We start from the raw sequence: 62,046 nt of genomic DNA, 5'->3' as shown, positions 1-62,046 counted from the left end.
TCCCGGGTTCCCCAACCAGCCATTGGGGATGTGGCACTGACCAAGTAGAGGACAGTGGACTCGTTGATTTGTTCCAGAAAGACTTTGTTATATACACCAGGAGGGGGAACCACGTAGTGACCTAGCTGGAGAGCCGAGTCACGAAAAGGAGGCTGTGGTTCCTGGATCGAGAGGAATCCGCAAGATGAAAGCACAATGTGGGGGAGACCGCCAGAGGAGAGTGAAATGCCTGGTCAGAGCTAATCCTCTCTGGAGAAGGTGCCTCCTGTGGTGAGTGGACCCCGTGAGAGGTCCCAATCCCAAAGAATTTACAAAAATAAGAATAATTAGATTAATTTCTCTTCCAGTACTGCCCATAGGAGAGGCATCTGGTTTCCCGTTTGAGCACGCCGAGGGTCCAAGGTGTTTGGATCCAGGGTTTTGGTTCTGGGCTACTTCAAAAGACCTCACATAAGGTCTCACCCAGCTCTAATCCCCACAGCTCTGCTTAGCAACATGTCACATTAACCTGAGTGAATTTCCACTGAAGATTGACAGCCTCAAACACTCTGTGAAGCCTATCCGATGTTCCCCTTTGAGCCTTCAGATCGCCGGTGGGGTGGGCAGAGTGTCAGATCATTCCACCGAGTTGTTTGCACAGTGTGTGTTATCCAAAAAAAGACCTTAATTGCCTCAGCAAAACCAGTTGGTCGTTTTCTGTCACTGCAGTGAGCATGTCTGCCACCCCTGAAGGCACTAATTTAATTAATATCAGCCTCCCCTAGCTAGTTTCCACCCGCACAGGACAGGTGTCGGGAGCCAGAAGGGAAAAGAACATGGCTGAGTCCTGTAGTTGGGGACTGTAACAACTCATATCCTGTAACTCATGGCCGCAAATGAGTTACAGAGACATGCTATCAAAGGCAAAGTATTTAGCAGCAAGAGCACTGTGCCTCTTGCGGCCACAGCCTTTCTCCGAAAATAGCTTGCCCTTCTCTTCTAAACACTGAATCAACCCTTCAGCCAGAATTGCTGGTTCAGAATTCTCTTGCATTCTTCCCTATTATATATAGCGTATAGGCGTGTATGGTGGTAAAAGAAGATTGCAGTCCTGTGTTATTATAGTGACAGTGTCTCGTAAATGTCTGCGGTGTCTGTGAGTCCCCTAAAGTATCCGTCCGTGCCTCTTCAATTTGCCAGGCTATTAATTTCCCTTCTTTCCCGGGGTGTATTGAAAATGGCTTTAAAATTGCAAGCTGTCCCTTTAAATTCTAAACGTTTTCCTGGTCCTGCTTGCAGGCTAGGGGGCTCTGCGGGAAGCATGCGATCTGGGTCCTCAGCCATCAGCCTGCAAGAGGATGAGTCTGGAGCAAGGTGGGTGAAGTTGGGCCCTAGGTAGCAGCCTGCTGTGTGTGTGTCTCTCTCTCTCTGCATTTGGTTGCTGGGTGCTAGATTTCAACCAGCCCTAATCAAAGCAGAAGCTGAGCAGCAGAGAAGAAAAGTGACCTCCCGAGGTACATGATACCTCCCCCACCCCTGTTTACTACCCGTCTCAGACTGTGACTCTGGCCACCGGGGCTTCTCATCCAGTGAGTACGCCCCTTCCAATAAGTGCAAGCAAATATGGAGGACAGGGCTACGGCCCTCCTCATTCAGGGAAGACTGTAAAGTCGATCACCAAGGGAATCATTGTCAGGACCTGGGCCAGAACCCAGATTGTTTGCATTCAAGTGCCAGGCCTGACCCACTGGACAATTAAACACAGACAGTCCAACCCTGCTTGTTCATGTGCTGTAATCTTTCCTAAACTGCATTGAACTCAAAGTGTATTGTGTCTTTATCAGCAGGCAGGGCGCCTGCAGGTTGCACACAGCTTCCAAAGCTCTACTGATGCTCCTGGAATTCCAAGGGAATCTTATCCCCAATCATACGTGCCCGGTACATATGAAAAGTTCACAGGCGTTACCTGCTTCTTAAACTTCTCAGTTTCAGCTTGCAGGCTCTGGATACACCTGATTAGCTCTTGGGTCTCTCGTTTGGTGTTGTGCAGGTTGTTCCCATTCCTTCCGGCTGTGTTCTGCAGCCCTTCATACCGATTGTCACAAACAATCACCAATTGTCACAATCGCCAGTGGCTACATGATGGCACACAGGATATGGATGTTGCCGAGGTGCGAAGGAGGATTGGTCAACCTGGAGATGTTTAAATCATCCCTGAACAAGGGCAGGGTGTGGATGTGAGTCTATTTCAACTACCCAGACACATGGAACCAACCATGGAATGTCTGTTGGTCTTCCAGCTCCTGGAGGAACTGTGCACTACAGAAGATCTCACCAGGGCTACAGCCTGGGTCATATCATGTGCCCAACACTGGAAAAACTCATGATTGTGATAGAAGGACATGAGAAGAAGACATCACAGACAAAACAATCATTGAACTACATAGTTGTACAAAAAAGTCCTTTGCTTGTTTCGAGAGTCACCCTGTTTATAAGACCTAGTCAAAAAATTTAGGGGTTGAAAAACTGCTTTTTTTTCTCAAAATCTAAACTTTTCAGGACATAATTTCCTTTCCTTTCATGAAATCAGAAAACATGTTTTCATTTTCACTTATTATACAAAAAAGGGAGGGAAGAACTGGGGGTAGGAAATAAAGGAGGAATCTCCTGCAAAAATTGAGGGGGAAAATGAAAAATCAGCCTTTTCAAATAACTTCAAAATAGAAGCAATTTTGAAATCTTGCAAAAATCTTAACAAAATTTCCTCTTATTTTTTTGACCAGCCCTAGTAATTACCAAATGAAATTAATTAGGGTCACCAAAAGAAATTAATAGGCAGCAGGTTTAAAACAAATAAAAGGAAGTATTTCTTCACACAACTCACAGTCAGCTTGTGGAACTCCTTGCCAGAGGATGTCGTGAAGGCCAAGACCATAACAGGGTTCAAAAAAAGAACTAGATAAATTAATGGAGGATAGGGCCATCAATAACTATTAGCCAGGATGAGCAGGAATGGTGTCCCTAGCCTCTGTTTGCCAGAAGCTGGGAATGGGTGCCAGGGGATGGATCACTTGATGATTACCTGTTCTGTTCATTCCTTCTGGGGCACCTGGCACTGGCCACTGTCCAAAGACAGGATACTGGGCTGGATAGACCTTTGGTCTGACCCAGTGGGGCCATTCTTATGTTTTTACCCAGAATTTCAGCATTTCTGAACAAGGCTACTTCAGTAAGCACTTTTAGTGGTGAACCCAAGGGTGAAATCCTGGCCCCATTAAAATCAATAGCAAAAGTCCCATTTGTTTCATTAGGGCCAGAATTTCACCCAATGTCTGTGAAGTGCTATATAACAAGTGCCAAGAATTCTTGAAGCCACTTGTGACAAGACAGGGAATAGAATTGACACTTCCCCCAGCATTGAGTTAAGTCCATTCTCCGGTGTCTAAAATGATCAAACATGGTTGCTTATAGATGGGCATCTAAACCCATATTTAAACTCTAAATATTTGGGCTGATTTTCAGATGTGAGGAGCACCTATAACTGCTTTTTGACTTCATTAGAAGCTTGGGTACTCAGCAGCTTTGAAAACCTATCGGCCTAAATGTGACGTTAGGTGTCGTGGCATTTGGTTTGTAGGTTAGAAACAAGTCGGTCTGTATCTGTATGGAGTCCAGACTCTCTGGCACAAATGTTTGCAGAAGGAGAAAAATTCATCATCGTTTTCAAACAGAAAACAAAAGAAACACAACCCTGGTATCTATTAAAATCAAGCCCCTTTGGAAAGGACCCACATCACCCAATTATCAGCCACCCAAGGGACATGGAAGACTCATTACCTGCTCAAATATATATCTCAGGAAGTTGATTTCATCAGTCAGAGCTTGCATCCTTGTTTCCAACTCTATTTTAGCCGCGTAGCACAATCCATATCCTAAAGGGAAGATCCGAGGTACAGTGAATTGTTTAATCTCCCATTAGGTATCATTGAGCATGGCAGAAATAGCATCCTCTGTTCCCTGTCAAGAAACAGCTTTTCTGCTGTTGGGGCTGCCAATGTAGGGGAAATGTGGGAAAAACAGGACATTATTTTAATCCTCTTTGCAATAAAACCAAGGGGGACATGGCATAAAGTCATTCATTTGCACCACTATAAAGGTTAGAATGTTCTTTCTTTCTTTCCTTCCCCGACTGCTCTCCCTTTACCAAATATCCCTTTGGCAACTTTCAGGGACAGTAAGTTCAGAAGTTGAAAACGGGACTTTAAAGCACAAAAATGTGGCAATTTTTATGAGGCACTCAGATGCCACAGTGATGGGCATCACAGAAATACCTTTATAGATTGAGAAGTGGATATATATTTTTAGGGGTATTTTCTGGGGAGACTGCACCACAGGTAGTGCTGAGTGCAGCATTGAATGCACACCAGGGGAAAGGTCTCTGTGCTATCTGCTTGGGGCACACCAATAAAAGGTCATGAAGGGGAAATGCAAGTGGTGGGCTCAGGAAGAAACCACTGGATCTTTTCTTCAACAACCTGTGCAACTGATGAAGGGAGGGTTCCACATTGGCCTAACTGAGCCATGGACAAGGAAGAGACTTAATTAGAGGGAAGCTGCAAATGACCACAGGAAGGGGTTTAAACCACTGATGGGGGAGGAGAGGAAGGAGGAAAGGAGTGAACAAATAATGAATGAAAAACAAGTCTAGGATGAGTTTTTTTAAAAGGAATAGAAAATAGTGATAATTACATTTGATCCAAATATGCCAACTAGGTTTTTGTTTGCAGTGTTGGTCCCAGGATATGAGAGACACAAGGTGCATTAGGTAATATCTTTTATTGAACCAACTTCCTTTGGCCAAAGAGACACACGTTTGAGCTTACATGGAACTCTTCTTCAAGTCTTCAGAACTCAGTATAAGCTAAAAAGCATGTCTCTTGGTCCAATTAAAGATATTACCTCACCTAACTTGTCTAATTATTTTTGCATGACTTTTTTAAAAAAAGCTTTAGGCATTTTTCCAAATTTTCTGAAAAACAATTGCTTTTAGTCAAAAAAAATAATTTTCATTGTTCAGAAATTGTATTCTGCAAAGCAAACAAACAAAAAAAACCAGTTTTCGAAAAACAAAAGCCCCAAACTGAACCAAAATGTGAAACGGTTGGACAAAAACAGAATTTTTACCAACTTTTTTTCTGTTTCCAGTTTTCATCAAAAAAAAAGTTTCAGAAATAAAAATCGTAATAATAATTCCACCAGTTCTACTGATAATGCAAACAGGGTAAGTCATATCATGGTAGATATAAGCTTTGTACTAATGACAATGATAAATCCAGTACTGAAGCGTTAAAGGAGAGGGGTTTGTTTTTTTAATAAAAAAGGAAAATCAGAGTAAATATTATACTAAGAGGTGCAATGATTCTTTCTTCTTTTTCAATTTCTTTTGTCTGCATTTAGATGGTCAGATCTTTGAAACCCACGTCTGTCTTGTTTTATGTGTATAAAGCACCTGGCTTTGAGGTGCAATGCATTCACAGTGATGGTGATGATAATTAACAGCATCTCTAATTCCAGCCGTTATGAAGAATCCTCCCAGCTATGTGTCACTGCAGTCAAATTAGTTTTGACGCAATGGGATTCCCCTCAGTGACATAATTATGAGTCACTGGGCCAAACTGACTGGAGTTATACCAGTACATTCCTGACTGTGTATGCGATATTGTTTATCTTTCCTAGGAGAATTTCCTGGTAAATATCCAAGGCTATCATTTGATGTCTTTAATTGCTAGGATACAAGTCCTGGATGCCAGTATAAAAGCCTATCTAGATATGTACATGTTGCTACCAGAAGCAGTTAGAAAATCAGATTTTAGTCCTGCAAAAAACTGAATTTAAAAAAAAATCATCCTAAATTGAGGTGAACAGACAAAATTTTGAAAAAGTTTTGTGAAATAAAATTATTTAAAAAGTTTTGTTTCAGGTCAAGCGAAGTGTTTTGTTTCAACAAATTCAAAACGTTTGGTTTCGATATTGTCCTTTGAAATTTTAGTATAAACTAAATGTCCCCTTGCTAAATCTCAGTGTGTGGGGGGAGGGGGGGTGTTGGCTAGCTCCCAGTCCCAAAAGAAAGGGGAAGGGTCGATGGGAAATCAGGACCCTGAGACTGACAGTTCCCAGGAACAATGGGGAGAGGACTATGCTCCAGGTCAGCCTGACTGACAGGGCGGGCAGGCTAATCAGGGAGTCAGGAGGCCAGGGGGATCTTGTCCTCCATGTGAGACGGAATTGCCTGGGTCAGTGTGGGGCAGAGCTAAGGAGAAAGGAGGGGCCCAAGCTGAGCTGGGGAGAAGAGCTGGGCCAGCCAGAGGGGCCAGAAAAGCAGCCCAGGGAGCAGGTCAGTGCTGGGAGCAGAGTCACAGAAGCAGCCTAAGGAGCAGACCTGTCCTGGGAGCAGAGCTGCAGCAACTAGAGCCAGAGAGGCCAGAGAAGCAGCCCAGGGAGCTGGAGGCAGAACAGCAGCCGTGCTGAGGCAGAGTGGAGCTGGAGCTGGGGCTGGAGCCGTCTGGAGCTGGGTGCAGCCAAGAGGCGCTGCAGGCCAGACTTTGAGGGGGATTGTAACCCCAATGGGGGGGGGGCGATACTGGGAAGAAGGGTCCTGCCACCTAGAACCTGAGGGCACGTGGCTACCGCCTGAGCAAGTGTCTGACCCGTGGCGTCCCTGCAGCACAGCCAGGGCCTGGGCAGAGGCCTGGGACTTGTGAGGAATGGACTGTGAGCTTCCCTGCATTCCAGAGATGCTGCTTGTGATGTCCTCATGCCACAGAGCTGGTGACGGGGTTTTCCTTTCACTTTTCCCATTTTTTCCTATTTTTTTTAAATTGGCTGCTCTTTAATAAATTGTATTTGCTTTGAACTGTGGGTCAGGGAAGCATCCAGTGCAGAGAGAGCATCCCAGAGTGGGGACACCCTAGCCCCTGCCCTGAGTGACCACAACAAGGATGGGGGTGGAACCCCCCAGGAATCCTGGGCCCAGCCTTGTTGGGGTTAAGAGGTCTCAGCCACACAGAAGCGTGGAAGGGGAGCCCTCGAGGTCAGGCAGGCCTCTGGGTAAAGGGAGTGGGAGCGAGGACTCAGATCTTTTCACCACCTATTCCACCAGGGTTGTGTATAAGCCAGGAAAGTTCCCCACAATAGCGGGACCATTCCCCCGCTTACATAAAGTACATTTTGAAACAAAAAAAATTGTTTTGATGTGAAACATTGTAAATCCTTGGTCTGAGAATGTCACAACATTTTCTCTTCCCCCATTATTTCTTCTTAAACAAAAGCCATCTGAGCAAAGTTTGCTTTAAAGCATCTTTGTTCTCCCTCTCAACTTACCAAGGGTTGTGGTGGAGTCACCAGCCACTGGCAAATTTTTAAGCAAGATTGGATGCGCTTTTCTAAAAGTTGTGCTGTAGTTCAAAGAGGAATTAATTCGGGGAAGTTCTATGGCCCGTTTTATAGAGGAGGTCAGAATAGATAATCACACAGAGGTCCCTTCTGGCCTTATAAGCTATCAATCTATGAATCCCCACCTCTAATCTAGTGGCTTGACAGAGACCAAATCAGTGCAAGTTAGAGAAGCCCCCGGGTTGCTCTATTTTTCATCTGGCTGCCTAAAGCCTCAAAAGGACTGATCCAGCAGTTGCAGGTTACTGGGGAGTAGAGACACCTTTGCTGCATCCATAATGCCAGGAACAAGGGAATTGGGGTGTAGAGGTGCTTCGGCAGCTCTATGCCACAAGGGGATTTCCCTCGGCAGGAGAATTCCTTTACTAACTGGTTACGCCAGCATAGTGGTGCATTTGCACTGTTAGGCTATGTCCACGCAGCAGCTGGGAGGGGCGATTCCCAGCTCAGGTAGATGTACCCATCCTCGCTTTGCCTGAATTAGCACTTAAAAATAGCAGTATGGCTGGTGCCAGCTCAGGCTAATTGCCTGAGTGCAATCCTGGCTGAGCCCCTGAGTACATCCTTGAATGGCTAGGCTGCCCCCATTTTTTTTTCTTTTTGACAGCTAAGGTTCTTCAGCATTGAATTTTTCCATAGAAACAATTTGTGTTTTTGCCAAAATATTTCAATTTTCCATTACAAAAAACTGAACTGAAACACTTTGTTGCAGGTCAGTTTGGGCCTAATCAAAATGTGTCAAAAAAAAGTCAGTTTGACATTAACTTGAGCTACTGCTGTGCCTCGTGGGAGCTACAGTTCAGATGCTTCATGCCCCCACATTTCTCTCAGAGCCAGGCTTACTGACTGGACTACATCTCCCATGATGAACGCTACAAGGAGTACTTGTGGCACCTTAGAGACTAACAAATTTATTTGAGAATAAGCTTTCCGATGAAATGGGGTTTAGCCCACGAAAGCCTATGCCCAAATAAATTTGTTAGTCTCTAAGGTGCCACAAATGCTCGTTCTTTTTGCTGATACAGGCTAACACGGTTACCGCTCTGAAACCTGTCTACCATATGGGTGATTCTGTGCTCAAAACTTACATTCATTATAGCCTTTCACTGGTGACATTTACCAACATCCCCATCCTGCTGAGAGGTAGGTTATCAGAAGCTCTGATTGATCCTCTGCAGCCCCATGCCCTCAGAGAACTGGATGAGTCCCCAGGCTCAATGAACGCAGTGCATCACGGGCAGCCAGCCCATCGAGGAGAATGGACACGAGGCACTCATATGACAACTGCCACCAGGCTCTACAGCAGCTCAAGTGGGACATACAATAATGTCAAACCGAGGCAAAACAAACCATCTCAATTTGGGAATGTCAAAAACAAAACGTTATGAATCCAAAATTTTTGGAATTTCCCATTCTGCCAGAAAAAAATGTTTTTTTCAGCTTTTGGCACCAATTCAGGACTAAAATAAATTTTGAAATATGAGAATTTCACACTGGATGAAAATTCCAATGTTCAATCAGTTCAAGTTAAAACTAACCTGGGGTTTCTTCAGAAATATACCTATTTATTACCCTTCGAAGCCCAGAGAGGTTTAAGACCAGAAGGGACCTCTTCTAATCTCCTGCATGACACAGGCTGTAGAATTTCACCCCATGATTGCTGCATCATTCCCATAACTTCTGGCTGAGCTAAAGGGTACATTTTAGAAAGACACCAAGTCTTGGTGTCTGTGTGACAGAGCATCCACCTCTTCTCAAGCTGTCCCAATGGTTAATTACCTTCTCTGTTAAAAACATGCATCTGAGTTCTCGTGCATCTAGCTTCAGTTTCCAGGCATTAAATGTTGTTATGTCTTTGCTAGACATAGTGAGCATTAAGCTCCCACCTTGCACAACGTGCTGGTGATAATTGATCCACTGACACTTCTATTTCGCTGCTCAGAGGACGTGTGTCTCAGACTCAGTAACATGTGGGTCTTGCCTGCTGTGACCACGGTAATGTTGAGACCATCACCACTGTAACATGAAGTGTGTCTCCCTTGATTTCAGTAGAGTCACACTGGCATAATACTAGTATAATGGAAAACTAGGCCCAGTTGTTGTTATTTCTTTTCAGCTTCACAGTGACCTCAAAAAAAAATGCAGCAGATTCAAAGTGCCCTGCCTCTAGGAAATGAACCCTATGTCAATAATCTTAACAACATTTCAGAACACACAGGGCCAGACTGTAAACTGGCCCAGGTCCATGGACTTCAAAAGACCTTCACTGATTTGCATTAGCTGAGAATTTTGCCCAGAGTATCGTTTTATGTCTATGTTTTAACTAGAAGAACAGCTCTTGCTTTTCATTCAGGATCCTGACCACAGACCTTGTATAAGAATAATGACACATAGACATGATCTGACTTGTCTGCAGTTTATTGAAAATGGTCACGCCCCAAGAAAATGGGACGCCCCATGAGTAGGAAAGGTAGGCAAATGGTGACAGTACAATATATTCTACATCACAGAATGCTTTGCAGTGAACAGTTTGCTCTGTTATCTTTACAATAAAGGCACAAATACATCCGGAGGAATCGGGTGCAACTAAAGGAGGATGGAGGATGAGTGGAATTGGTACCCACTTGTTTATGGTGAACGTTGGTTAGAGCCTGTCTTTGGATACCCAAAATAACAAACTAGCCTAGTCATTCCTTAAGGGGGAAGTCTATCGTGTCTAGATAGCCACACAAACATTTCTAACTCCTCGACTCAGCTGAAGGTGGATTATAATTTTTCCGCACATTTACCGCAACTCTGACCTATTTGTAAAGCACGCAAACAGGAGATGCAAGGCACAGTAAATGAAATAGCACCCAAGAAAACAGCCATTTCAGAAGAAGCGCTAGGAAAAGAAGAGGAAAGTTGAGTTTTATACACATTACCCCTTGACAGCCACAACAGCCAAAAATCTACAGCACACCCAGAGGGGCAGAGGTCTCCCTCCTCTAAATCAGCTCGCTGCTTACTGATATCCTCAAGTGATGCTTTACTTTAGAGGGTCTTATAATATTTAATTGGTGGGTGCATTTCAACTGACACGGACGTTTGGTTTAATCCCTGCAGGTGTTGCTGCCAGGATGACGCGTTGCTCCCACCCTCCTTTCAGGGAAGATGCGGTCAGGATCAGGTGGTGTTTCGAGGGTGTGGGCTGTAAGAGATACAGTTCGTTTCTTTTCTGGATACCAGAGTTGGGTTAGGTGGGCTGTGCTGCTGCCATTTGAAGATAAAAAGATGCTTCTTTCTTTCTGGGGCCTGGCTCCAGTGCTCAGTACCCTCCCGAACCGGATTTGGTGGAGACAGATGTGGTGCTTCGCCGTATGACCGAGGAGGAACCGCCGCTGGAGCAGATGCCGCTGCTGCCACCTACGTAGCCTCTTCCACTTCCAGAAGAGAAGCCACCACCTCCAATGGTTCTGCTGCCGTATCCACCACCACAAACAACTCCACTTCCGCCGCTGAATCCTCCGCCTCCACCGAATCCACCGCCACAGATCACTCCTCCGCTTCCACCGCCAAATCCACCACCACAGATGCCTCCTCCACTTCCGCCACCAAATCCACCCCCGATGACTCCTCCACCTCCACCAATGACAGCTGCAAGAAAAGTACAGGGTCACCCCGTCAGCATAAAGGCAGCCCACAAACCCCAGGGAAACAACATATCAACATGAAGACCACAAACTACTTACAGACATTCACATGGCCACCTCCGGCTATCCTGTGTAGGGAAAGAGACATAAGTCATTAACCCAGGAAAGCAGGTCATGCTTCCACGGAGCCCTGCTCATTTGAGAACTTTCCATCCTTAGCGCAACGGATGTTGCTAAGTATTTATTTATTTCCCACTTATAATAGCTCCTACCAGCAAATATGGCAACTTGAAACCATTTGAAATACAAATCCCAACAGGCAATGCACCTACCTGGACTCTTCTCCTTCCAGCAGTTTCCTGTACATGGCGATCTCGATATCCAGGGCAAGTTTGACATTCAGCAGATCCTGGTACTCTTTCAATAAGTTAGCCAGATCCCCCTTGTCTTTCTGCAGGGCACGTTCCAGCTGATCCAGTTTTGTCCTAGCATCCCTGAGGGCCAACTCGCCCTTCTCCTCTGCCTCCGCAATGGCAGCCTGCAGCTGTGTGATCTGCAAAAGAGGAAAGGCAGTGTCAAATTTCCACTCTAGACCTACTTTGTCATCGGATTCACTAAAGCTACATGTGGCTGGAAAATGGTCTGGGGCATGGCTGAAAATTTCAGTTTTTCATTACACACACACACACGCACACACACGCACACACTTCAAAAAAAAGTACTGCCCCAAATTCAAAGTTTTGGGGTTCCACCAAAACTTTTTCACCGAAAACTTGAAAATTTCCAACAAAACTGAACACTTTTTGTGTGTGGGGGCAGTGGGGCTGAAGGATGACCAATTTCCACCAGCCAGCAGAGTGAGTATCAACGTTCTTGCTTTAAAGCTAAGGAAGAGCGGCAGAGAAAGGTAGTGACTTGCCAACGCCATGTCTAGGGCTCAATTGCCCCAGCTGCCATGAGAAGAATAAGGAGAAACAACACACCTCCGCCCCCTCCCCTTTACTCTCCGGCTACAGGGGCTCCTCATCTGACACCCCTTGCTGCAGGCAAGCAGCTGGAGGACCAAAGAGCCCAGGCTACCCCGCCCCGGTAGTCGTGGGCTAGAATAGCTTAATCTGCCCACAAAGATTACATTAATCCATGAAAAGGGATGAACTAATTTACTCCTCACTCCAAAGTGAGAGAAGCGTTGCATCTGGCTGAGTCACAATTCAGTCTCTGGCCAGCAAAGCTACCAACCCCGATGCATCCGGCGCAGACATGAAATCTATTACCGAGGGAGTCCGGTAGAACCCAGAGTCAGGCATCGCCCAGTTTCCTGTTCAGTCCCCTACCCACTGCACCATCCTTGTAGCTCATTCGCATGCAGGAATCTGACCTGGGACACCAAACTAGGCTGAGTGATTCGACACCTATGATTTTCTAATTCACTGCAGAGGTTTTACTGGGGAAGTATTTCAAGCCTGTGTCAAGCCCGGTTTCCATCCATCAGGCTGTCTCCACATTGTGTATGCATTAGCAGCCTAGTGTGACTCAACAGCCCCCAGGAGAGCTTGGCTCTCCATTCCCCACACCACCCCATATTATAAAGTGCTGAGAGATGGAGCCCGCCAAGGAGGCAGATGCATTCCAAGCAAGTGCTGACTCTCAAAGATCTGTAAGTTTCACCGATTTCGACTAGCATAGGTGTTTTTAATCAGCAGGTGCCATGCCTGCAGGCCGCAAAAGAGCTTCCAGAACTCTGCTGCTGCTCCTGGAATATCCCTGATCCAGCCCCGCACTGATACATATAAAAAGTTCCCGAGCCATACCTGCTTCTTCACACTTTCAATTTCAGCCCGCAGTCTCTGGATATTCCTCGTCAGCTCTTGGATCTCTATCTTGGTGTTGCGCAAGTTGTCCCCGTGTCTTCCAGCTGTGCTCTGCAGCTCTTCATACTGATGGGCAGAAATAAAACAACCACTGAACCACATATCGCTGATACCTACAGAACACTTGGTAATTGTTAGCCAGCTGCTGTGCTGTGTCTGCTGCCCGTCATACTGGCCTATAGTGTCTCCTTTAGGTGCCTACATAGATGCAGAGATCTTTGGGAAATACAGTATGGTTCTCTGCGGTGTGAAGACCCCATGACCCCATTCCACATCTTTGGTCCTATTCAGAATTCCCACACAAACATGAACCCTGGATCCCCTTGGGTTGTGTCTAAGAAGAGAGCTCCTGCCTGGAAACCTATAGCTCTAAATATTTGCTTACTGTGTGTAGTTCTTCCATTGCAACTGAGCTGTATTTATGAATCCGCTGTGAGCAATATTCCCCATCCACGTATCTTTTGCCGCTTGTTTACTTACTCTAGACTGGTACCAAGCCTCTGCCTCAGTTCTACTTCTCTGAGCGATCTCCTCATATTGATTTCGGACTTCCTGAATGATGCCTTCCAAATCTAGATGTCTGTTGTTATCCATAGATACAACCACTGACAAGTCACGACTGATCGTCTGCAACTGAGATAATTCCTGCAAAGCACCAAAACATTAGTCATCTCTCTCCTGTATCTTTCATTCATGTTATTTCCCATCTCTGCCCCTTTTTCCTATTCTCCAGTCTAAAGACGACCTATAGAGATCTGTTTACTTCAATTTAGAACAGACATAGTCTGTCACAGAATAAACACAGCTGAGGAGGAGGAGATCTTAAAGAAATGAGGGTGTTACAAAAAGGTCCTTGGCCTGTTTCCAAAGTCACAGCAATTATGACAGCTGATCAAAATTCTTAAAGGAAAAACAAACAGCCTTGTCTCAAAAAGAAAAATTTTGGTGGCAAAATTGCATTCTTCAGTTGAAACTGGAAAATGAAAAATTTTGCCTTTTTTCCCTCCCATTATACAAAAATAGAAAGGAAGAGGTGGGGAGAATGTGGCATATTCTACAAAAATAGATGTAAAAATGAGAAATCAGTCCTTTTTCAATAAACTCCCAAACAGAAGCATCTTGGAAATTTGTTAACAAATGTTTCCCTGTTTCCCCACCAGCCTTGGTAATTAGACAGCATGTCAGCATTTCTGAACTACACGAGTACTGGGCTACTTATTTCAGGAAGTCGAAGCCAAAGGGTGAAAACTTGGCCTAGTTAAATTCAGTGGCAAAAGTGCCATTGATTCATTAGGGCCGCAGTTTAACCCAATGTCTGAAGTGCTATACAATAAGTGCCAAGAATTCTTGAGGCCCTTCAGTGGCAAAGCAGACACTAAACTGGTCCCCAGCCTTGAGTTCAGTCCATTTGTCTGTGGCTACAATGACCAAACATGGTTGCTTAAAGTTAGGCCTCTTGATCCATATTTACGCTCCAAATAAATGGGATGATTTTCAAAAGCAAGGAGCCCCTATCGACTTCAGCAGAAGCTGTGGGGCTCAGCAGCTCTGAAAATCTGGCATCCTAAAGGTGATTTCAGGTGCCTGGCATTTGGGTCCAGGTTAGAAATGAGTCAGTCTCTATCTGAATGGAGTCAGACTTTCTGGCACAAATGTTTGCAGTAGGAAAAAAAAATCATTGTCAGTTTCCAACAGCTCTAGCCATCACCCAAGAGAAACCCAACCCCAGTAGGTAATCAAAGTCAAGCCTCTTTGGAAGGGACCTACATCACCCAATGACTAGTTGCTCAAGGGAAACAGAAGACTCCTTACCTCATCAAACACACGTCTCAAGAAGTTGATTTCATCAATCAGAGTGTTCACCTTTGTTTCCAACTCTACTTTAACTATATAGGCATTATCCACATCCTGAAGGAAAGATCAGAGATACTGTGAACTGTTTAATCTCCCATTGGGTATCATTGAAATAGCAGAAATAGCATCCTATGTTCCCTGTCAAGCAAGAGCTGTTCTGCTGTTAGGGCATCAAATGTAGTGCTCAGAAAGGTGTGAGGGAAAACAGAACCTTCGGGATTAGTTATTTTATTATCCATTACAATAAGACCAAGGTGACATGGCATAAAGTCATTCGGCACTACTAAGGTTAGAATGTCCTTTCTTTCTTTCCTCTGTTGCTTTCCCTTTACCAAATATCCCTTTGGAGGATTTTGTGGACATTAAGTGGAGAAGCTGAAAACCTGACTTGTAAGGCACAAAAATGTGTTAATTTCTGTCAGTCACTCAGGTAGCACTGCGGTGGGCACCCTAGAAATACCTGCGTAGACAGACATTTTTCTGGGCATCTGACAAATTCAGTTACCCAATCCCAAGTGGATATTGGGTTGTAACACACAGGTGGTAGCAACTCGGGGCTTTTGGTGCAGGCCTGTGTGTAACTGGCATTTTTTTCCTTCTAATTATGCTTTTCAATGGTTATATTTTCATCCAAGACAGAATCTCGCTGAATCCCTATTTAAAGCTTCCCACTTCGTTCATTAGTTAGCATCGTCGCTCACCTTCTTGAGCACCACAAACTCGTTCTCAGCAGCTGTGCGCTTGTTGATTTCTTCTTCATACCTGTTTCAAGTAAAGAGACAAGATGGGGCTTTTTGAGTTCTGCTGCTTCCGTCACCAGTAAAAGAAGGCTAGACTCACCTAAGGTTCAAATCAAGTCTAATATCAAATAATCCAGATATTTAAATCACAGCACCTGTCTAAATCTCTGTTCTCATCTCCTTCTCTTCCCCATTTTACTATACCAAAGGTGTGCATCTGATAGACCCTTCATGCTGTATTGCCACTAACTCCTTCTTGCTAATATCCAAATGGGATCCAATTCATCTCTACTACATCCTTTCCACCTTCAGATCCCTCCTCAAAACACACTTCTTTCTCAAGGCCCACAGCCCATCAGCCACCCTCTTAAGAAAAGAACTGCTGTAACACAACTGAATCACACCAGGATAGGAAGGAACATTGGAACTCAGGGCTTATTATATGTTGTGACAAAGCTGCTCCTCTACCTTGATGGGCCCTGTGCTTATTGGCAGATTTGCTCGCCTCACAGAATCACCCTGTGGGTCAGGAAATAGCCCAGAGATCTTCCCCTCTGGTAAAAGCCACAGTCCAGGTCAATTCCTCCTGTGTTTGATCAGGAGTTGGGAGGTTTGGGGGGAACCCAGGCCTACCCTCTACTCCGGGTTCCAGCCCAGGGCCCTGTGGACTGCAGGTGTCTAGAGTGCCTCCTGGTACAGTTGCGCGACAGCTACAACTCCCTGAGCTACTTCCCCATGGCCTCCTCCCAACACCTTTATCCTCACCACAGGACCTTCCTCCTGAAGTCTGATAACACTTGTACTTCTCAGTCCTCCAGCAGTGTGCCTACTCACTCTCCGCTTCTTGCACACCTCTTGCTCCAAGTTCCTTGCACACACTTCCTCTCCTCTGGCTCCCTCTATCCTGACTGGAGTGAGCCCTTTTATACCATCAGAGGGGCCTTAATTAGAGTCAGGTGCTTAACAGCCTCACCTGTCTCTTAGCAGGTTAATTGGAGACAGGTGTTCTCATTAGCCTGGAGCAGCCCCTGCTCTGGTCACTCAGGGAACAGAAAATTGCTTATCTCCCTTCTACTACTCTGCTGTTCCCAAATGGACTGGGTCTATCACAATAGCTATCAACGGAATGGGGTAGGTTCTTCTCTTAAGTAGTGAATAATAATGTTTCTCTGTTCTTGGGCTTTATTTTCAAACTAGAGATGGGAATTAGCAGTCCAATTCCCATTGACTACCCAGGGTCAGGTGCCTCTCTGCCATTTGTGCCTTTGAAATTAGGCCATGTTGGGATTTTCAGCCATAATTGGTATCAAAGAGTTGATGCAAGGGGAAAAATAGACCCTGCCCTTCATGACTGAAGGCACAGTAAATTGATCAATCGAGTTTGCTATAGCTGTAATATGTTTTAAATTTAATTTAAGGTTTTGTTTCTTATTCTTTTAATGCACTTACTTGCACTTGTAATCCTCGACATACTGCTGCATGTTCTCCAGTTCTGACTGCAATTGTCCTCTTTGATTCTGGAGTCCATCTAGTCTCCTCCTTAAGGTTTGGATAAAATTCTCATACAAGGGTGCTATGTCCTTCCTAATAATTACTCCACCTTGCTGTTGTAAGAGTTCCCACTTGGTGACCAGAACTTTATTTTGTTGTTCCAAGAACCGGACCTGAAACCCAAAAAGCAGATGGATTAAGTATTCCCTATAATACTTGGAAGAGCGGCACTACTCAAGGATCCTCCTGCATTGTGCAAACAGGAGAGTTCTTTCTCAGTTGAATGGTAATATCGAAGGTGGTCAAAGTCATCAAATTTGAAATGTTGATGACATTTCAAGATATGGATGGCATTTGGGGATTTGAAACCAAATAGCAGAAAATTTCAGTGGCATTTTCATGGCATTTTCACTCTGTCTTGCAAAAGCTTTGAGCTCATTGAAATGTTTCAACTTCTTGAAAATTTTAGAACAGATCTTTGCAAAAACGTTTCTGACCCTTTCCGCTCACTGCCCTCCAACCATCGCTTTGCAATATAACTTAGGACTATTCCATCAAAACTCAGAATGGCAACCAAAAAGAATTTGAAATAGTGAGCTTCATCACTGAAAACATTCTGGGGCAGATCTTGAGCTAGTGTAAACTGTCCTAGTTGCGCTGAAGCTGAGGATCTGCCAAATTAGAAATCCTAGTTTTCCCCTGTAAATGGGTCATTTGATAATCAAATTATATTAATAAATAGGTAGCATTTGACAGGAGGCCACGTGGAAAGAGAAATTCACAGTAGTAAGACCAGCTAGTGAATGTTCAAGATGTTGTGATGACTTGAACGTGACTTTTTTGGAGCATCCTACAGCTCAAAGCCAAAGAGTAGCTTGGGGTAGCTGAATCCATGGCAAGGCCCATGCAGGAGAAGCTGTTGATCTCTCTCTGTCTCTGGATGAGAAATTCTAGCCTATTTCTGATCACTGCTCAATTTTCCTTTCTTACCAAAACTGAGATGGAAATACAGAAACAGCCCTTTCTGCAGTGCACAAAGCCATTCAAAGTGTCCCCCTACTGCCCTGACTTCTTACCTTGTCGATGAAGCTTGCAAACTGGTTGTTGAGGACCTTGATCTGCTCCTTCTCTTGATTTTTCACTTGTTGAATATGAGGGTCAATATCCACATTGACCGGCTGCAGGAGGCTTGGGTCAACTTGAACGGGCTGGATGCCTCCAGGTCTGCCAGGTCCAAAGCCAGGCCCAAAGCCAGGTCCGAAGCCAGGTCCGCCAAAACCGCCCACTCCTCCTCCAAAGCCACCCACTCCTCCTCCAAAGCCGCCCGCTCCACCTCCATAGCCACCGAACCCACCACCAAAGCCACCACCTCTGCACCCAAATCCTCCACCGTAAGAAATCCTTGTACCTCCGCCTAGATTATGCAGACTCCTGCTGCCAAACCCTGCACAGCGTCCGCCACCTCCAAAGACCCTGGAGGAGGAATAGGAGCTGTAGCTACGCCTGGCTCTGCCCCCCCCTACTCCACCTGCACCAATGGCAGAGCATGAGCTGTAGCTCCTTCTGCTGCCTCCAACGGACGGAGTGCATTGCTGGAGATACATGGCTGCTCCTTCTAAACAGAGTGGAAGACGAAGAGAAGAAGAGTCACCGTTTCTGTGGTGCAAGAAAATGAGTGCAGAGTGAAGGGAAGTGAGTCCCTCTGAATCCAGTGCTGGGGATGCTCCCTTTTAGCTGCTTCGGGAGATGGGCTGGGCTTGACATGGGCGTGACAGAGGATATGATCTTATTGTGTTCTTGAGCTTGGTGTGGTTGACAGATTTTGATCTTCAATTGGCCAATGACCCTGCCCAGTTACACGCCCCTGCAATGCAGAAGGGTTCAAAACAAAACATGAACAATGTCACATACGCCTCCTGGTAACTCTCTCTGACTAAGATGCCTTGCACTTTTTTAGGGTGTCTGAAATGATCTCCCTTTAAATGATGCAGTGAATCATTCATTCGCCCCTTATTCTGGATGGGTACCATTTATCTGTATCTTTATCTGGAACTCGCCTCGTAAAGCCCCATGGCAGGCAAACGTTTTAGGGGATGCCAAATAATAGCACAGCTTTCACAATTCCACACACACACACACACACACACACACCTATGATTACACCCTAAATTTGCTTTCTCCATGGAAAATTGCCTTTGGCTTCTGAGAACCGGTTGCCCAATCCAAAGTGGGAGCTGAGCATACTGCAATTGGAGGAGGCTCTGCACTGTCTCATTAAAATAAGTCTTTTACCAGAGAGGTGAATTTGGGCTTTTCACCCCTGAAGCTTCCTAAAAATCTCTTGTAATGGGAGCTTCTGTTACCTTAATTCCTGCAGAGGTGAATCCTAGAATCTGTAATGCTAGAATCTCCCGATTATCTGGTATCATGAATAACATCGGTAGCAACAAGGATGAGAAATGCAGTGATCAGCAGGGAGAGCAAATCCCCCTGTCCTCTTTGTTGTTCTGAAGACTAAAAGCAAATAAGCAACACTGAGAAGCATCCATGGACACTCAAGATACATCTACACTGAAATAAAAGCCCCGAAGCATGGCTGCAGCTGACCCAGGTCAGCTGACTTGGACTCGTGGGGCCTGGGCTGCAGGGCTAAAAATTGCTGTGTAGACACTCGGGCAGGAGCCCAGGCTCTGGCACCTTCCCTGGCCTTGTGACTATACAGCAATTTTGCAGCCCCTCAGCCCAAGCTCCGCAAACCCGCGTCTGCTGACCCAGGCCAACAGCAAGTGTTTAATTGCTGTGTAGACGTATTCAGATGCTAGGGTGCGGAGTGTGGACAAACAACCAGATAGAGAACTAGATAAGGAGACAAAGAGATAGCTAAATTGGTAACAAATGATAGATAGCTAGTGTAGGCCTGGTTTAAAAAGAGCCATGCATGCTTATGTTGCTGTTTAGATAATAAACAATACAGTTGTTGAGTACTGTAAATCAGCTGGGTAGCTCATGAGAGAGAGAGAGAGAGAGAGAGAGAGAGAGAGAGACTTATAAACATATATAAAAGCATCACACAAACATCATTTTAATAGGCTGAATACTATTTATCAAATACACCTGTTGACTGGGCTGCCCAGAGGGGGGGAGCAAGTGGGGCAATTTGCACCAGGCCCCTAGGGGCCCCCATGAGAATATAGTATTCTATAGTATTGCAACTTTTTTTTAATGAAAGGAGCCACCGAAATCGCCTTGCCCCGGGCCCCTGAATCCTCTGGGCAGCCCTGTTGTTGACTAGCTTTGCCAATTTTTATTCAGCAATTTATTCAATGAATTTCTTTCTGGACAGTCAACCTGCACTAACAAATAATACAAGTTAGAGGGCAGAATTTGTTTAAACCACCACTGGAGTCGGGCACCCGGGCGCTTTTGAAAAACCCCACTAGGCACTTATCCTTAGGCACCGAAATACCTTTGCAAATGTGGCCTAAAGTCCCATTTTCAAAAGTCACTGACGCACTCGGGAGCATCTCACCGACTTTCACAGAGTGTGAACTAGGCTCCTAAAGGCCTAAGTCCTTCAGAAAATGGGATGCCTGGGTCAAGTTTTGAAAATTTTAGCCCAGGTCTCCATGAGAGAAAGAGCAGAGTGTGTCTCACTCCTTTGTAATAGGCTGCATCTAAACACAAAACACTGCCATCCCTGCAGTGGGGAGTGGGCCTGGTCCCCCTTTGAAGGAGCAGCAAACACACAACAAGCCACAACCAATGCACTCTCCATACACGACATGCACTAAAGCACTCCAGTTTTATTGATCAATGTAATTCACTCTGCTGTGGTGCACAGTAGTCAGGGTGCATGGAGGTGCTGTGTTCTTGCAGATACAACCAGGATGCTTTTTCTCTGGCTTCTCTGACGATTGCCAAATACACTATCATAAAATCTCACGGCCCACGACAGGAGGGGAGTGTTAAGTCAGCTGAATGCCGCTGTCCTAATTTCAGTCACTGCATGCGCTCAGATAACGTACGTATTGAGTAACAGCTCTGTCTCCAGCCAAAGGCAGGCAATTAAAGCATGATTTTATCATCAATCATCCTCATCCAGTTCAAACTTGATAGACAGTCTGAGCTCCAACTTTGCAAACCAAGACAACATCATTGTATCGGCTGTGCTGAGTATGGAGAAATGGCCAGGCAGAAGTGCTGGGAAAGCCACTTGCTTCGTCATCTGTCTTTTATAATAAAGAGGTGAAACAAAGACAAAACTGCATGGATGTAACCAAGGTTTGTTTGAGTTTACTGTGAGGGAAAACTTATATTGTCTCATAGTGTGTAAGTAGCACTGTCTCAACCAGATACCCTGAGTTTCACTTATTCCCCACATTTGCTGTGCAACGCAGCTGATTGGACTACAATAGACATCTAAGTAGTTACATAGCCCTGACCACCAAATCAACCAAGCATCTCACTAGCATGAATGGCTTTAATCCTCACAACTCTCCTGGAAAGTAACAAAATATCATCCTCATGGGGGGGAGGGGGAATGATTCTGCAGCACTGAAACCGAAATATTTCACCTATTTGTGCCAAATTCGCCAAATTCTTTTAGCTGGGGGAAAAAAAACAGAAAAAAATTTTAAAAATTTCAAACTTTTCACAAGATGTTTTGATCTTGTGATTTGAAATGACTTTCGGCTTGGAAATTTCCTTCCACTGTGATTTTTAAAAATTAAAAAGATTTAAAATGCTCAAAATCAAAAAGAAACATTTTCTTTTGGGTAAAGCAAAAGGTTACATTGAACCCCAAGCCAGGTTTGTCTGGGTTTTCTTCTTCCCTACTAACCAAACATTTCAGAAAAAGTTTGTTCTGGGTCAACACAAAAAAAAATTCGCCCCATTTTTTGGCATTGCCAGCACATCAAAAATTCCATGTCCCACAGCTCTAATCCCAAACTCAAACATTTAGGTCCAGCCTCAGCTGGCTTTAACTGGCTTCTCATTTTTCTGCCTACCACTAGATACACAACTTACTTTTGCACTGTCAAAACAGTAGAAACAGGCCTTAATGTAACTGAGAATCCAGCATCATCTCGTTTGTGAGGACGTGCATTTCCTTACACAGTGAAGTGTCACTCACACGCATTCGCAAGTGCAAAAACAGAGGTAACTTCTGAAGATCATTCCATGGCATAGCATCATGCAGAATGGTTTGGATCCAAATATTTGTTACTCAGTAACTGGAGAATATTCAAAGGCCTTTTGCAGAACGGAGAATTTTCATTGCCAACCAGAGTTCCACAGTTAATTTCAGACAAACCCAGTGTACTCACTGCCACCAATTTTATATACATTTCCTATGCTGCTTTACAACCTACCTGCTCTTGCTTCCATGAACCCAGAGCAAAAACTGCCAGTGATTTAACAGAAAGCAGGGTCAGACTCCCCTACTCTGGAGGACTTACAGTTTGCTTAGGCAGACACAACACAAACAACCAAGAAAGCTGAAGCAGCCAGTGCTGGCGAGGAGATCAGTGCTGGTAGGGTTATTAAACTTAATCCACTGAAGAGCTCATCTACTTTATCATGTCAAGTATCAGAAGGGTAGCCATGTTAGTCTGGATCTGGATCTGGATCTGCATCCAACGAAGTGGGTATTCACCCAAGAAAGCTCATGCTCCAATACGTCTGTTAGTCTATAAGGTGCCACAGGATTCTTTGCTGCTTTTACAGATCCAGACTAACACGGCTACCCCTCTGATACTTGACACCATGCAAGTCACTGCATTTAGCCATATGGAGTGGAAATCCATCTCATTCATCTGACGAAGTGAGTATTCACCCACGAAAGCTCATGCTCCAATACATCTGTTAGTCTATAAGGTGCAACAGGACTCTTTGCTGCTTTTACTTTATCATGGTCCCTATCTCGGTCAAATTCACCGAAGCAACTTCTGGCTGCTTTGAGACCTTCCATCCTGTATTCTGTAGCTACTATGGTTTCAGAAAGTAACAGGCCATGCAATGGCATCATGTCCTTTTCACGGCCTGTCTCTTGAAAATAAGACAGGAAAACCCACTGAGGATTATCTTGCATCCCCAAGAGACTAAATGGAAGCTGTTCGAGGCAAGGACCATCAGTTTGCTCCGTGTTTGTAAGGCGCTTACTGCAACAACCACCACCACCAACAGAGGTGAATTATTCTGTGGCTACATACCCTTCTAAAATTGCCCCAGTACACCTCTGGAGTTCTCAACATATAGATTTAGGTAGCAACATACCACGTGCAGTTTTGTTGCTATGTACTGCACCTTTAAATGTACAGGAGTCTGGCGGAGGCAGCTGCCATTTTGGGTCCAGTTTAAGTGAAGTAAGTTACTTCTTTTTTCACGAGATCATAAGTTCGGTGATAACAAGAATAGTGTTGATGTAATATACTTAGATGGTACCGCACAACATTTTGATGAAGATACATGAACAATACAAAATTAATATGGCACATGTTAAGTGGATTTAAAACTGGCTAGCGGTAGGTCTCAAAATGTAACTGGCAATGGGGAATCATCATGAAATGTGTGTTTCTAGTAGGATCATACAGGGATTGGTTTTGGGCCCTACACTACAGAACATTTTTATCAAGGCGGGCGAGGCAATATTTTTTATTGTTCCAAGTTCTGTTTGCAAAAGAGGCACGCTTTCAAGCTACATAGAGGTCTTCTTCAGGTCTGTGTACCTTAACAGTTTGCCTCTTTCACCAACAGAAGTTAGTTCAATAAAACATATTACCTCACCCGCCTTGTCTCTTATATCCCGGGACCAACATGAGCAATAACACTGCAATTGATTTTTATGAATGACATGGAAGAAAAAATAAAATCATTATTGATCCGCTTTGCAGATGGCACAAAAATTGTGGAGTTGTAAATGATGAAGAGGACAACTGATATATAGCAACCTGGATCGCTTGGTAAGCTGGCCTCAAGCAAACATCTATTTCAATACCGTCAAGTGTAAAGCCATGCATCTAGGAACCAAGAATGCAAGTTATATCTATGGGAGAGAGGACTTTATCCTGGAAGCAGTGACTATGAAAGAGACTTGGACATCTCAGTGGATAATCAGCTGAACATGAGTTCCGAGTGCAACAATGTGGCCAAAAGAGGTAATGTGAGCCTGAGGTATATAAACAGGTGAATCTCAAGTAGGAGTAAAGGTTATTTGACCTCTGTACTTGGCACTAGCGTGACTTCTAAAGGAATACTATGTCCAGTACTGGTGTCTACAATTCGAGAAGAATGTTAAAAAATTGGAGAGGGGTCAGAGAAGAGCCACAAGAATGTTTAAGGGCTTGGAAAACATGCCTTACAGTGAAAAACCTCAAGGAGTTCAATCTATTTACTTTATCAAAGAGGAGGTTAATGGGTGAGTCAATCTAACAGGGCTGGTCTACACTAGGGGGAGGGATCGATCTAAGGTACGCAACTTCAACTACGTGAATAGCGTAGCTGAAGTTGAAGTATCTTAGATTGATTTCCCTCGGGTCCTCACAGCGCGGGATCGACGTCCGCGACTCCCCCGTCAACTCCATTACTGAGTTGGAGTTCCGGAGTCAACAGGGAATGCGTTCGGGAATCGACTTATCGCGTCTAGACAAGATGCGATAAATCGATCCCCGATAGATCGATTACTACCCGCCGACGTACCCACAGTCTGTAAGTACCATAAGTACTACAAGGAACAGAAATTTGATGATAGAGGGTTTTTGAAACTAGAAGACAAAAAGTCTAACAAAGATCCAAAGGTCAGAAGTTGAAGCTAGGCAAATTCAGACTAGGAACTAAGGTGAAAATTTTAATCAGTGAGGGTACTTAACCTGTGGAACAACTTACCAAAGGTTACGGTGGATCATTCATCCTTGGAAGTTTCTAAATCAAGGACTGATGTTTTTCAGAAAGAAATGCTCTAGTTCAAACAGGAAAAAAAAAAATCAGGGAAACTCTATGGCCTGTGTTATACAGGAGATCACATTACATGATCACAGTGGTCCCTTCTGGCCTTGGAATCTATGACCTAAGACTTGTTTTAAAGGAGACACACACACACACTCACTGTCCTCTTCCTCCTCCTTTTAAATGCGTGAAGGGAAGGTTTTTTTGCTTTAACCTACAATTGGTCTTTTAAAGTGAAAATCCAGACACACAGCTGGTTGTTCTGCACTGAAAAATATCACCAAGGGAGGGTCACATTTTTGCTGCATCCATCGTCTTGCACAATAGGATCAAACAGGGCAAAGCAAGTGAGCTGACGCGTTGTAAGAAATGATGTGTTTGCTTGGAAAACCCAGCTGAGTGGGAGTACTTCCTTGAGTGAATTATTTCATTGCTATCATAAACTTCCACTAGGAAAGCAGCACCAATTAGCCACACATTTAGCAGTCTCAGCAGAGAGGCTGAGCATCTGATTGATGGGGAAAACAGAGTCACTGTGTCACCCTACTCCACCCAACCAGTGTGGTTTCTATGAGTCAGGAAAGTGGCACAATGGGAATGCTTGTGCCACTGCCATCTGTTTCAAGAATAACAAGAGAAATTCACACTTAAATGTCATGCAGCACCTTGCACTGGCCCTGAATTCACTTAATCTTCTCTTGAAAGGTAAATCCCTAGGTTCACAGGGGCTTGGGCATCAGGTGAGCTAAATGGTCATAGCTCCGCTGCCTTCAGTTTACATCAGTGGTGGATCCCCCCCTTAGATTTTAAAGCCAGAAGGGATCATTATACATTCCAACTGCTCAGGCATGTAATCTCCCAAGGAACAATCCTGGCTCCAAGTGTGCTCCTTATGGGAATGGAGTTGGTTGCCTTATTGGAAGCCATCAGGCAGCCTCACCTGCCCCCAAAAGGGGATGTCTTGGGTCAATGGCTTTCCTCTCACTGATAATGCTCCTGCCTTTTCCCTTTCTGGACCTCAAACACCCCTCCATGCTGCTGAGCACCAGGGCTGAGTGGTCATCATGCAAGAGGATGCAGATCAAGCCCCTGCTTACTTGCAAACTCCTTGCAGCCCACCCGACACACAGTATTTTGACATGATTTCAGACGTCATGAGACCCCCATAGCACAGATTTTATTTTCATCAGCTAGACCAAAACTAGATAGATATGAATGAAAACCATCTATGTGGGCATCTCAGTCTCTCTCTCTCTCAGGATAGGGATTTATCTGCCTGTTGTATTTGTACCATTCTCATCACCATGGTCACTGAACATCAAGGTGTCACTATCAGGTGAGATGTTATCCCAAAGTCCTGACCACCTGCAGTCTAGGAGCACCTAGAACTCCCAAGGGTTTTAGCTTTCCCCACAAAAGTACAGAAGTTATTGCCAGTGTCCTGTCACAAATTCCCATTGGGTCATTCCATTCTGCCCAAATTCAGTTCCCCGGTTATTTCTGTTGAGTGCTGGATCCTTCTCTCTCCACCCTGAATTGCTATCAAGTATTGGGGAGCACTGATAAAAGGCCTTTGACCCCTGTGGTCAATGCATTTCTGTGATGGACAAAGTGATCCTTTAATGTTTGAGCTGGTTGACATATTTCATTCGAAACAATGTTTTCAACAATAACAAAAAATAGCATTTTCATCCAAATGTTTCTTTCCACAGGAAATGTCCATTTTTGATTAAATCTGGGAGGGAGGTGTGACATTGCACTCAATATGTTTTATGGAAATATGCTAAGAAGTGTGAATATACTGTAACTGGAATATGCTTCATGCAAAAGGTGTCTTGTAAGGTATCATTACAAAGCTTATAATCTACTGAGTATGTTCATCCCATTTGTATGTATCATTCTTGTGTCTAATGCTAGAAATATGAAGTATAACTCTGAAGTTCTGTTGTAATTATGCAAAGTGTGGGTCATTAATGGTGGTGGCTTGATGGCTCCCACTGACTAGGACAATTGGTTGTAAATGGCTCTGTTTATTTGCAAGCCTTCCTGCATTCGTGTGAGTCAGGCCGGGAAGAATGGAGGTTAGGGGTATCACAAGACATGTGACTATGTCACCTGGTACTGGAATCCATCTTAAACCTGGTGCTTTTCCATTTAGAAGGAGGGGTGGGGACCCAGAGAGACAAAAGATTCCCGCCTTGTGCCAAAGCTAAAAAAGGGGGTGGAACAGAACAAAAGGGGCTGCCAGTCATGAGAAATCCCCTAGTTACCGCCTGAGCTGGAACTAACAAGGACTGTACCAGGGGAAAGGATTGGGCTCAGACTAGTCTAGTCTGTGAAAGAAGCTTTTTGATTTACCTGTATTCAGTTTCTTAATGTAGTAGGCTTAGACTTGCATGTTTTGATTTATTTTGCTTGGTAACTTACTTTGTTCTGTCTGTTATTACTTGAAACCACTGAAATCCTACTTTTTATACTTAATAAAATCACTTTTGTTTATTAATTAACCCAGAGTAAGTGATTAATACTTGGGGGAGCAAGCAGCTGTGCATCTCTTTCTGTCAGTGTTACAGAGGGTGGACAATTTATGAGTTTACCCTGTATAAGCTTTATTCAGAGTAAAATGGATTTATTTGGGGTTTGGATACCATTGACAGCTGGGTGCCTGGGTGCTGGAGAAAGGAGTACTTGCTGAGCTGTTTTCACTTTAGTCTGCAGCTTTGTGGGCATGGTTCAGACCCTGGGTTTGTGATGCAGCAGGCGAGCGTATCTGACTCAACAAGTCAGGATTCTGGAGCCCCAAGCTGGCAAAGAAAACAGGCTCAGAGGTAGGTCCTCAGAAAAACCCACCAAATTGAAATATAACCAAAAACTGAAAGATATTGTTAAATCTGGCAAAAGTTTTCTGTAAAACCAAAAAATGTTGTTGAATCTGGTGAAAGTTTTCAAATTTTCCATTGCTGACATTTTTTTTATGGTTTTGGGGTGGGGGAGATTCTATGTTCGTTTTTGTTGGGTTTGGTTTGGTTTTGTTACGAAAATTTGAAAAGCTTTGTAGAATTTTTTTTTAAAATAAAATTATCTTTTTGTTTTAATTTAAAAAATTTTTCCGGGGAAAACAATGAATATTCCCTGCTTACATCTACCAGAGCTGATCAAATGCTTTCAGCTCTTTCAATGGGTTTATAATTGTTACAATGTAATAAATAACAATAATAAATTCCTTGGGCAAAAACCAAACTAACCCATTGTATTTCTTACTGTAAAGTTTAATGAGATATGATGCATCACGCAGCAAGAAAAGGGACCGAAAAAAGACAAGCAAAAGTCACTACCATGACAACTGGTTGGGTCACAATTGTCACCATGACAGTTGCTCTCTTTAAGGCAATACATAGCAGGTTATTGAGCTGTAAGGGACACCGTTCGTTTCTCTTTTGGATGTCAGGGTTGGGTGGAGGGGCTGAGCTGCAGCCATTAGATGATAAGAGAAGGCACCATCTTCTAGACTCTCCTGCTTGTTGATTTCACCGACGTGGAGATGATGGTTGTTTTCGCAATGGTACTGGACCTGCCTCCGGATCCATACCCTCCGTTGCCTGCACTGTATCCTCCACCAGAGATGGATGCTCCACCTAAGGCATATCTACCTCTTCCACTTCCAGAACTGAAACCAATTCTATCACCACTGCCTCCTCCTTCTCCAAGGCAAATCCCACCTCCAAGTCCACCTCCAGAGGTTAAGCTGCCACCCACCATGGCTGTGGAGGAAAACAAAGGCAGTTGGTTATTCCAGAAGCAAGTCCAGGAGTCCTAGCGCACAACCCACAACCTGACACCACCTCTAACAGAACAAGATGAATGTGCAAGCTACTTACAAATGCTCACAGCACTTTGGCATTCTCCAGACACCCTGCAAGGGAAAAAAGTGGTATGTGTTACACATCCAACAGAGCTGTTATACTGCTAGGAACCCTGCAATCAGTGATATTTCATCTGCTGAAGGCCAGGGTCAGTTTTTGGTCAGGAACTGGACTTTCCATTCTGCAGGATATTCTGACATTTTGGGGGTAAAAAATTATTCCGGTTCAGAATGAAAACTGAAATTTTGAAATTTGCCATGAAAGAAACATTTCAAACTTATTTGTAACAGTGTCATTTTGACTTTTGTATTGTATTAAAATATTAACTATAATATATATATTATGTACACATGCTACTAAATGGAACATAATGTTAAAATTAATATTCTCCTATCATCTAAAAATGTCAAAATGAAATTAGACCAAATGATGCTATCAAAAGGGAACATTCCAACTTTTTCCTGTTGAAAAATGCTCAAAACCAAACACACTTCCACAAAACATTTCAATTCTCACAAAACTGCATTTTTCAATGGAAAAGTTGATGGATCTAGGCGGTACAATTAGACAAGATCTGTATTCTCTTCATTACTATTATTTATTTTGCCATAGCAGCAAAAAGCCCTGACCAAGATCAGGGCCCTGCACAGATACAGAGTAGTAGACAGTTCCTGTCTCAAAAGAATTCTCAAGCTAAACTGTGAAACAATTTGGGGCTGGTATTCACTACATGGCTAAATCAGTGCTGCCATGATTAATTAATCCACCTCAATGAGAAGAGGAAGCTAAGTCAATGGGTGAATGTCTCCCATTGACATAGCACAGTGGAGAACCACTTCAAATCAATGTAAGTTACCTCACTTAACTCAGACTGACTTACAGCATTAGGGTAGACCAGGCCAAAGGTACACAGTCTTACTTAAGGTCACCCAGCAGATCAGTGGCAGACTAGAACTCATATCACCTGAGTGCCTACCCAAAACCCTATCCACTAGACCAGACCACATCTTGCTCTTAAAGCAGCAGTATGTGCTAAATGCTAATATGCCAATATTATTCAGATTGCCGCCTTCTTAGTTGCCGGGGAGTTAGGGGCATTGTTTTAAAAGGGTGAGTATGACGCGCTAAGTTTCCCCATTGACTTCAAAAGATCTGGTCCTCACTATATTGCCCTAACCTGCATTCTTCTCCTTCCAGCAGCTTCCTGTAAGTGGCGATCTCGATATCCAGGGCCAGCTTGACATTCATCAGTTCCTGGTACTCCCGCAGCTGGCGGGCCAAGTCTGCCTTGGCCTTCTGCAGGACACCCTCCAGCTCAGCCAGTTTGCCCTTGGCATCTTTGAGGACCAGCTCGCCTTGCTGCTCGGCATCGGCAATGGAGGTATGCAGATTTTTACACTGCAAGGCAAGACAAACATCTGATGGATTCTGCTGAGGGTAGCACAGAAACCCAGGCCTGATCCTCCTTTGTATGTATATGTCATTGACAATGGTGCAAAGTGAGCGTAAACCACTGACATTTTGGTATGATAGTGGTTTACATTCCATGTGCACTGGTATAAATGACTGAACGAGGGAGAATCCGGCTGCCGGAGCTTTATATTACCCCAGATTTTGCAACAATAGTGAGATCACCACAATGGTTTTCATTTGTTAGCATGGTACAAATCCCAAGACTGGCCACAAATGAAACACGAACTCACAGCACAGTCTGATAAAAGCAGTAGTCACAGTATTACCCAGGTGTTCAGAAATCATGCCACCAAAAAATTATGAGATCAGAATTCATGAGATCATACTAAATAAGCTGGGGCTTCTTTTTATCAGCCCTCTGGTTTTGGAGACCGTAGTATTCAAGTTTCATCTCTGCAATCATGAGGCCCTTTCTTAAATGAAAGCTGAAAATCTCATGTCATCACCTGATTCCAGGAGCTGGGGCTTTAAAACAAAAACCACCACCAAATACCATGCAACGTGTGACTAAAAAAATCACAAGAATTGACAACATGGTAGTCACCACTCAAGAAAGGCAACTAGACTAGACAAAACTAGAAGAACAAGGAGTATTGTGGCAGAAATTATGTTAAAAACTCATCAGCACTTAGCTGTTGATGAGTCTATAGGGAAACAGATAGACCTCAATGCTTTCCTTTAGCCAGAGCGCTTCCTGACATGAACAGAGCTGGCTGGAAAATGGAAATGTGCATTTTTGTTTAAAAAAATCCCAAATTGGAGCAAAAAGCCAAATATGTGAAATTCTTCACAGGAAGGGATTTGCAGAAAAATTCCATTTTAGGAGAAGGATCTAGTCAAATTTGTTTTCTCCAGGCAGGAAGTGAAATTAACAAGAGCTTTCCTGGGAGGAAATTGAGGAGTTGCCATTTTGATTTTCCCAAAAGAAAATTGAAATTTTGTGAAAAGGGCTTTTTCTAATAGAAAAATCGTTGCCGTGGAAAGTTTCTCATGAGCTCTACGTCTACCAGATTTGAATTGCCTGCAGTGAAACGCTAAAGGAAATCATCCCAGGTTCACACTCACACGCATGAAAAAAAGACATACCTGCTTCTTCACATTTTCTATTTCAGCCCGTAGCCTCTGGATCATCTGGTTAAGCTCTGAGATCTCGCTCTTGCTGTCTCGTAGACTGTCTCCGTGTTTCCTCACTGTCATCTGCAGCTCTTCGAACTGGTGTTCAGAAAAAACATCACCGGGTGGTGTCAGACAAAGGCTAGTGCATATACTCTTTGCAGCAAACCATCATCACCTAGTGAGTTATCTCCCAAAGAGGACACTGTTCAGAAGAATCCAGTAGAGTATTCCAAGTGGGGAGATGGCCACCCTCTTGGTCGACATACCAGGGATTGAACCGGGGACCTCCAAAGCTAAAAATTAGGAGCTGCTGCTTGAGCTAAAGGTGCAGAAGTTAAGGAAGCTGGCAATTCATCAGCCCTGTGGGATACGCTCCCCAGTGGGTTGCATTTGTAGCAGAGGTTCGTAACTCATGGGACCGGCTGTTTTTCCATGCCTTCTCCTTTTGCCACTCACTTGGGGGGAATTGCTACTACTGCGGATGCTTGCGTCTTATGAGCACAGCTTAGCCAAGTTGTTAGGAAGTGGTATAGCAGCAGAGACACAGTCTTTAGCAAATAGCCTTATAGAGCCCCGTCCCTACAAACACATCACCCCCATCACAGCTTATACCTCAGTCATCTTGGTCTGCAGCACCAGGGATGTGACCGCCTCTTTGCCTTGGCCAAAGCGACATGTGAAAAGACAGAGCATCCTACCTGTGGATGGCAGTCGCTACTCAGCTCTACAGGATAGCATTGGGTTTATATTTGTCCAATGGCACATGGTGTTTTGCATCCAAACTCCCTGCATCCACTGAAGCCAGTGGCAAAGCTCCCATGCAAGGCATGATCAGGACCCTAGATGCTGGAGGACTCACCTTGCACTGGTAGCAAGACTCTGCCTCCACTCGGCTCCTCTGAGCAATCTCCTCATACTGCGCTTTGACCTCCCCGATGATGCTGTCCAGGTCTAGGTTTCGGTTGTTGTCCATAGACAGGACCACAGAGGTGTCAGAACTGATCTGCTGCATCTGAGACAGTTCCTGCAAGTCCCATAAATGTGGCCTTTAACCCCATCATGTTTTTCATTGTACCTGTTCCTCTCTTTCTCAGCCCTTCTCCATTTCAGATCCTCCCTGACTAGAGAGGTTGGCCTGAAATTTCTGAAGTGCCCAGTGATTTGGAGTGTCCAGCATGAGACGCCTTCAAGAGGCCTGATTTCAGAAGCACTTCCTGAAAATCAGCCCCCCTTTAAATGTATCACAAGCTGGGTCCTCCCAGGTCAGTAGAGTTTATCCAAGAGAGATTTAAGAGATGACTTGATCTCCATCTACAAGTATCTTCACAGGGAAAAGATTTCTATAGTAGACAGTTCTTTAATAGAACAGCAAAAGGCATAACGGATCTAGTGGTTGGAAGGTGAAACTAGACACATTCAGGTGAGAGACAGGGCATGCATTTTTAATAGCAGTGAGGATGATTTAACCAACTGGAACAACTTGCCTACGGATGGAGTCTCCGTCACATGAAGTCCTTAATTCAGGACTGGACTTCTTTCTATAGGAGATGCTCTTGCTTACAAAGTAGTTATGGGGTTGATACAGAAATTTCCGGGTGAGTTCTTTGGTCGTATTATACAGGAGGCCAGACTAGATGTTCACAACGGTCCCTTCTGGCCTTAAACACTAAGAATCTATTTAGACCCTGGTGCTGCTTCAGTTTAAATTGGAAATAGGTTTCCAAAACAAAACCCTATCCTACACAGTTGATATGGATGTATTTTAGAGAGGAATATTCATCCGCAGAAAGCCAAAAATCCCAATCCCCAGCTATCTAGTGGTACCATCCAGCTGTTTAGAATTAGCTCTCAAGGGCTGTACTGCCCAGCTGACCAAGAGAATGGCAAGCCTTCTTACCGCCTCATACAGACTTCTCAGGAAGTTGATCTCATCAGTCAGGGAGTCTAGTTTCACTTGCAGCTCCACCTTGTTCATATAGGCTGCATCCATGTCCTAAAGGAAAGATCAGTAATAGAGTGAATCTTTCCATCTCCTGAGGCTAATAAAATCAGGCTTCTATTTAGAGCTGGACAGAAACCAGATTTTCCATTTTGCAGGAAAATCCATGATTAAGATTTTTTTTTCCTGTTCCGAAATTAAACGAAACCAGAACATTTTGAAATTTCCTGCACGGCTCAGTTTGGGTGAGGGAATAATAATTTGGGATCAATTGAACTGTTGTTGTTCTGGGTTTGTTTGTTTGTTTCCAATAAAGTGAAACATTTTCTTCCGATTTTGATCTTTTTTTAAACTTTTAAAAAAAACTTTTAAAATGAAAAAAAAGTGAAATGCTCCTTTCCAAAAATATCAAACTGGGACATTTGGACATCAAAACACTTCCTTTCATATTTTAGCTCAAAATGAAATTTCCTCAACATTGACACATTTTTCTAAACTTTTCCGTTTTTATGAAAACTGCCTTTTGGGGCAAAAAAAAAAGTTGAGACCAAAAAAACTTCTAATCACTTTTATTAGTGATGCTCCCAAAAACTGGTCTCTAATGTTAGTCTGCCTACAGTAAACCTGAAGCTGGGACAAGCTGAATTGTGTATTGAGGAAGGATATTTCTACGCAAACCCATACAATATTGTCTCTTCGTTTTCTTGTGCTCACTGTCTCTCTCCCTCTACCCTTTTGTCTTATTATACTTTGATTATAAACTCTTTGAGGCAGGGACCATTTTTTTGTCCTGTTTTTGTACAGCACCTTGCGCGATGAGGTTCTGGGCCAGGACTAAAGCTCCTAGGTTCTATTGCAATATAAATAAAAAATAATAATGGAGTAAAACACCTACTGAATTAAGGCTAATCATGTACAAAAAAGAAAGAGGCAGGCATCTGTGTAAGTTGTGTATTTGTCTACACAGTTTATGCACTTCGCCTTCAGCAGTAGAAAGACTTGTACCCAGCAACCTTGTTCCTGATTTATTTTGCTATTATATCAGCCTGACCTGAACTCTTTTCTGAAACTCAGACCTGAAAAAGAGCTTTGTGTTGTTTCTCTTACCAACAGCAGGGCCACCCAGAGGATTCAAGGGGCCTGAGGCAAAGCAATTTCGAGGGGGCCCTTCCATAAAAAAAAGTTGCAATACTATAGAATACTATATTCTCTTGGGGGCCCCTGCAGGGCCCAGGGCAAATTGCCCCACTTGCCCCCCCACTCTGGGCAGTCCTGACCAACAGAAGTTGGTCCAAACTCAAGATAGGCCAAGATCTTAAGATGTGTTGGGGAGCAAGATTCACACGGTGGTGTCTGTTAAGATGAAGCTAACGTTAAAGAGTAGAATTTTACTGAGCAGCAACTCTTAGCATATTCTGAAGACCCTTTTAAGAGCTATCTTAGCAGCGTACTAGCCACAGGATATGCAGTGGAACAAAGAACTTTGAAAATAGCCTAAGATAAGAAGTGCGTACCAAAAACAGAAAACAGATAAGAACCAGAAGATACACAAAATGGGTAGCAAGGGCATAGTGGCTCCTAAATCGTAGGAGAAGTAAGACCCTCTGCAGACTGGATGCAAGCAAACTCCGGGGAGGTCTTCAGCAGTAACAGTTTGTCTCTCTGTGTATGTGCTGTTTTTACTAACTGTTACTTCAATAAATCCAATCAAAGATGACTTACTGTGGGTTTGTTACTGAACTAATCCTGACTCGAGAGAACCGCTCTCCCTAAACATATAATCACAGTTTAAAATTGTAGCAGTCATTGCTTATCAATTCATTGGCTGTTGATGATCAGCAAAATTATGAATGATCAACTCTCCCCCTGTTCTTTTGGGGGGCACTTTTAAACAAACAGTTCCTGACAATCCCAACCATTTTCTGTTCATTGCTTAAAGCTTTCTGTGGGTTTTTACCGGGCTGATTTTCTCACCTGTTTGAGGACCACAAAGTCATTCTCCACAGCTGTCCTCTTGTTTATTTCCTCTTCATACCTGTTGAGTGTAAAAGGAGAAAACAGGGTCCGGTTGCTTATTTTTATTCTTGCCTAAGTCATCGGCAACAAGACAAGGAGGCTAATGGAAATGGGTCGGACCCCTTTGGCAAAAGTCTACCATCGTGTCTGAGGATTTATGGACCTTTTGCCTTCTCAAACGAACCACTGATTGCTGCCATCTTTCTAAAACACCCAACCCAACAAAGAGCCCAATGATGCACATACTTACTACCGAGAGTAGCATGTGACCTCCACCAGGAGCTTCATTCACTTCAGTGGGACTACTCATGGTAGCAAACTTCGCACCCGACAGCAAGGGTTTGCAAAATTAGGCACACAAAGTGGTACTTCCATACTATGTCTGATAGCCCAACTTATTATGATATAACTGCACTCAGGTATTGAATTACGATCTCTCAGGGACTTAGCAGTGCAAACACCTATCAGGTCATCTGGGCCACTCCTAAAATCGCTTAGCAAATTGTACATTTTCTAGTGTTTTGTGCAGCTTTTTTTTTTTTTAAAAAAAGGACTGTCCATATTCAAGGGGGATGTAACAATATCATAGAAATATAGGGCTAGAAGGGACCACCAGTGGTCATCTAGACTAGTCCATCTCCCCATGCTGAGGTAGGATTAAGTACATCTAAACGATCTCTGACAAATGTTTGTTTAACCTGTACTTAAAAACCTCCAATATGGCGGGATTGTAGAGGTGAAAACTCTTCTCACTGTCCATGTGCTTGTGTGAGGGATGCGTGTGAGCTGAGAGAAGAGGTTCCATGAAGGATCAAAGGATTTTGTTGACTTCTGTGAGCCCATGAGTTTATACCGTAGGGGTGTTTGTGGATTTCTCATAGCTCTGGAACAAGAATCGTGGAACCCATCCAGTCAACCTGATCGTTCTCTGTTCTCTCTCTACCAAATTCACAGCCATGAAAAACACATCACGGATTGTGAAATCTGGTCTACCCCTGTGTGCTTTTACCGTATATTATAAAGATTTCACAGGGGAGACCAGCATTTCTCAAATTGGGGGTCCTGACTCAAAATGGAATTGCGGGGACGGTGGAGGTCACAAGGTTATTGGGGGGGGTCACGTATTGCCACCCTTACTTCAGCGCTGCCTTCAGAGCTGGGTGCCCGGAGAGTGGTGGTCATTAGCCAGGCGCCCAGATCTGAAGGCGGCACCCGGCCAGCAGCAGTGCAGAAGTAAGGGTAGCAATACCGTACTGTGCCACACTTACTTCAGAACTGGGTGGCCAGAGAGTGACAGCTGCTGACTGGGGGCCCAGTTCTGCAGGCAGCAGCACAGAAGTAAAGGTGACAATACCATACCAGGCCATCCTTACTTCTGTGCTGCTGCTGGCAGCAGCTCTGCCTTCAGAGCTGGGCTCCCGGCCAGCAGCCACTGATCTCCAGCTGCTCAACTCTGAAGGCAGCACCACCGCCAGCAGCACAGAAGTAAGGATAGCAGTACCACAACCCTCCCCTGCAATAACCTTGCAACCCCCAACAACTCCTCTTTGGGTCAGGTCCCCTACAATTACAACACCACGAAATTTCAGATTTAAATAGCTGAAATCATGAAATTTATGATTTTTAAAAACCTCTGACCATGAAATTGACCAAACTGGACCATGAAATTGATAGGGCCCTATCAATAAGACTACATCCCACCTTATTCACATCCAAGAGCAGGGGATTTTGTTAAATCTCCATCTTGGCAAATTGGTTTCAAAAGTCCTACCCACAAAGGTAAAACCTGACTGATTTCAAATTACCGAAGAGCAAGTTAGAGTGGGATCTGTCCACTAATATAATACAATTAAATCTTAATAATCCATTCCTAATTAGCGAAAAGGTCAACTATAATAAATCCCTACCAGAAGATTATTCTCTTTCAATCAGAACCATAATTCATATTCACATTAGTGCCAGCAGAAAAATGAGTTGAGACAATTCATGAAAATTGTATCCTTCCTTGTCAAAATTCAAAATTTTGATGACAAATTTCATCAAAATTTTGAAAAAGAATGACCATTTCTACAGCTGATTGAAAGGGTGAAGTTTTCATGAACATTTTGACAATTTCTTTTCTCAGCATTTGAAATTTTTATGGACATTTCATCCACATTTCAAATTTTGAAAAAGTTTTTATTATTTTTTTTTTACCATCTCTACAGCTGGTTGAACCACATGACTCAATTTCTGTGACCATTTTGTCCATTTTTTTGTCAAAATTTGAAATTTCAGTAAAAATTTCACCAATATTTCAAATTTTGACTTTTTTGAAAAATCAAATTTCAGAACATTTTCAGAAAATTTCCACCAACTCTAATTATTACTAGAAATTGACCCAGACCAACCCCCAGAACCCAATAATCTGAACTTTGGCAAATTTCCAATTGGCTTCCCAGCTTTCTGACTGGAGGCTGACTGCAATGATTATACTTTGTTATTATTTCCTTACTTGTTCTTGAAATCCTCCACCAGATCTTGGAAGTTCTTCCACTCGGTATCCAGCTGTCTCCTCTCATTTAAGAGGCCATCTAGCTGCTTTCTCAAGCCATTGATATAAGCCTCAAAGAGCTGGACAAGGTTCTTTTTAATGGGGACTTGGCCCTGTTCCTGCAAGAGTTTCCATTTCGTCTCCAGAACTTTATTCTGCTGTTCTAGAAATCAGACCTGAAAGCCAAAAGAAAGTTGTTGGGGGAAAAAAAAGATTAGCTAAAATTTTCATCCTTCTTTTTTGTTTGTTTGCTTATTGTTGTTGACCAGGTCTAGTGAGTTTAACCTTTTGCCCCATACACCTATCCTGAGAGCAATGACTCAACAACCCTGTTCCAGAATCCTCTTGAATAAACAGGAAAAAATGCTCCTCGAACAGCAGAATCAAATATTTGTGCGGGGATTTTTTTCCAGACAAAATTCTCAGTCATAGGCAAAAGAAACGAGCTTTCTCATCACAGAGACACCAATGGATTAGAAGAACCACACCAAAATGGATGGTGTTGACCAGATGGGAGATGACATTTAGCAGGGAATACATCATTCAATTTGTTGCCTTGGTAACCAAGGCTAATGGTCCAGTAGGTAGAGCAGAAACCCATGGTTCAATTCCCTAGTCTACCAGTAACCTTCTCTGTGATCTTGAGCAAGTCACTTCCCCTCCCACTCTTTGTCTCGTCTATTTACAATGTAAGCTCTTTGGGGGAAGGGGCTCTCTTCTGCAGTGTTTGTACAGTCACAGGCAGTTGGGGAGGGGGGCTGATCTTGTGTGGGGTCTCTAGGAGCAATAGAATGTCCCTTCCCCCACCCATCTCACCTTGTTGATAAAGGAGGCAAATTTGTTGTTCAGGGTCTTCATTTGCTCCCTTTCCTCACTTTCTGGATCGATCTTCAAGTTGAGAGGAGTCAGGAGGTTCTGGTTGATGGTCACTTCTTGGATGCCACCAGGTGGGCAAACAGGAAATAGAGGGCCATCCCATCCACCACCGAATCCTCCTCCAGCCCCACCACCAAAGCCACCACCAAGCCCGCCACTGAACTCTCCCCCAGACCCAGCACCACCGCCAAACCCTCCATCCGCTTGGCCGCCGGCCCCAAACCCTCCACAAGTGCCACCAAATCCACCAATGGAAATCCTTTTATTTCCTCCCAAGTTATGCAGGCTCCTACTGCCAAAGCTTCTGGGACTCCAGACTAAGCCTGTGCATCCTCCGCGTGACACCGTGCTGACTTTGTTCCCACCACCAAAACAGGCAGAGCTGGAGCGGAAACCCCCAATGCTGCCTCCTAGGCTTCGGCCATAACACTGGAGAGACATAGCGGCAGCTTCTCTGCAGCAGAAGAGAAGAGAAAAGGAGACCTTGATGGAGCAGCTACCAGAGGAAAGTCCCAGGGCAAAAGCCGTTGAGTCCATCTAAAGACAGTGCAAATCTCTTCCTTTTTATCTGTTCAGGGAGCTAGCTAGGTAACATGGGAGTGGAGAAAGGTGTCAATTTCTGTGTTCCTGGGCTTAGATGAGCCATCACCTCTTCCTTTTGTCAAAAAACTGACCTTCCCTGAAACACACCCCAAAGAGCTAAAAAACTTGCAGCAGTACTGTTGTCTTTGGGAACTTGTTTGCCTCAAATTACTTGTGTTTTCCTTGTACCAACCCAGAATATATTATCCAGAGTCTTACTTGGATGACATGGCATTCTAAATTCCTTGACATATTTTGCCCTAGGGTGAGACCCTTCCTATATCCAGATCACTGACTTTTTAAAGTCTGTTGGCAAGTGTTGGTTTAGTGAATTCAGAAGAAATACCCTGCCTTTCACAATTCAGAAGACAAAACAAAACAAAAAAAAATCAACACAACACAACACACCCCAGGATTGCCCCATAAATCAACTTTCTGCTTGGAAAAAAAATGTTGATTTGCATTCTCCAAAATCAGTTTCTTAATCCAGAGGGAAGCGGTCTGAACTATAGCAATGAAAAGAGGTTGTGGGTTTACTTAGTTAAAACATTAATCTCCATTTTCATTTCTTGGTCCTATTTAAGGGGACTGATGGCATGCTAGCTGGAGAACATACATAGGTTTGCACAGATGTGAGGAGTTTCATTACCAACCGTTCTAGTCAAATGTTTAGTATCTGCAATCTACCGTCCCCCTTTCAGCCTCGGCTAGAAAAGACAACGTCATTCACTATATGGCAAGCAGAGAAGAAGAGAGACTGAGGTGACACTGCTGCCCAAGTCCCCTGCAATGGCAGGGAATTGATTAGGTGAGATATGCACTGATGAGGCTAGCAATCAATCCACACCCTATGCTGCAGAGGAAGGTCAAAAACCCCAACACCCCAGGTCAGGTTGGCCTGGGGGAAAATGCCTTCCCAATCCCAAATGCATGTATCAATATGTCCCTGAGCATGTGAGCCAAACCCACCCGCCAGGCATCTAGGAAGAGGATTCTCTGGCCCACCTCGGAATATTGATCCACCCCATCCAGTGGCCCATCTCCAACATGGACCCAGTAGCGGGTTTCGCAGGGAACTGGCCCTCACATATCTTTGTCAGGACATTACATTCAGTTAATGATGATGTGTGTGCTCATGGCAAGGGGTATTCTGCTTTTAGTACGCGTCATTCACTGGGCCCTGCGTCCAAACTACATCAGAATAGTGCTAGTGATCTCCACCCACTGAGGTATCTGAGGAGCCTACCATGCTGGTTAGAAAAACCATTCCTTCTGGGTTGGTGAGGACAGGAAAGATCCCAGCGTTGCCCTATACATCACAGCCCATCAGTGGGTTGTTGGTCTGTCTCATGGGGTTTCAACAGGTCAGGTGACCTTTTGATGTGAAATCAGGAACATTTGGGTGAACTGATCCCAGGCTATTTGACTTCGGCAAGAAAACAATTGTGGGCAAATGAGCATACCAGCGTTGCGATGGTCACATCGGCTAGTGTTCCATGCCTTTATTGTGTTTCACTAAACACTCTGAAACCTGAACGAAGGATTGCTTTGTGACACCACCTCAGGTCTTAAAAGCCCACCTAAAATATCCCATACATGAAGTGAGTGAGATGAATGCGGACCCTCCTTTTCTTAGAAGCCCAGCGTGATCTAGTGACTGGGGCAAACTTTACCACAGATCTGCCGGACAACCTTAAGTAAAACATGCCACTTTTTCCCCTCCTGTGTTTTGTCTATTTTGATCTTCAGAGCAGGGACCATCTCTAACTCTGTCTTTGCAAAGTGCCTAGCACAATGGAGCCCCGATCTTAGAGCTTGTCTGCACATCAAGTTACAGCGCAGCAAGCCTGGATGTGAATCTACAGCATGCCATGTAGTAACTCATCATGTAAACAAGCCCTTGGGTGCAGGCCGAGGGTCATGCAAATGTAAATAACAGCATCTAGTACTTTGCATCAGTAGAGCTCAACATTCTTTACAGGCCAGTATGATTATTCCCATTTTACACATGGGAAAACTACGGCAAAACAGGTCATATGATTTGCTCTACATCACCTAGAAGGCCACTGACCTAAGACTAGAAGCCCAGTCTGCTGAGTCTTGGTCCAATACACGACTCACTAGACCACTGGCCACTCGTGTAAACTGGTTTCTCATTGGCCACCAGTAGTTTCCCCAAGAACTGAAATTAGGGGGGGTGTTCGAATTTACAGGGGGGTGTCAGGGCCAATGAGATAGAGATATCTAAAAGAGATATGAATAAAGTAAATATTTCGTTAGGATAATGCAAATTTAACATAAGGATAATGCAGGTTACACCAAAACACATAACAGGTCTAGATTTCTAAAAATATATAATTTTTTTTAAAAATGTATTTAATTTAAATTGACTTTTGAAAAGTAAGCCATCATGGGATAAGAGGGAAGTCCTCTCATGGATCAGTAACTGGTTAAAATATGAGAAACAAAGGGTAGGAATAAATTATCAGTTTTCAGAATGTAGAAAGATAAATAGTGGTATCCCAGAGGGGCCGGTACTGGGACCATTACTATTCAACCTACTCATAAATGATCTGGAAAAATGGGTAAACAATGAGGTGGCAAAATTTTCAGATGATACAAAACTATTCAAGATAGTTAAATCCCAGGCAGACTGCGAAGAGCTACAAACGGATCTCACAAAACTGGGTGACTGGGCAACAAAATGGCAGATGAAATTCAATGTTGATAAATGCAAAGTAATGCACATTGGAAAGCAATCTCAATTATACATACAAAATGAAGGCGTCTGAATTAGCCATTAACACTCAAGGAAGAGATCTTGGAGTCATTGTGGATAGTTCTCTGAAAACATCCACTCAATGTGCAGCGGCTGTCAAAAAAGCAAACAAAATGTTGGGAATCATTAAGAAAGGGATAGATAATAAGAGAGAAAATATCATATTGCCTCTATATCAATCCATGGTATGTGTACACCTTGAATACTGTGTGCAGATCTGGTCACCCCATCCCAAAAGAGAGAGATTGGAAATGGAAAAGGTACAGAGATGGGCAACTAAAATGATCAGGGGTATGAAACAGGAGGAGAAATTAAAATGACTGGGAATTTTCAACTTAGAAAAGAGACAGCTAAGGGGGAATATGATAGAGGTCTATAAAATCTTGACTGGTGTGAAGAAAGTGAACAAGGAAATGTTATTTAATCCTTCACATAACACAAGAACTAGCAGGTTTCAGAGTAGCAGCTGTGTTAGTCTGTATCCGTAAAAAGAACAAGAGTACTTGTGGCACCTTAGAGACTAACACATTTATTTGAGCAGAAGCTTTCATGGGCTACAGCCCACTTCATCAGATGCATAGAATGGAACATATAGTGAGGAGAGATATATCCATACAGAGGACATGAAAAGGTGGGAGCTGTATAATCAACTCTAAGAGGCTAATTTATTAAGATGCGCTATTATCAGCTGGATAAAAAACTTTTGTAGTGATAATCAAGATGACCCATTTAAGACAGTTTGACAAGAAGGTGTGAGGATACTTAACATGGGGAAATAGATTCAATGTGTGTAATGGCTCAGCCATTCCCAGTCTCTATTTAAGCCTAAATTGATTGTATCTAGTTTGCATATTAATTCAAGTTCAGCAGTTTCTCATTGGAGTCTGTTTTTGAAGCTTTTCTATTGCAAAATTGCCACCTTTAAATCTATTACTGAATGGCCAGAGAGGCTGAAGTGTTCTCCTACTGGTTTTTGAATGCTATGATTCCTGATGTCAGATTTGTGTCCATTTATTCTTTTGTGTAGAGACTGTCCAGTTTGGCCAATGTACATGGCAGAGGGGCATTGCTGGCACATGATGGCATATATCACATTGGTAGACGTGCAGGTGAACGAGCCCCTAATGGCGTGGCTGATGTGATTAGGTCCTATTATGGTGTCACTTGAATAGATATGTGGACAGAGTTGGCATTGGACTGCCTTGAAAGGATAGGTTCCTGGGTTAGTGTTTTTGTTCTGTGGTGTGCGGTTGCTGATGAGTATTTGCTTCAGGTTGGGGGTGCTGTCTGTAAGCGAGGACAGGTCTGTCTCCCAAGATCTGGGAGAGTGAGGGATCATCTTTCAGGATAGGTTGTAGATCTTTGATGATGCGCTGGAGAGGTTTTAGTTGGGAGCTGAAGGTAACGGCTAGTGGTGTTCTGTTATTTTCTTTGTTGGGACTGTCTTGTAGTAGGTGACTTCTGGCTCCTTTTCTGGCTCTGTCAATCTGTTTTTTTCACTTCAGCAGGTGGGTATTGTAGTTTTAAGAATGCTTGATAGAGATCTTGTAGGTGTTTGTCTCTGTCTGAGGGATTGGAGCAAATGCGATTGTACCTTAGAGCTTGGCTGAAGACAGTGGATCGTGTGGTGTGTCCTGGATAGAAGCTGGAGGCATGTAGGTAAGTATAGCGGTCAGTAGATTTCCGGTATAGGGTGGTGGTTATGTGATCATTGCTTATTAGCACAGTAGTGTCAAGGAAATGGACCGCTTGTGTGGTTTGGTCTAGGCTGAGGTCGATGGTGGGATGGAAATTGTTGAAATCATGGTGGAATTCCTCAAGGGCTTCTTTTCCATGGGTCCAGATGATGAAGATGTCATCAGTGCAGAGTAGGGACATTAGGGGAATGAGAGCTAAGGAAGTGTTGCTCTAAGTCAGCCATAAAAATGTTGGCATACTATGGGGCCATGCGGGTACTCATAGCAGCGCCTCTGACTTGAAGGTATATATTGTCCCCAAATGTGAAATAGTTGTGGGTGAGGACAGTCTCAAAGTTCAGACACCAGGTTTGGCATGTAACTAGTTCACAAAACTGGGAGAGGGTGTTGGGGAAATTCAAGGGGGGGTAGGGGGAAATCACTGTTGGCCACTTAAAACAGGAATCACTGTGCATATATTTATACAGGGTTCTTTGCATCTGTTATATTGCAATTTCAATATGCTCCTATGCACTTTTTTTGGTTAGCTCCTGGCTGTATAGAATTATAGACACAGAATAGGTAAATACAGATATAGAAGAGTCCAGTAGAATTAAATGGAGATGATCACCTTTCTACAGATATCCTGCCGACGAACCTGCCAAATTCTACAGTAAGGATAAAATTCTCAAGCAAACTTTATCAGGCGTTCCTAGTGAATGCCCTTTAATTTCTACAGAATCTTCTTGGTGGTGCTCTTATGAGATTCTACAAGGCTTTTCCATAAGACTTCACGGTACTTCACTCAAATAATTTATGGGCAAGGGCAGACACCCCCACCGCCAGGCAGCAGAATCCAACTCCAGCTGCCAGCTCAGATTCCTGAACAGGGAGGGTGGCTCAGATATGGTGTTCTGCACTGGGCCTATTCGAGTGACGTACAATAGCTACTGCTCTAGATTCAGGTCCATCTCAGTCACGTGTCAGGCAAGGGAGACCTAGCGACCACAGGAGTTGAGCTACAGGGGAATTGTTGAACATTGTTTTTCTTTTAGCAAATGCTGATTCTTCAAAATGGAAACTTTTCACACAAGCATCTTGGCTTCAACAAAACTTTCTCAGGTTCAGCCTAGAATTTCTCGGGGGGGGGGGAGGGGGGAGCCTAGGATAGACTAGCCGAGAGCTCAGTGGTTAGGGCACTCGCCCACTTAAAAATCAAGCACAGCACAGATTTGCACTTGCATCTCCCACATCCCAAGAGTGAAAACAGCCGTCAACCGCCCTCATTTTTCACAAAACAGAATTCTGGCTTTCCAGCCAGCAGGCGTAACTCTGTTAAATCACACCAGCTCCACCAGTGTAAAATTGTGTGATCAGAGGATCAAGTTGCTGGCTTGGGCTCTAAAAGATTATGCCAGTTTCCTGTGCTCACCAGCCATCTCCGATGAACGGCATTCGCAGAAGCTAACCTCACCCTGAAACTCTCGACCAACTCTTGGTACAAGGTACAGCTAGCAAGACAGCTCTGTTGTTGAAGTAGCAAAGTCCCATGAATGGGGCATTGGATTAAGAGGCACAGGTGCTGCTTCCACATCTACCATGGACTTTGTGTGAAACCCCTGGGCACATTGTTTCTTTACTCTGTACCTCAGTTTCCCTAGCTGTAAAATGGCCACCTGCCATTGCGAAGTGCTTTAAAAGGTAGGTATCATTATCCCTGATAGGGCTGATGGGGAAAAAAATTACATCTCCACCCTTCTTCCAATAGAAAACTGTCATTTCAATGCCCAAACTCTTTTCATGGACCATGTTGGCTTTGGGTAGAAAAATTTGACTTTTCATCCAAAAGTAAAATAAAAATAAATAAATAAATAAAAGGTTTTAGCCTGAAAATTTCAGTTTTTCAATGAAAAGGGCAAACTTTTCCATGGGGAAACCCCCCCCCCCCATTTTCTGACCAGCTGCTTTCCTTGACACGTTGCAAGACATTTTTGAAGCTATGCCACGTTATTTTTCTTCCACCCTCGTGAGATTCTGCAGCTTCGGCACTAGTCACCTACAGGCTCTTTTGCTGCAAAGGAGAGAGGAAAAAAAACAAAGCAATAAAAATCGAATTGCTTCATTCAACTCTTAACTTATATTGTAATTAGCACCAGTGTCCTTAGTCACACAAACGCAAGATCCTCACCCACACCTTGCCCCAACCCCAGGCTCTTCCTGAGCCAAGACAAGGCAGCCAGATTTTGTGCTGTGCACTCTGTCACAGTCTCATTTCTTGTAAGGCTTGTGGGTAATCTTTCAGTGACCCAATCCTTCAAATCCCACTTGTTTTGCCCCAGCTCTTTCTGCATCTAGCTAGACCATACATGGAGTCTGGTAAATAAACCCACGAAAGGACTTCTGGGGATGGGGAAATCCCCCCAGGAGGCCATAGATTTGGAGGAAAGACATTCCCTGCACTGCAAATGCAACCTTAAGGCCACACCATCTTCTACCTGAGGGGGCTGGCCAATGAATTTGCATAGCAGGTGAAAATTCACACTGTGCAGAATAGAACTTGTGCTATGTGCCATTAGTTTGAAAGTTTAAGCAGTTCATGGGCCTTTTCCTCGTCGTGCACAGGGCTGAATTTCACCTACTATACATAACCCTCTGTCCAGTCCCAGGAAACCTTTTCCATGCCAGAACTCCTGGATTCCCCACATCCTAGCTCGCCCACAGTGCAAACAGCTTCTTTGCAGGGCTTCTCCACATACTTTCCCCAGGGTATACAATGAAATAAATAGGTAAGGGACTGAACTCAGCTCTCCACTGATGGGAGGGCGGCGGAGTCTGTCTCTCTCCCATCTTGTGCAATTGACAAGTCTGCCAGAAAACCAAATCAACCTGTTTGACTGTTTTTGGCCATTACAGGGAAAGTTGTTACCGGGAGTTTCCAGAGTAGCTACTTTACCTTATGTCCTACACGTTTACAGTGGGGCATCCCATTCTCCTTATCTTCTGGGCATGACAATAGCCAGCCCGAGTCCCCAGCCCATGGGGTACTAGAGTGGGCCTGCCTGCTCGTGATCATAAGACGTGGCATCATGTTATAGAAGCCGATGGGCTGCCCCCACCTGGGGCTCTCTGGCCGTCAATCTCACAAGAACAGAGCAGAAGGAAAAGGTCAAGGAGAATGATTAGAGATCCTGAAAAGATCAGGAGCCAAGATTTTGCAAGCAATTTGCAGTGTCCAACCTATATAGAGGGTCTGTTTTTCAGGGGAGGCTGTGCTCAGAGCTTTCAGATCCCTTTAAGGTGTCTCAGGCCAGAGACCCCAAAAAATTACAGCTAGTCGCTTTTGAGAAGATAGGCCAGGACTTCTTGGTTAAGGAGCCATTTAAAAGAAAGGGAATTTTGCCATTGACGGCTATGGGGTGCAGTGTCATGCTGTTAAGACATATAAAAGGGGATAGTGCCATGTGCCATAATAATGACGGGTAGGTGCAAAGATGTTCCAGGAGGCAAGCGGTCACAATTCAAGGACAGTTGGTAACAGATGTGAAGCCGATCCCTGGAAATGCTTCTTTGGCTTCTCCCACTCTTTGCAATGTTGTGTTCATTTCAATGGAATACATGGGCCCGTGGATCCAGCAAAGTAAACATACTCCTGCCATTGCACAAGGTTTGGGATTTCAAGTACAGAGACAGCAGGCTGCTGAGTGAAACAGCAAACGCGCTAGGAAATCCACGCCGACGTCTGGAAACGCACTGATGAGGATACACAGAAGAAAACGAATCCAAAACGAAATCTAAAGCCTTTTCAAAGGGAAATGGAGTGGCTATGGATAACCATCTCAATGAAAACATATTCAAGCCTCATTTCTCAGAGAGAGGATATTTGACTAGGGCTTCTTGATCTGACAAGTAATCCTTTCTAATGGGGATGAAAGGGCTAGTTCTGTGGTTGAATTCTGACCCAGCCTTTGGCAAAACAGACCAACAGCAGGAGAAACAGGATAGGAAAGCCGGGGGGAGCATGGGGCTTTGTAGATGTTTTCTGGACAGAAGGTGACCGATCAGTCACAGGTAGATATTCCCTACCTGTCCCCTTGATTTTCCTCCTCTGTTTTTATTTTCTCCTTCCTCCCATTGCCTTCCCCACCCCCCCAGCCTCTCTTGTCACATCTCCATATTTTTCCCTCTTGGATGTTCCATTTGTTCCCCAGCAGCTTTGTTATGCCCAATCCCTGAATATATCGTAGATCATATTCCTTGACTGGAAAAAGATGCCATCACAATGCTAAAAGAGAAGAATGCTACTGGCAGAGCTCCAAGACCCCAGAACTTTGGGGGAAGTAGCCCAGATTTGATCACTTCCCACGCACACTACAAAGAGACACCTGTTTATGGGGTATGTTCCCTAGATGAAGGAGGGAGGTGGTTGGCTGGCTGAGTTCCCGTGGAACTGTTGATTTTAATGTTTAATGTACACCATACCCATTATATAATTAATTATGTTAAGATACCTAGAGCCTTGGGCTAGGCCTCACTCTTATTTTAAAATTAAATAAATCAGTGGCACACCTGGGCACGTACACACTACCATCAGAGGTGCATCCAAAACAGGACGCGGATACATCCCAGAGCTAGTTTTGATCTAGCTACCTCAGATATCCATACCCGCGTGGTCTGCACACGCTCGCATGGGATCCTGGGTACTTGCTCAGATGGCTCCCCCTTGCTGAAATCCGTGCTGCTAGGGACTCAGCATGAGCTAGCTAGGGTGTGTCGACACCTTGGATTGTTGTGTAGATGGAGCCTTTGTCTTCTTGGCTAGAGGCACTTAGCAACCCATACAGATTATCATGTTTGGAGCAACATCTTGAGATCTTTCTGCCCTCCATATTTCTTTCTCTCTCTGTGCCGCCTTCTGCCACGCAATGCTAGGCAACTTCACCAACCAGATGTGGGATGAAAAGACCACCCCTCCCCAAAGAAGACCAGGGACACCACAATCCACACACCCCAAAACCTCTGGCGGGATTGTCACGCCAGTTGCAAAAGGATTCATGGGTGGGAACACACTGCCACTAGCTAAGCAGAACTGCCCTTTGAAATCAACAGGGCGTAACGTTGGAAAACCTGACGGAACAACATGGCCCCAGAGCAAACTCATTCCACCTATCTAATCTCTCGTGCCGGTCTCGTTGCAGGCTGGAGCGAAGGTTCAAGTTACAGCACCTCCTCTCTATTATCATCAGTGATAATTGTTATTATATTAAAATTGCAGCAGCACCCAGAAGAAGCAAGGCACTTTGCAAGCACCGAGTGACGCATCGAGTCCCTGGCTTGAAGATCCCACAGTGGCAGGTGGGAATTCCTTCCTCTACCAAAACCCAACCCACAACCCACGCAAGACTTAAGTCCCATATAAGGCTTTAGAAGCAGATCCTTAGCCGCTGTAAGGAGATGGAGCGGTGACAATTTTTGCCACCTGAGGTTCTGCTCTTTAGGGATTAATTGGGATTTCTGTGGTTTATGGGGCTTACGCTCCACAGGTGTGAATTTCCAGCGAAGCACTTACACACAAGTTTAATTTAAAGCATGTGAGTAACCACATGCTTTATATTAAGCACATGCTGAAGCCTTTTGCTAGAGCAGGACCTAAATGCGTTAAGTGAAGTGGAAAAAAAAAATCAGACACTCCCAGAAAGAGAGAAGTAGCTGATTGAATGCAAATTATTTTTAAATGCAGCTCTTTGTAGCCGACATGACTTCTGTGCTCTGCAGGGTGGCGTTACTTTTAATATGAGACTTGCTTGGGGCTTTAGATCAGGCCCTTGCAAGTCAAATTATTCCAACAGACTTGGTCGCCCCTCAGAGCTCCTTGGAATGTTAACATTTGGTGCCTCTCCTGTTTCAATCTGGACCCGATCCCCTGAGGTGGCAAAGGCTAGATTGTTAAAGGGATTTAGGCACCTCAAGGTGCTGCTAGATGACCAGTGGGATTTTCAGAAGAGCCTGGGCACCTCAGTCCTGAGTGCCTTCAGCTCCCAATGAAGTCAAAGGACCAAATATGCTGAGGACCTCACTCCGTTTTCTACTGAGGCCAAACTATCCCTGGGTTTCCAGGGGAGCTGCGGGTAGAGCCGGTTGGGAACATTTTGACGGGTCAAAAAATTCCTGACTAGCGTGAGCAATTCCTAACATGAACAGCAAATGTTCCTGACTCTTTTCCTCTCCCACTGCGGCACTGCAGACCAAGGGGCTTCTGCTGGCTTGGTTCACGCAATGCTCCATGCAGAGCTGCAGTGCAAGGACTCCCAGCGGTTGCAGGTAATCTCATGATTATTAACATACCTGCCCTACCTGAACGCGTGTGGCACAGCTCCCATTCCAATAGGCTTGTGTCTTGCTGTTGGGCATCTCTCCGATTGTACGAAAACACCAGGCCTGTAATCACCTGTTCCGCCCAAAACCTCTCCCAAGCCGCTGTTCTGCCGTTGCAATTGGAAAGGAGATTACTGAACAGATAAATCTGACTCGGTGCACTTGGAAGATACCACAGCGCAGAGACCTGATTCTTCACTCACATGCAGGTGTGTAGATCAGGAGTCACTCCACAAAGCAGGTAGAATTATACTCGGTTGAATCAGGAGTAAACCCCACGCAGCCAAGCCAGTGTAAAACTGATGTAAATGAGAAAGGAATCAGGTCCTAAAATAAGAGAGAAGAGGATGGATATTCTCTCCATCTCCCTTGCCATATTCTGGGAGCAAAGGAAATTTGGACATAACCAAGACCCTCTCCTTGAACCTGCCACCTCTGGCTTTATTTCAGCGAGACACGTACTTGACTGTCCCCTGTACGCTTGTGTCTTGGCTCCATATATGTTCCACCCAGAAGAGGTCTTAGCAGGAGGTACAGTGCAGCCAGGTCCTACGGCAACAGAGTAACTTTGAAGAGTTATCCCAGAAAACCTTCTCCCAGCAGAGGCGAGTGGGTAAGGAAGGGTGACTCAGCTAGACCTTTGGGGCCTGATTCTGATCTGACACACACACACGGGTGTAAATCCGCAGTGACACCAGTTAAACCAATGGTCTGACACTACAGGAAAACTAAGGAAAGAGATCAGAATACTTCCCACCCAGCTTTACCCAGCATGCTCTAGGGGTAAGCTTGAGGAAGTATAAAGAGCTGCCCTCCTCCATCCCATCCTTCCTGTAACATCTAAGGGCCTGACCACTAGCCTGGGACTCTGTTGCATCTTCCCTTTGCGATAGACTGATTCAGCACCCTCGCCTCTTGTTCATTCCCATTCCACACCCACTGCACGCCTGTTGGCAAGTACCATAGGCAGCAAGGTTCTCACACTACAAAGCACATCAGTGAAAGACGACACAGTACTCCGCTGACTCACGGGGCTCCGCCTGGCTCAGCCCTGCAGAGATTTAGTTGATGGGTTGTCATCAGATGTGTAGTCAGGGGACAATAAAAACATAAAAACAGCCGTACTGGGTCAGATCAAAGGTCCATCTAGCTCAATATCCTGTCTTCTGGCAGTGGCCAATGCCAGGTGCCCCAGAGGACACGAACAGAACAGGTAATCAAGTGATCCATCCATCCCCTGTCGTTCATTCCCAGCTTCTGGCAAACAGAGATGGAGCTGGTCCCAGAAATGGGAGGTTTTCCCTCTGTGGAAAATTTAAATGGAAAACAAAACATAATACAGGTCAGTTTCTTTGCAATTTCCAATGGGAAAAAAAAACTTTGCATTATGCCTCCCGCACCCCTTCTGTGCATATAAAGGGCTTATTAACACCGAAAGCATCACTGGGTGCAATGGTATTTACGCACCAGCGCATAGATTACTCATGAGTATGGGGCTGCAGGATTCAACCCCTCGAGCCTGAATCTCCACTGCCCTGCGACTTGCGTTGGTCTTTCCACCAGTATAACGTAGGTGTAAAACACGATGCGGTTAAAGCGAGAGCAAGCTACAATGGTGTAAGGGAGCACCCCAGGGAGCGGAGAATCAAGCCCTTTTGGACAGATCCTTGGTGTCAAATCAGTACACCTCCGCTGATTTCAGTGGAACCTTGCCCATTTACATCCGCTGAGGAGCCAGGCCTCATTCTTAAGCGGAGCAAGGTCTTGAAGCAAGATCTCCTACAGGCCAGGTGAGTGCCTGAAGCACTGGGGGATAGAGTCGGTCTCACTTGTTCTGTGGCCCAAAGACTATTGGGTTATTCATACAAAGGTGAACAGCTTCAGTGGGAGAGATAGGGAGAGACCCAGGCCACAACATCCCCTCACACAGAGGTTAGGGCGCTCTCCTGAGATGTGGATTCCAATCTCTCGTCCACAACAGGCAGAGGGCAAACGTGAACCTAAGTCACCCCCATCTTGTCTGAGTGCCCTAACCCCTAGGCTAGAAATGGAGGAGGAGACAGCCCTCATTTGGGGAGCGGGGAGGAGAGAAAGAGCTTAGATATCTAATGTCAGGAGAGGATTCACAGCTGTGAATCCAAAGGGAAGATGAAAGTCTCCCTCCAACCCAGAACTAGGCACCAAACTCCCTTTGGCATTTAGGCTCCACCTCTTGCCTCAACGTTTCCTATTGGCTTGCTCAGGCAGCCCTCCCCGCCCACTCCCCTTTCGTGAATCCTATTCTCAGGCACCTAACTCTCCCCATGCATCCCATAGGAAGCCCGGGCCTCTAACTCAGGGTTGCGAATTCCATTAAGGCTGCAGCACCTAAGTCCTCTTTGTGGATCTAGCCCTCCCTCACAAGGTGGACTCTCTGCAGGAGTTAGAGATGCCTGTCAGACTTCTACGGGAACTGAACTTTTCAGAGATGCTCCTCAATATCCCCTTGGTAGCTACATAATATGCCTGTTTCAACACCGGATTGTAAATTAGCCCAACAGAAATTATTCTTTGTCCACGGGCAGGAGAAGCCAGAAAGCCCGCAGATACTGTGGTGATGGGAACGATCTAAAAACCTAGGAAGAGGCGAACAGAGAACCCCACTTGGGCCGAATTTAGAACCTATTTGAAAAGGGTGGATTCTAGATTTGGGACAGAATTTAAGATGAGATCTTTAGAAAGCCATTATGTTTCAAAGCATACTACCAATGAAGTTAGGTACAAACATAAATACTCTTGCTGGAAGGTTGCAACATAACACTCCTTTTTTACTTAGAATTCAGGCCACCACTACAAGAACCCAGAAACAGAGAGAGACAAAGCAGGCTGCTCCCAAAAGCAGAGAGATACAACTCACCACACCTTACTCTAGACTGGCCAGCTGCAGACTGACTGCTGGTAGGCCCAGATCGCACACTTCCCTATAGAGTCCCCTGGCCTGCAAGCAGGACCAGGAAAAAAAATCTGAAATTTAAAGTGACAGTTTACAACTTTAAAAACACCTTTCAATACACAAAAGCATATTTTAATAGCTAGCATGTTTTAACTCCTAGCACTGAGTCTTTTGTGGTGAAGGCTCAGATTTGAGAGTCAAGATTTTTGGAAAAGGAAATCATGCCTCATCAATCTATTAGAATCCTTTAAGGGTCAACAATCATGTGGACAAGGGTGGTGATCCAGTGGATATAGCATACTTAGAGTTTCACAAAGCCTTTGACAAGTTCCCTCATCAAAGGCTCCCAAATAAAGTAAGCTGTCATGGGATAAGAAGGAAGGTTCTCTGATGGATCAGTACCTGGTTAAAACAGTGGTGGGCAACCTGCGGCCCATCAAGGTAATCCAACTGCAGGCTGCAAGACATTTTGCGGATGTTGATTGTCCACAGACACCCCTCTCCCCACACACACACACAGAGCTCCCAGGTTGCCCACCACTGGGTTAAAAGATAGGAAACAAAGGGTAGGAATCAATAGTCAGTTTTCAGAATGGAGAGAGGTAAATAGTGGTGTCTCCCCAGGGGTCTATTCTGGCATCTGTGCTGTTCCACGTATTCATAAATAATCTGGAAAAAGAGGTAAACAGCGAGGTGGCAAAATTGCAGATGATATAAAACTACGCAAGATAGTTAGGTCCAAAGCAGACTGCAAAGAGTTACAAAGGGATCACACAAATCTGGGTGACCGGGCAACAAAATGACAGATGAAATTCAGTGCTGATAAATGCAAAGTAATGCACATTGGAAAATATAACTATACTATACAAATCAAATGATGGGGTGTAAATCAGCTGTTACCAGTCAAGGAAGAGATCTTGGAGTCATTGTGGATAGTTCTCTGAAAACATCCACTCAATGTGCAGCGGCAGGTCAAAAAAGCAAATAATGTTGGGAATCATTAAGAAAGGGATAGATAATAAGACAGAAAATATCATATTGCCTCTATATAAATCCGGGGTAACGCCCACATCTTGAATACTGTGTGTGGATGTGGTCAACCCATCTCAAAAAAGATTTGCTGAACCTTTTCCAATTCCAGTAAAAGGGCAACAAAAATTATTAGAGGCATGGAACAACTTCCGTATGGAGAGAGATTAAACAAGACCCGGCCTTTTCAGCTTGGAAAAAGACGATGAAGGGGGGATATTAGAGAAGTCTATACAATCATGACTTGTGTGGAGAAAGTGAACAGCGACGTGTTATTTACTCCTTCTCATAACACAAGAGCTAGGGGGTCATCAAATGAAACTAATAGGCAGCAAGTTTAAAACAAATAAAAGGAAGTATTTTTTCACACAACCCATAGTCAATCTGTGGAACTCCTTGCTAGAGGATGTTGTGAAGGCCAGAAGACTATAACAAGGTTCAAAAAATAACTAGATACATTCATGGAGGATAGGTCCATCAATAGCTATTAGCCAGGATGGACAGGGATGGTGTCCCGAGCCTCTGTTTGCCAGAAGCTGGGAACAGGCGACAGAGGATGGATCACTTGATGATTTGCTATTGTGTTCATTCCCTCTGAAGCACCTGGCATTGGCCATTGTTGGAAGACAGGATACTGGACTACATGGACCTTTGACCTGACCCAATATGGCCGTTCTTATGTTTGGAGAGATCTGGGTTTTATCTACCGTACCCTGTGAGATTTTGGGCAAGTCCCATCACTGCTTAGTACCTCAGTTTTCCCCCATCTGTAAAATGAAGCTAGGCACTGTGCAAACACAGACTAAAGAGATGGTCCTTGGCCCAAAGGCCAACAAACGTAAGCCTCTTGGCAAGTGGAGAGCATTGTCATGGCAATTAGCACTGGGTTTTTCAAAGAATTTAGGCACCTGAATCCAAGTGTTATCGTAATTAGCCTCCTCTGAAAAGCCCTGCCTAGTTTATGGACATTTCAGGAGTCCTCAGAGATTGGTGTAATACCACTAAAATAAAATGGGTCCGAGCATGCCCGGGCTGCCCACTACACTAATGGAAACACGGCCACGCTATAGTCACAAAGAGGAGAAACCAAGAAGCTATTTTCGAAGAAATGGAGAACACTGTCCCATCAAGACAGGAGCCACAAAGCTGCAATTTACTAAGATGGCAAATTGCAGGGTTGGGACACGAGTTAATAACCATGAGGCAGAAATAGGAAGGTGGTGCCTAAGCAGCGATGAAAGAAGACTATTAAAGAAAATTGCCGGCACACCTAGGCCGGTCATCGTTATCCCTTCCAGAGAACAAAGGAAGCCCTGGACTTGCAATGAAGGTTTTTCTTAACACACTAAACTACTTCGTTAACATGTAGCTTACAGGCAACACCTTCCCCGTGGGAACTGGTGTCACTCGTGGCCCTCTGTAAATACTTAAAAAATAATAATAAAATATTATGCACCTTTGCCCGATTGTGCATTAGCATTAACCTTCCTACGTGTCTAGTATTTTCCTACTACAGGAAATCAGCATCTCTATTCCTCTGGAAGATTTAAGGTCTGTTTCTCTTCTGCTTTGCATTTTACAGCATCGTTTAGTCATAGCTTTGAAAGCCAGAAGTGACCATTCCCATCTAGGGCTCGTCTACAAAGAGCAGTAATTCACGCGATGGGGTTGTGAGGTCTAAAACGAATGTGCTGCGCATCAATTGGTCCATGTAGATCCTTCTGCAGCCTATGATGTTTGAAACTGTACGACATTAAAGTGTATTAGGGAACTTTTCGTTCATACCATGAAGGTCACCAGGGACCAATTAATGCGCCACACATAGGCGCCCTTTAGAAATCACACCCTTTGTAGTCAAGTATCTAGAATGTGTTGAACCAGGCCCAAATTTATACAGCCACTATCTCTTTAATATTAGGAGGGGTAGCCGTGTTAGTCTGATCTGTAAAAGCGGCAAAGAGACTTACAAACGTATTGGAGAATGAGCTTTCGCGGGTGAATACCTACTTCGTCAGATGCATGGTAGTGTACGTTACTGCTCCATGTCGACAAGCCCTTTCTCTGATCTTCTGCACATCCAAATGTTATCCTGCTCTGTCCAATCAGAATGGCAGCATTTTACATTCATTCACAGCTGGGCAGGATTTCATGGGAAATGTCACAGTTTTTATTTTTTTCCCACTGTGAAATAGAACAAAACATAAAGAGTTTTGAAATAGGCCTGCAAACTAAAATTCACTTTGGCTCGATCAAAACATCTCATTTCAAGCAAATCAAAACATTTTGTTCCAATTTTAACCTTTTAAGGTCGATAATCAAATTATATCAATGAGTTTTATTCTTGAAATAAAAAAAGTTCTGTTCCAAAAGTGTCAAAACAGGACACTTGGCCATTAGAAAAATGTCTCTTTCGGGTTTCCCGCTGCCAATGCAAGTTAGTCTTAATTGACTGATATTCAAAACATTTTGATTTTTAGGAAAGTGGCATTTTTTGCCAAAAAATCTTTTAGATGAAAAGAATTCTAACCAGCTCGGCAATCTTTGCAGAAGCATCAGTGACAACTCAAGACGTGAGGTAATGGTGGAATCAAGCCACTAACCTAGAAAGGGGCCTAAGTGGCAAAAATATGGATCTAAGTTTAGGTCAGGATTTCAAACTCCAGGAACCAACATTAAAGAGATAGTGGCTGTATAAATTTGGGTCCTGGTTCAACACATTCTAGAGCCAGGGCCAAATTCTGCTCCGATAGCTTGTGTAAATCCAGAACAGCTCCACTGAAATCATTGACGCGCCTCCATATTTACATTGGCATAACTGAGCAGCAGTTCATAGAATATCAGGGTTGGAAGGGACCTCAGGAGGTCATCTAGTCCAACCCCCTGCTCAAAGCAGGACCAATTCCCAACTAAATCATCCCAGCCAGGGCTTTGTCAAGCCTGACCTTAAAAACTTCTCAGGAAGGAGATTCCACCACCTCCCTAGGGAACCCATTCCAGTGCTTCACCACTCTCCTAGTGAAAAAGTTTTTCCTAATATCCAGCCTAAACCAGTTGCCCCATTGCAAAAGATTAAACTCATTGCAGTACCAGTGGGCTCCAGACCATTCAGGTCTTGCTTCAGCCCCATGTGAAGGACCTGGGGTGAATTTCATCCAAAATTCACATGCGTTTCCAGCTCCAGATTTTGAAACGCAGCTTCTCTTCTGAGCTACCCAGTTTTTCAGATTTGTGATCCAACTTAGGCCTCTCTCAAATTTCTACCAAGAAGTCAATGTGGGAACATCTGGGACTGCAGCAAACCTGAGAAGTTACACCAGGGCCAACAAACTCTCTCTCTCTCTCTGCACGTGCCATTTCCACCTCACGCTGGAGATATCACAGCACTAAAAGGCCACAAGGGAGTATGTTTCTGGAATGGCCAAGCTAGGAAACGCTGGAGAACTTGCAAGATTGTCCAATCTTGAGTTATTTCCAGGTCAAAAGCCAGATAAGCATGACATGTACATTCAGTAGGACTGTCCCAAGCTTCATAATATTCCATGTTTGCCTTAAAGCCCAAGCACCTGGAGTCATGTGACTATATGAGACTCTGTTTTCATTTGTGTTTAAAAAACTCAGAAGAAAAAGAACCCAAAGTTTGTGTATTTTATTATTTTTAAAGTCTCATGATTTTAAGCCACTCGCGGATTTGTGGGGAGGGCCGATTTATGATTTTTGAACACCTGGGGTTGACCATAAAGCTGTTCACACCTGCGTATTGCAGGTACCACGACTAAGTTAGAGCCAAATCCCTATCATAGCTCCACTAGTGTCAATCAGGAGTAACCTCGCGGGTTCTGGTTTTTGCCCTGGAGCCTTGAACCCATCCCCAGGCCTAGCTGCATTTGTGCATCATCCTGACGGGAGGAGAAGACAGAATGAAAGTGGGAAGAGGGACCTGGTTGCAAAGCAAGAAGCTGCTTGACATGTTCCAGCTTGAAGGGAGCTCCTCGTTTGCCAGCAATGCCACCTACAGGCTGCTGCTGCTGTCTTTCTGCTGGGCCGGCCAAAGCAAAGCAGGCAGCTGGCTGGGAACCACTGATGCAGCCTGGAGATTAGAGGTTTCCCCTGAGTAAGCATCCCAAGGGCCCAGGCCAGCAGCCTGCTCTTCGTTTCCTAGTGGGGAAAGAAGGGATGCTCTTTAGCCATGCTCTAGCTACTTATAATCAAGATCCTCAGCTGCAGTGAATTGTCCGAGCTCCATTGGCTTTACAAGAGCTGTGACAACGGACGCCAGCTGAGGATCTGCCCCCGCCCCCGCCCTCCAGAAGCAGATTGATTCACTCTCCACAAAAGGTTGTGTCTCCCTGTTCCTCAGAGGAGGATTCACCCCAGGGTAAGAACTGCCAGTCTCCGTCCCCGCAGCAGATCTGCCAAAGACACCTGCAGAATCAGCAGGTGGCACACTGCCAAAGGGGTCCCATGGGGCTTTGGTGGCATGAGGTGCTCTGCATGGGTGCCCCTGCCAGGGGTGAATGAGACCCATCATCAGGCATAATTCCATCCAGGGATGGGGCAGCAGAGAGGAACCAGCAGAGAAGCCTCAAGGAAGCCATGTCATCTCCTCACTGGAAAAATGTGTTTTGGGACCTAGATTTCAGGGGCTTCCCCTTCCCCGCCTCTCTTTACGGGATCCTGGAGGCCCTGGCACCATGGTGGGTTTCTTTGCTATGTCAGACATGCCTTCTAGAGAGATCAACTTGTCAAGGGACTGAATGGTTCCATCTCCAGCTGTGTTCATCTTGCTTCTGTTCTGCAGAGAGACGCAGGCAAGCTTACCTCCAAGGACCAGGCTTGACAGACAGATAACTGAAAAGTTTAAAGAGACTGTAGAGTGAACACGTAAGACAAGGTACTTGCCTGCTGGATATGATGGCCCTTAGTGCTACTTCCACTGTATATTGACCCCATGTATGTTTCTTCTTCTTTAACATTATATGACCAAGACCTGGGAAGGCTTAAGAAGTTTCAGTAAAACTGAAACATGACGGGCGTTACAGGTGGCACAAATCCAGACCAGGTGCAACATTTCTCCTCCCACTCTGCCATGCCACCAACTCCTGCCCCCCACCCCCCCAGCCCTATACCTGCATCCCGCTCTCTCTCACTTGTCCTCTTTGTGGTAATTTCAGACCCAATTCTGGCGACCTGAACCTGCCATCCTTTTCCGTGGGAGTAGCCACTCCCCATACTGAGAGTCACATTGACCTCAGTGGCTCTCCGGGGGAGGATGAAGGAAGGTATGCCATGGCATTCATCCGCCATGGAATGGGGTTTTAATCGCTCCTGTTGAACTGTGGCCAGAACTTGCGGGTACAGAAAGAGTGGCACACCCCGGGACGCACGGATGTCCCAGTGCACAGAACAAGAATGGAGCAAAATTGTTAAGCAATCACTTTGCAGACACCTAGACGATAATAAGGGGATAAGTAACCGTGAGCATGGATTTGCCAAGAACAAATCGTGCCAAACCAACCTGATAGCTTTCTTTGACAGGGTAACAAGCCTTGTGGATGGGGGGGAAGTGGCAAATGTGGTACATCTTAACTTTAGTAAGGCTTTTTATACTATCTCACATGACCGTCTCATAAACAAACTAGGGGAATACAACCTAGATGGAGCCATTATAAAGTGGATGCATAACTACTCTCTGGGAACGGTTTTACAACCAGTTATCAGTGGTTCACAGTCAAGCTGGAAGGACATATCGAATGAGGTCCCGCAGGGATCAGTTCGGAGTCCAATTCTATTCAACATCTTCATCAGTGATTTAGATCATGGCATAGAGAGTGCACTTATAAAGTTTGCAGATGATACAAAACTGGGAGGGATTGCAATTGCTCTGGAGGAGAGGATTACAATTCAAAAGGATCTGGACAAAACTGGAGAAATGGTCTGAAGTAAATAGGATGAAATTCAATACTGACAAATGCAAAGTACTCCACTTATGAAAGAGCAATCGATGGCACCATACAAAATGGGAAATTACTCCCTAGGAAGAGCACTGCGGAAAAGGATGTGGGGGTCATAGTGGATCACAAGGTAAATCTGAATCAACAGTGTAACACTGTTGCAAAAAAAGAAAACATCATTGTGGGATGTATTAGTAGGAGTGCTGTAATACAGACACGAAAAGTAATTCTTCCGCTCTACTCCACACTGGTTAGGCCTCAGCTGGGGTACTGTGTCCAGTTCTGTTTGACACATTTCAGGAAAGACATGGACAAACTGGAGAGAGTCCAGAGAAGAGAAACAAAAATGGATTCAAGGTCTAGAAAACATGAGTTATGAAGGAAGATTGAAAAAAATGGGTTTGTTTAATCTGGAGAAGAGAAGACAGAGAGGGGACAGAACAGTTTTCAAGTACATAAAAGGTTGTCACAAGTAGGAGGGAGAAAAACTGTTCTTAACTTCTGAGGATAGGACAAGACGCAATGGGCTTAAATTGCAGAAAGGGCGGTTTAGGTTGGACATTAGAAAAAACTTCCTGTCAGGGTGGTTAAGAACTGGAATAAATTGCCTCAAGAGATTGTGGAATCTCCATCATTGGGGATTTTTGAGAGCAGGTGAGACAAAATTGACCAGGGATGGTCTATAATATTTAGTCCTGCCGTGAGTGCAGGGGACTGGACTAGATGGTGTCTTGAGGTCCCTTCCAGTCTTATGATTCTATGTCAGCGACGAAATGTGCTGCGCAGAGCTGGTGACAGCAGCATCTGATTTCCACTCCTGCCAGAGAGAGACAGGAGAGGGAAGTAGCCAGCTCACCCGCTGCCCTGTGGAGCTGCATTCAGGCCTGTATCCCTGCAATCCCCAGGGCTCATTCCCTTGCTGTGCGGCCAGGCATTTTACGCTGACATATGCTCCTTTTCTTTAAGCTCCTGCTTGAAGCACTAATATCCAAGCTAATGTGGGATCCTCGCTGCTGCTATCCAGCCTGTCTGGGCAGGTCAAACGGCTTGGCTAAGGCCAAGAACTCAGCCTGTTCCTCTGACACCCGCTGCACCTGTTCCTCATCCGAGGACTTTGCAGGAAAAAAGCTACTGGCCGGGGCAGCACCATTTGGTCAGACTTCCACTGGGGCTGATGCAAGCCAGTGGTACCTGCTCCTGGGGGCGAGAGCGCAGAATTTTGGCCCGGGTGTTTTAATCAAGGGCTGGATTGGCACCAGGTCAGCCAGCCCAAGCAAGGGGCAGCACGAAGAAAAGCAGGATATAGACAGAGTCACACATTCAATTCTTGCTTCCCTTGTGCTCCAGAGGGGAAGGAATCTGCACCGTGTTGGCTCAGCTGGCCCATCCTGGCCACACAAAGGTCCGAGTCCTCAGCAGCCTTCCCCGCATGCGCACACCTGTATGAGAAGGGGAGCAGCAGCCCAACCTCAGTTGCACCCTGTCTGGTGATGCAGGTAGACTTAGGGCAGCATGGGGATTCCTCTCAACTCACCCATGTGACCATTCAGTAGAGCTCACAGCTGAGCCCTGGTAGATCTTTTGCCCAGGTGCACGGCGGGAGCGTAGGGCAAGAACCACGGTGGAATTCAGCCTGATTTATAGTGGCGGGGGAGAGGAAAATCAGGCCCTCGAGTGTTTACACTGAGCAGGTCCAAAAGCTTTCCCAAGACACTTTGCTCACCATTGGAGTATCTGGCACATGGCACTGGGCCTTCTTTGCAAAGTCCGAGCCGAATCCTGGCTCCAAGGGAGTTACTCCTGGATGCGAATGAGAGCAGAATCCTGATAACATAAACACTTACTACCAGGCATAGTCCTTATTAACCTCCTTAGTTCTACAGGAGTCAGCCAACAAGGTTACTCAGGGTACAAAGCCGTATTCTCAGCTTAACGTGTTTGTAGAA

The 62,046-nt window shown here is 44.6% G+C and overlaps 2 protein-coding genes across 2 annotated transcripts; both read right to left on the bottom strand.

Moving 5' to 3' along the window:
* Positions 1 to 10,319: 10,319 nt before the first annotated feature.
* On the bottom strand, positions 10,320 to 18,623 carry LOC127035575 (keratin, type II cytoskeletal 4-like). Its single transcript, XM_050925594.1, has 9 exons — positions 18,096 to 18,623; positions 16,978 to 17,192; positions 15,490 to 15,550; positions 14,747 to 14,842; positions 13,415 to 13,579; positions 12,875 to 13,000; positions 11,396 to 11,616; positions 11,163 to 11,191; positions 10,320 to 11,067 (listed from the first exon to the last, which is right to left on the bottom strand). Exons 1-9 carry the CDS (start codon positions 18,621 to 18,623, stop codon positions 10,739 to 10,741), a joined length of 1,770 nt encoding a protein of 589 aa, XP_050781551.1. The 3' UTR covers positions 10,320 to 10,738.
* A 9,844-nt stretch (positions 18,624 to 28,467) lies between these two features.
* On the bottom strand, positions 28,468 to 39,220 carry LOC127035447 (keratin, type II cytoskeletal 5-like). Its single transcript, XM_050925340.1, is given in 9 exon segments — positions 28,468 to 28,724; positions 28,842 to 28,876; positions 30,004 to 30,224; positions 31,386 to 31,511; positions 32,275 to 32,439; positions 33,313 to 33,408; positions 35,329 to 35,389; positions 37,865 to 38,079; positions 38,720 to 39,220. Coding segments are annotated over 9 exon segments (1,677 nt in total).
* Between the last annotated feature and the right edge of the window lie 22,826 nt (positions 39,221 to 62,046).

The sequence above is a fragment of the Gopherus flavomarginatus genome, chromosome 16, assembly GCF_025201925.1.
Source record: "Gopherus flavomarginatus isolate rGopFla2 chromosome 16, rGopFla2.mat.asm, whole genome shotgun sequence".
In the NCBI taxonomy this organism is placed as follows: Eukaryota; Metazoa; Chordata; order Testudines; family Testudinidae; genus Gopherus; species Gopherus flavomarginatus.
The sequence above is the reverse complement of the archived record's forward strand: the minus strand, read 5'-3'. Positions and strand labels throughout refer to the sequence as shown.

What these genes read in the sequence shown, in the direction of transcription:
- LOC127035575 (XM_050925594.1), bottom strand. Translation starts at nt 18,623, where the DNA reads ATGTATCTCCAGCAATGCACTCCGTCCGTTGGAGGCAGCAGAAGGAGC. An exon ending in AGTTTGTGGTGCTCAAGAAG is followed by an intron (nt 14,843 to 15,489) that starts GTGAGCGACGAT and finishes TCTTTCCTTCAG; the next exon opens with GATGTGGATAATGCCTATAT. An exon ending in CTGGAAGGAGAAGAGTCCAG is followed by an intron (nt 11,192 to 11,395) that starts GTAGGTGCATTG and finishes TTCCCTACACAG; the next exon opens with GATAGCCGGAGGTGGCCATG.